The sequence below is a fragment of the Acomys minous genome, assembly GCF_964271855.1.
Source record: "Acomys minous genome assembly, chromosome: 16".
Lineage (NCBI taxonomy): Eukaryota > Metazoa > Chordata > Mammalia > Rodentia > Muridae > Acomys > Acomys minous.
In genome coordinates this window covers 66,434,576-66,489,234 of record NC_140498.1, presented here as the reverse complement: position 1 = coordinate 66,489,234, position 54,659 = coordinate 66,434,576, and the positions used below count along the sequence as shown (strand labels likewise).

The following is a 54,659-nucleotide window of genomic DNA, read 5'->3' as shown; positions in this document are numbered from 1 at the left end:
GGACACCTATGCAGGCCAAAGGATAATTTTGAGGGGTTGGTTCTCTCCTTCCACTTTTACGTGGTTTCAAGGGATCAGACCCAGGCCTCGAGGCTCCTGTACTGGGTAAGCCACCTCAGGAGACTGTCTCCGGGGTTTTTTAATTTGAGAGAGCGCCAGGTGAAACTCTGGTCAAACGAACAGTTGGCTGGAATATTCTGCAGCTCACAGGACTCAAACAGACAGAAGGAAAAGAAATGGGCTCCAAAAACATGCTGGTTGCCCCCCCAGGGCCTTCACTGTTGTAGCCTGCTATAAAATCTCTTTTTATAATTGTTTTTCAAGACTGGGTTTCTTTGTATAGCTCTAGCTGTCCTGGAACTCTCACTTTAGCCCAGGCCGGCCTCGAACTCATAGAGATCCACTTGCCCCTGCCACACAAGTGCTGAGGTTAAAGGTGTACACCAACACTGCCTGCTGAAAAAAAAATTTTTTTTCCCCCAGAGCTGAGGACCGAACCCAGGGCCTTGTGCTTGCTAGGTAAGTGCTCTCCCACTGAGCTAAATCCCCAACCCTGAAATCTTTTTGTTTTTGTTTTTGTTTTTTGTTTTGTTTTGTTTTTTGGTTTTTCGAGACAGGGTTTCTCTGTGTAGCCTTGGCTATCCTGGACTTGCTTTGTAGACCAGGCTGGTCTCGAACTCACAGCGATCCGCCTACCTCTGCCTCCCGAGTGCTGGGATTAAAGGCGTGCGCCACCACGCCCAGCTCAATCTTTTTTTTTTTTTTTTTTTTTTTTCCAGCTCAATCTTTTTGTTTTTTAAATATGAGTGGGTGGGGGCCACTGCATGAGTAGGTACGTGCATGCGTGTGCAGGTACCCAAGCAAGTGGGAAGAGAGCATCCAATCATCTGGAACTAAAGTTAGAGATGACTGTGAGCTGCCTGGCCTGGGTGCTCAAGGCCTAGAACTATAGAATCCCAGAGCCAGGGCCCCATCTCCAGTGCCCCACCCCACCCCTGCGCGTGTGACACCCCACCCCTGCGCGTGTGACACCCCACCCCTGCACGTGTGACACCCCACCCCATCGCACCCCCAGCTGTGATTCTTCACAGCTAGTGCTTCCTGCTTCCTTTCCAGTAACTTTGCCCGGCCACCCAGCCACTTTGGGGAAAATAAAGAACAGAGACGGTAACCCAAGCAAGCCACAGGATCCACCTTGTTCCTTAGGGAATCGGTGGAGAGGAAGCGTGACTTTGTCTGGACTGTGGGAGACGGCGTCATTATAGAAACGCCATAGTGGAATAGCTGTCTCGAAAAGAGAAAGGGTGGGAGGGCCAGAGACATGACTCACTGGAAAAAACTGCTTCCCCTACACGCCTGGGAATCTGAATTTGACAACCCTCTACCCCCCAGCCCCACCCCCACGCCAGCCCGGGGCCGCCCCTCCCCCACCCCCCCACCCCCGCCAGACCCAGAACCAACAGTAGAAGCTTCCTAAAAGCTGTTCTCTGACCTCCCCAGGTATCTAAAATGAAGATAAATAGATACATAGATAGAAAGCAGAACATTCAAAAAGAATAGCGCGGGCCGGGCGGTGGTGGCGCACGCCTTTAATCCCAGCACTTGGGAGGCAGAGGCAGGCGGATCGCTGTGAGTTCGAGGCCAGCCTGGTCTACAAAGTGAGTACAGGACAGCCACGGCTAACACAGAGAGACCCTGTCTCAAAAAACCAAAAAAAAAACCAAAAAAAAAACCAAAAAAAAAAAAAAAAAGGATAGCGGCCATCACCCACACCCAGCCCCACCCAGGCCTCATTCATACAGCAAGCAAGAAAAGGCAGCCCTCAGGGCCAGCCAGGCCGCAGTGTCCGTAGGCTTTGCCCAGGAAAGAGGCCTTTTTTGTTTTGTTTTGTTTTGTTTTTTCCAAGACAGGGTCTCTCTGTGTAGCCTTGATTGTCTTGGACTCGCTTTGTAGACCAGGCTGGCCTTGAACTCATAGCGATCCGCCTGTCTTTGCCTCCCGAGTGCTGGGATTAAAGGCGTGCGGCACCACGCCTGCCTTTGCTTTTTGTTTTTTTAAGACAGGGCTTCTTTGTGTAGGCTTGGATGTCCTGGATTTATTCTATAGACCAGGGTGGCCTGGAACTCAGAGATTCACCTGCCTCTACCTCACCTTTAATCCCAGCACTCAGGGAGGCAGAGGCAGGTGCATCTCTGTGAGTTCAAGGCCAGCTTGGTCTACAGAGCGAGTCCAGGACAGCCAGGGCTACACAGAGAAACTCCGTCTTGGGAAAAAAAAAGTGTGCATCACCACACCCGGCTTGAAAGAGGCCGACTTTAACCATAGGTGCTCCATGGTGTCCCACCACGGGACTGACTTTATCTTAACCCAGAAGTTAAGTTTCAGTGCAGAGCACTGGAGCACGAAGAACGGTAAGGCAAGGAACGTTCTTCCCGGGCTAGTGACAGTGCAGACGACAGGAGAGCTGTGCCCTCGCAATAGGCTGCACCCACTGAGGAGCCGTGATAAGCCCTGGGTGGACCTGGCAATGCGCCCTTGTTCGCTCAGACCCGGCATCACTACTGTCTTGGGAGCAGATCGTAGTTAAAAGTTTCGACTATACATCGGGGGTAGGGGTGGAGGGTGCAGATCTTCAATCCAAGGGCTCAGGAGTCAGAGGCAGGCAGAGTTCTAGAGCAAGTTCCAGGTCAGCCAGGCAGGTTTCAAATAACCAAAACCACAAAACAAATAAAAAAAACTTTGAGTGAGCCCTAAGCCATTTTGGCCAAAAGAACCCCCCCCCCCCAAAAAAAGGCTATGCTAGGAAGCTAGATAATTTTTCCTTTTTTTTCTTCTTCCTGTTTTGTAAACAATAAACAGACCCTTTTGTGTTTAGTATAAGACCATGATAAGAAGATACCAGATAGAGCCGGGCGTGGTGGCGCACGCCTTTAATCCCAGCACTCGGGAGGCAGAGGCGGGCGGATAGCTTTGAGTTTGAAGCCAGCCTGGTCTACAAAGTGAGTCCAGGACAGCCCAGGCTAACACAGAGAGACCCTGTCTCGAAAAACCAAGATACCAGATAATAATATGAGGCTTTTAAAATGATCATAGGGAGAGAAGGAAAGGGGGGGTACTCAAGAGAAAGACAGAGACAGAGGAAGAGCCAGGGTAGACAGCCATGAGGAGGGTCTGTCCTTTATATAGCCCTGGGCAGGGCCACGCCCCCATGGCAGGTAGGTGATGACATCACAAGTAGGCCGACTAAAGCAGAATTCTGACAGGATCTTAAGTACTTCATGCTGAACTTGAATTTCTAGTCCTGCTCTCTACGTTTGCTTGTTGGTTTGTTTCAAGCCAGGGTCTCCCCCTGGTCTCACGAAGCCCAGGGTGACATCAAAGTTGCTACGTCCTGTCTCATCCCCACATCCTCCTGTCTCAGCCCCATGTTTTTGTTTGGTTTTAGTTTTGGTGTTTTTTGTTTTGTTTTGTTTGTTTGTTGGTTTTCAAGACAGGGTCTCTCTGTATAGCCTTGGCTGTCCTGGACTCACTTTGTAGACCAGGGTAGCCCTGAACTCACAGAGATCCACCTCCCAAGCGCTGGGATTAAAGGCGTGTGCCACTACTACCAGGTTGTCTCAGCTCTATAGGTACTTGGATTACAGACCTGGGCCACCACACCCAGATAACAGCCAGGCTTAAAAAATGATGACACCAGGGGCCTGGGGAGATGGCTCAGCAGTTATGAGCACTGAATGTTCTTCCAATGGTCTGAGTCCGATTCCCAGAAACCACATGGTGGCTCACAACCGTCTAAAATGAGATCTGGTACCCTCTTCTGGCCTGCAGGTGTACTGTATACATAACAATGAATCTTGAAAAAACGGTGGTGATTCCGAAGCCTAGCATGGTGGCACGCGCCTTTACACTCAGGAGGCAGAGACAGGCAGATCTCTGAGTTCGAGGCCAGCCTAATCTACAGAGCAAGTCCAGGACAGGCAGGGAGGGCTACACAGAGAAACCCTGTCTGTTTTGTTTTGTTTTGTTTTGTTTTTTTGAGACAAGGTTTCTCTGTGTAGCCTTGACTGTCCAGGACTTGCTTTGTAGACCAGGCTGGACTCGAACTCAGAGATCCAGCTGCCTCTGCCTCCCTAGTGCTGGGATTAAAGGTGTGTGCCACCATGCCAGGTCCTGGAAACCCTGTCTTAAAACAAAGAAGCAAGAACAAAGAGGAACCAGGAGTGGTGGTGCAATTCTGGTGGTGCACAAGGGTCAGGGATTCAATGCCAGCCAGGGATGCACAGCGGGATGCTTGCCTTAAAAAGAGGAAGTGCTAACCTGGGCGGTGGTAGCTCATGCCTTTAATCCCAGCAGGCGGATGCATGTGAGCTGGAGGCCAGCCTGGTCTACAGAGGGAGTCCAGGGCAGTCAAGGCTACACTGAGAAACCCTGTCTCAAATGAGCCCAAGGTCATTTTTTTGTTTGTTTATTTGGTTGTTCGGTTGGTTTTTGAGGCAGGGTTTCTCTATGTTATCTTGGCCATCCTGGACTCGCTTTGTAGACCAGGCTGGCCTCAAACTCACAGGGACCCGCCTGCCTCTGCCTCCAGAGTGCTGGGATTAAAGGCGTACGGCCGCCAAGCCTCGCTTGCAAGGTCATTTTTATTTACATAGCGAATTGGAGGCAATGGGGGAATGACGGCATGGACCTTGAATCTTAGCGCTCCAGAGACAGAAACAGGCAGATCTCTGTGAGTTCCAGGCCAGGTTGGGCAACGTAGGAAGACCCTGTCTCAAAATAAATTAATAGATTGTTTAATTGAAATAAAATATGGCTGAGCACCAGGCGGCGGTGGCCCCCACCTTTAATCTCAGCATTCACTTGGGAGGCAGAGGTAGGCGGATATGTGTGAATTGGAGGCCAGCCTGATCTACACAGTGAGCTCTGTCTTGAAAAACCAAAAATTAAAATAAAATACGGCTCAGCAACCACGTGAGATACTGAGATGGGAGGATGGAGTGTTTAAGCTAGGCTATGTAACAAATATGCTGAGCTTCCTCAGTACTGCAGCTTCTCCGTCAAAAAAGCCCAGGCCACCCAATTCCAGCTTTTTTAAAAAAAGATTTATTTATTTTACTTATTGCATATGAGTGCTTTATCTGCAGAAGAGGGCATCATATCGCATTATAAAGCTGGGCGTGGTGGTGCACGCCTTTAATCCCAGCACTCGGGAGGCAGAGGCAGGTGGATCGCTGTGAGTTCAAGGCCAGCCTGGTCTACAAAATGAGTCCAGGACGGCCAAGGCTACACAGAGAAACCCTGTCTCAAAAAACCATAAAAAACAAAACAACAACAACAAAAAAAACAAAACAAAAACAGATCGCATTATAGGTGGTTGTGAGCCACCATGTGGTTGCTAGGAATTGAACTCAGGACCTCTGGAAGAGCAGGTGACACTCTTAACCACTGAGCCATCTCTCCAGCCCCAATTCCAGCTTTTTTGTGTCCATGTGTTTGTCGTCTCTTCATCCCCTTGACACCCTAGTTAAGTCAATCCCGGAACATTAGCTAAGCATGCTTAAAATAACTTCCACAGGTATTGTGTTAGGCAGGGGAATTTATTCCTTTTGTTGAAAAGGCCATGTTGGGGCCGGGCGTGGTGGCACACGCCTTTAATACCAGCACTCGGGAGGCAGAGGCACCTGGACCTCTGAGTTTGAGGCCAGCCTGGTCTGCAATGCGTGTCCAGGACAGCCAAGGCTACACAGAGAAACCCTGTCTCAAAAACAAACAAACAAACAAAAAACACAAACAAAACCCAAAAGAAAGAAAGAAAGAAAGAAAAGCCGGGAGTGGTGGCGCACGTCTTTAATCCCAGCATTCCGGAGGCAGAGGCAGGCAGGTCTCTGTGAGTTGGAGGCCAGCCTGGTCTTTCAGGACAGCCAAGACTACAAAGAGAAACCCTGTCTTGAAAAAAACAACAAAAAAGGCCTTTTTCCTGGGCAAAGTCTAGGGACACTGCCTCTCCAGGCAGCTAGTCCAGGACAGATGAGACCCTCTCTCGAAATACACAAACCAGTAAATGTGAGGGGGAAGGAAAGCGTGTGCTATCTTTTCCTCAACAATGCTCCTTGCCCCTGTGGCTGGATTAGCTCCTCTGGGTTAAGTTCAATTTTGATCCCATCTTAATTGCCAAGGACAGTCCACTGCGCTTGGGAGTCATCGGCTTCTTGCTTACAGGTTCAGTTCTAAGTTGTCCCGGAGACCCTGCCACCAGCTGTGTCTGTTCCTCCAGTCCAGGTCGGTCTTCTCGCCCAAACTCATGCTCTTCCTCAGGACCTCTGCCACCAGGGCATTTCCATCCCCGTGAGGGTAAGGGTGCTAGGGGAAGAAGAGAGGAGGAAGGAAAGACGGAGGGAGGGGAGAAACATTTCCCATATACTGTTGCATGGATTAACACATTTAAAGAAGGATCTTAGCCGGGCGTGGTGGCGCACGCCTTTAATCCTAGCACTCGGGAGGCAGAGGCAGGAGGATCGCTGTGAGTTCAAGGCCAGCCTGGTCTACAAAGTGAGTCCAGGACAGCCAAGGCTACACAGGGAAACTCTGTCTCCAAATACCAAAAAAAAAAAAAAAAAAAAACCTACGAAAAAAGAAAAAAATAAAGAAGGATCCTGTCCCCAGGTCGGTGACCGCACCCGCCTGGGGACACTTCGTTTCCAGTCTCAGATCCTACATTTGGCAAACTGTTTACAGTTTCTGAGCCTTGCCTTCCAAGTGCAAAACGGAGAGAGAACATTCTCTTCACGCAAGGCGGTGCGCACGGGCCCACAGAGCCACGATCAGCAGCCCCCGAATCCAGCCAGGTAACCCCAGGATCACAGACAGCAAGCACCCGCCCACTTTCCGCCACGCGCAGGCGCGCTCGCCAGCGCACCTTCTTTACGCACGCGCAGTCGACCGGAAACCCCCAGCCGGAGCCTGAGGTGAAGGGGCGGGGCCTTCGCGGCGGGCCTGCGTCGTACGGCGCCGTGCGTCGCGAGAGTGGGCGGGACGGCGCAAGCGCGCAGCCCGTCCCGGCTCTGGAGCATAAACAAGAGTGGGGACGGGATGAGGCGGCGGTTGGTCCCCGCGCAGCGAGAGGAGGCGAACGGGGCTGCGAGCCGGACCGGGCGCAGATCCTGAGTGTAACGCGCCCCCAGCGGGCCGCCCGAATTGCGCTGCGCGTGCTCCCGCGAAGAGGGTCCGAGCCCGTCGCGCGCGCGCGCAGCCATGAACCTGGCGAGCCAGAGCGGAGAGGCCGGCGCCGGCCAGCTGCTGTTCGCCAACTTCAACCAGGATAACACGTAAGGCCGGGCACGGGGCCGGGTCAGAGGTTAAGGCTTGTGTCAGGTTGAGGGGTAGCTAAGGTGGGCGGGGAGTCGGGTGGGCGCTGAGCCCGCGTGGCCGCTCGAGCGCCGCTGCCTCCTGGGCCGGGGCAGGTATGGAACTCGGGGTGTTGCCATCCACCTGTCCTCACACCTCGCCTTTCGCAAAGTTGGGACGAATCTGTGCACGCCGGGTCCGTGCCGGCCACCCTGAATGTGTTTTGAGGCCACCCTGGCCATCGGCCGCCTCCCTCCTTTCTCTGCATCTTCAGTGCCTCTTCTCGCCCTTTTCATGGCTTTTCTTTTTCTGTTTTCTTATTTCTTCTCTGCTGTTCTTTCTAGCAAGTAACTTTGTCTTCAACAAGAACCAAAGGGCAGTAACCCAGGCCTTCGATCTAGAGAGACTTTGTCCTCCGGGGGTTTGAGTGCTTTTAAGGGGAGTAAGGTGGGCTATTCCTGGGGTGAAAGAGAACCTTTGTGCCGGTCCCCGGTTGTACCAGACTGATCTGCCATTGGCCCCAATCTGGTTCCTCAAGGCCGCCTTGTTGGCATATCTGGGAGATAGGTAATAGATGAGGCTTCTGGGGAACGAGGGATGAGTTATGGGACTGGAAGGGAGAAGAGCCATCTTGGGAAGTGAGTAAGAGGAAGTGATGTAAGAGGAGGAGGAATGGGTCACTTGGCATCACACTGAGTACTTGGTTGCTGCTGGCAGAATAGCATTAGCAAGGTAGAGACCGAGGTTTTTCCTTTTCCTTAACTAGAAGTTAAATTGGAGCATGGCGGGCTTCTGTATGGAAGCAAGCAACAGGTGCTCAGTTGGATCTTCTCACATTCTAAAGATTTGGAAGGGGGTGGATCACCTGGTCCAGCCACAGATGAGACAGTGAAATCCAGAAAGGTCTGGAGTCTGCCAGGATCTTACAGCTGGTTAATAGTGGCATGGGGCAGGAGTTGGAGGGCCTCTCCTGGGCGTTCTTTTCCATTCTACCACACTGGGCCTTTTCTACCTCCAGAGCAGAATTCTAAAGACACCAAGTCTAGGCCGCGCGTGGTGCTGCACACCTTTTAATCCCAGCACTCGGGAGGCAGAGGCAGACAGATCGATGTGAGTTCCGAGTCCAGCCTGGTCTACAAAGGAGTCCAGGACGGCCAAGGCCACACACCCTTTCTCAAAAAACAAACAGAGACACCGAGTCCAGAAGTAATAGTGGATCTGTATAAGTTGAAGCTACCAGGGCGCTGGAGAGATGGCTTAGTGGATAAAGCACTTATCTCACAACCACGAGGGCCAGAGTCAAGATCCAGCGCCCACATAAAGGCTAGGTGGCTATCTATAATCCCAGGACTTGCAGGTAGAGACAGGAGATCCCTGGCTAGTTAGATTAGCAGAGTCAGTGAGCTCTGGGAGAGACCCTATTTTGGTATATAAAATGGGCAGTAGAGGAAGACACCTGACATCGACCACTGGCCTCTACACAAGTGTATGCACACTGGCATTGTGTGCACCCACTTGGGAAACAAAACACACACACACACACATTCAGGCTGCTAAATAGTCTGTTGTATGTTCCCTAAAACCAGCCCGGCAAAAGCTGTGGGGACAACCTGTTGAGGTTTGCTAGTGAATGTGCAGGCGCCCTCCAGGTGAGAGGAAAGCATTCCCAACCAGTAACAATTTGGCTCCTGAACCATTAGGATTTGGGGACCAGGAAGAAATACTAATATTATAGGGTTTTATTTATGGGTCTCCTCAGCCCTGAACCCACGGTTCATGATTGTAATTGTTCAAAACAAGACTTGATGTGTCATTTTTGACTTGCCAAACAGACCTAGAAATACATAACGGTTGGAAGGAATTCTAAGTTGGAGCTATATTGGAGTTCAGCGGAGTGATACAACTTTGAAAGCTACACGTGAACCAAGCTGGGCGTGGTGGTGCACGCCTTTAATCCCAGCACTCGGGAGGCAGAGGCAGGCGGATCGCTGTGAGTTCGAGGCCAGCCTGGTCTACAAAGCGAGTCCAGGACAGCCAAGGCTCAGAGAAGCCTTGTCTTTAAAAAATAAAAAGGCCATAGGTAGAAGAAATAGGAGGGTTCCCAAGGAAAGGCTTTTGCTTTATGTCAGCTAATTAACTTATTTAGAGGCAGGATCCCTCTGTCTGTCTGTCTGTCTGTCTGTCTGTCTGTCTGTCTCTCTCTCTCTCTCTCTCTCTCTCTCTGTGTGTGTGTGTGTGTGTGTGTGTGTGTGTGTGTGTGTCCTGGACTCACTTTGTTGACTGGGCTGGCCTCTAACTCCTGCCTCTGCCTCCCAGTGCTGGGATTAAAGGCGAGTGCGTTCTTTAATCCCAGTCCAACACTGGGTCTCTCTGTGTAGCCTTGGCTGTCCTGGACTCACTTTGTAGACCAGGCTGGCCTCGGAACTCACAGCGATCCACCTGCCTCTGCCTCCTGAGTGCTGGGATTGAGGCTGTCTGTCTTAAATCCATCTGGCCTTGAACTCCTCTTACCTCTACTTCCCAAGTGCTGGAATTTTAGGTATGTGTCGTTAAGCCCAGCCAGAATTTATTTTAAAAGAGGAACAGGGGCTGGGTATGGTGCTGCATATCTTTGACCCCAGGGAGGCTGAGGCAGGAAGATCTCTGAGTTCAGTATAGCTAGGATGGAATAGAAAAACCCTGTCTAAAGGCAGGGAAATGGACGTGGGGCATGAGGACTTGAGTTTGGCTCCTCAGCACCCATGTAAAAGCCAGGCCAGGGTTAGAGAGCTCTGTAAACCTAGGACCTGTGTAGGGGCAGCAACAGAGCTAGGTTGGCCATCCTCAGAGCCCACTTGCCAGTCAGTCTAGCCAAAGAGTTCAGTAAGAGACCTTGTCTCAAAACAAAAAACAACAAAAATAGGGTAGCCAGGTGTGGTGGCTCACGTCTTTAATCCCAGCACTCAGGAGGCAGAGGCAGATAGATTGCTGTGAGTTTGAGGCCAGCCTGGTCTACAAAGCAAGTCTAGGACAGCCAAGGCTACACAGAGAAACCTTGTTACAAAAAACCACACACACACACACACACACACACACACACACACACACACACACAAAATAATAAAAATAAAATAAAATAAAATGGAATGCAGTAGAAGATGCCTATCCTGGTCTGTAGCCTCCGTGAGCGCGCGTGTGTGTGTGTGCGCACACACACACATATGCACACAGATGTGCATCCACATGCACCTGTGCAGAAATACTTTAAACACTACCACATACAGTTTTTTAAAGTTTTGAGCAAGATGTAGAACTTTGTGTGGAATCCCATTTACTGTGCTCAGGGATATATGGGGACTGCTGTACATTAAGGGCACACCTGTCCATTCTGTAGTAATTTCAATGCGTCTTTTAAACACGCAAACACTTATTGTACTTCTAACTTCATTAGTCTCTTTCTCCTGGTACTAGTAATATGATTTCATATATCATGAGGTTTTTCTGCTTTTCGTGATTCTTACTCTAAAAGTGACTATGTGTAATCTGCTCTTTACTTTTTTTTTTTTTTTTTTTTTTTTTAAGGAAAGCCATGAAAAGGGCAGGACAACCCAGTACTTGGAAGGCAGAGGTAGAAGGATCTCTGAGTTCAAGGCCAGCCTGGTCTACAGAGCAAGTCCCAGGACAGCTAAGGCTGCGCAGTGAAACTCTGTCTTTAAAAAAAAAAAAGCCAGGAGCAGTGACGCACGCCTCTAATCCCAGCATTCGGGAGGTGGAGGCAGGTCAGTCTCTATGAGTTTGAAGCCACCTGGGCTACATAGCCAATCCAGGACAGCCAGGGCTGCACAGAGAAACCCTGTCTCAAAAAACAAAACAAAACAAAAAAGACAGACAGGAAGAGCAACCTGTCCTGGTCACCCTATTTTCATCTGGTTGGTTCCCTCTGTGTTTCAGACTTGAATCTAACCACTGAATAGCTGGCATAGGGTCACTGGGGTCTTAGTTGCAATCTGGTGGATTTTGGGAAGTCAGAGAGGTGGCCGTGGCCATTCTCAACCTCCTTTCTTAGAATACAGGGACACACATACACCTATGTTAGAAAGGCTGTAAAGGCCAGGCGTGGTGGCGCACCCTTGTAATCCCAGCACTCAGGAGGCAGAGGCGGGTGGATTGCTGTGAGTTCGAGGCCAGCCCTGGTCTACAAAGTGAGTCTAGGACAGCCAAGGCTACACAGAGAAACCCTGTCTCATAAAACCAAAAAGGAAAAAAAAAAAAAAAAAAAAAAAAAAGAAAGGCTGTAAAGATATTGGCTATTTTCTGCCACTGAGCTGCTTTCATTTCCAGGAACATTCTGGAAAGTAGTACTCTCTGCACTGTGTTTACCTGTCAGTTGAAGGTAGTTTCCAAGTTCCTTCAGCCTTAATTTGGCTGTGTCTCCCTGCTCTGCAGAGATTACTGTGAATGGACAGTGACCCACAGAACCTGTGTGATGTGTTCAAGGACAGCCTGGTTTCCAGTTCTGGTGCCTCCTTAGAGAGCATTGTTAGCACCCTAAGAAAACTAGCCAAGGCAAGAGCTCTGCTTTGGATATTCTGAAAGGCCTCGGGACTTCTGGAGCAGGTCTGGAGGTAGGAGTGGGTTGGATTCTTCAGGAACTGGCCTGACACTGTTGTCCTAAGCGAGGGCATATTGTGCACCTGTCAGGTCACTGCAGCCACAGGGCAGTCAACTTCCTGTTTACAGTGGTGTCTTGTCCCACTCACCCACACAATCAAGTGTGCCCTTTTCCTGGGAAAGGTAATGACAGGGGAAGGCCTTTATGGACTGATGGCTGGAAAGCTGAAAGACAGATCTGCTAGACGTTGTCATGGTGAAGTGGAAGTGGCTGTCTCTTAGGTGTTTGTCTCATGTTTAAATTCCGTGACAGAGATATTATTTCAAGATGGCAGCTCCTTCCCTATATCCTCATGAAATAGCAAAGGGGTGTTGCACCAGCTTAACTGGCAGTAGGGCAAGATGAGACAGGAGGGCACATATGTGCCTGGAAGGCCAGAGGCCGGCCACATCCCCTTGTGCTGGAGTTACAGGTATGTGAGTTAGCTGTTAGGGTGTCATGAATTGAACTCAGGTCCTCTGCAAGAGCAGCACAGCCTGTTAAACACCAAGCCATCTCCGTCCCAAGCAAACGCAGAGCCTCCTGCATTTGCCTCCCCGGTGCCTGAGTTAGAGGTGGGCACGGTCACACCCTGTACATCTTTATTTTTTGAGACCATCTCTTTATACAGCCTTAGTTGTCCTTGAACGGCAGCTTCTCCTGCTCTTCCCAAGTGTCGTGCTCATCCTTTTTGGAGTTTGTATTCTCCCTGTCCATAAGGGTAACACTGGACAGCCAGGGATCGAAGGCGCAAGGCAAGTGCTCTACCCCTCAGCTACATCTCTTGGACTGTAAATTTTTTAAAAAGGCACAAGCATTTATTGCTGATAGAACAAATCTTACCCCTTATGTGATCATGCCTCTTCCATGATTGTAAATGTCTGTATTTCATGTCCAGAGAACCTTCCAGAGCGAGGTCTGTGAACCTGGTGTTGTAATGAAAATGTTAAACACTGACCTTGAGACTCAAGGCCCACCACAGCCATACCTGGTACTCTGATATGCTGCACTCAAGCCTATTTACAGTGTCCATTAATTACTTACCCTCCCCTGGTAAAGTTCTTCTGTTTGTTACTGATGGGAGGACACAAACAGTTTGGTAGACTTTGGCATTAAAATTTCAGCCCAGCTATTTAATAGTTAATCAGTTCTGTGTATTTACAACATCAAAAAGATTCTTCTGCCCATGGGGAGCACCGCTGAGAACCCAGGAAGCCTCCTCTAATGCTTGTAGGCAAGGGCCTCCCTAAACTTTTTTGATTTCCAAGCAAACAAGAAATGGGAAGAGTGGTGATAGGTAGTCATGACAGGAGAAGCTGACAGCTGCCTGTAAGGATAGGATTCTGGTTTTTCTTTTTTTGGTTTTTCGAGACAGGGTTTCTCTGTGTACCCTTGGCTGTCCTAGACTTGCTTTGTAGACCAGGCTGGCCTCGAACTCAAAGCGATCCACCTGCCTCTGCCTCCCGAGTGCTGGGATTAAAGGAGTGAGTGCGCCACCACGCCTGGCTGGATTCTGGTTTTTCAAGACAGGGTTTTCTCTGTGTAACCTTGGCCATTCTGCAACTTACTATGTAGACCAGGCTGGCGTCTAATTCAGAGATCTGCCTGCCTCTGCTTCCCAAGTGCTGATATTAAAGGCGTGCACCACTACCATTCAACTTTTTTTTTTTTTAATGCTGGAGATTGAATCCGGAGCGTCACACATGCTAACAGCTCCAGAAAATATTTTTGTGAATTATTTTGGTCAGGGGGCTGGAGAGATGGCTCAGTAGTTAAAAGCACTTAGTGCTTCTTCAGAGGACCCAGATTTGGTTCCTAGCACCCACATAGTGGCTCATGACCACCTGTTAATCCAGTTTCAGGAGATCCAACACCTTGTTCTGGCTCGCCTAGCTCTTGTTTGCATGTAGTGTGAGTATACAGATTGGGACACATACCTCACATACGCACATGCGCACACACACACACATTGCCAAAGCAGGCATACTAGTTCATGTCTGTCCCAGCACTCAAGAAGACAGGCAGGAAGATTAAAATTTCCAGGCCAGCCTCATCTACTTAGTGAGATTCTGTTTCAAATAAACATAAAAAGAATGTCCTTTTGTTTTTAACAACACAGGAACATATTCTTTGGGGTGCTAGGATGGTGTCTATGTAAGAGCTTTGTTATTATTCCAGAGGACCCACTACTCAGTTGCCTGTTAATTCCACCTGCAGACACCTCCACACATGGGGCTGACGCTCACATAAATACACACATAAATAAAAATCTTTAAGACCACAACACATTTTGTTTTTACTTTGAGACTTACTATGTAGCCCAGGCTGGCCTTGAACTACTGCTTCTACTTTCCAAGGGCCAGGATTGTTTGTGTCTTAAATTCAGAAATAGTCAAGGTAACAGTAAAATTTGCTTATAATAGAATACTTGTCTAGAAAATACTTGAACATCAGTTTTCCCGAAGTTCTTAGCTGCTGGGATTTTATTTTTAACTTTCTAGAGAGTTGTATGTTTGTTGCTTTTATTGATGCTTTTGTTTTTCTTCTTTAAATTGAGATCTGCTCTGGGCCCAGGGCCTCTGCTCAAACTATGGCACCAACCAGAAACAATGCATACAGTAAACATGGAACTTCTACCCAGATCTAGCCAATGGACAGGACATTCTCCATAGTTGAATGGAGAGTGGGGACTGACTTTCACATGAACTCTAGTGCCCCATATTTGACCACATCTCCTTGATGGGGAGGCCTGGTGGCACTCAGTGGAAGGATAACAGGCTATCAAGAAGAGACTTGATACCCTATGATCATATAGAGGTGGAGGGGGGTCCCCTCAGTCACAGACGTAGGGGAGGGGAATAGGGTGAAAGTGGGAGGGAGGGAGAACGGGAGGATACAAGGGTTGGAATAACAATTGAGATGTAATATGAATAAATTAATTTTAAAAAGTTAAAAAAACAATTGAGATCTCGCTCTCCTGGCACTTGCCATGTACACCAGGGTAGATACCTGAGTGCTGGGACTAAATGTGTGCCACTGCAGCCACCTGGTACTACTTACATTGTGTGCAGATCTCCATACCTGATTACGTGGCTCAAAGAAGTCAGTGTACTGATGTCTTGCAAAGACAAGTCTTACCAGCAAGTCTATGGTCCGCTACACTCCTGAAACAAGCCCATATAACTTGGATTTCAAAAGTGCTCACAGAACCTCCAGTCTGTTTTGTTTTTTGAGACAGGGTTTCTCTGTGTAGCTTTGGCTGCCTGGAGTCACTCTGTAGACCAGGCTGGCCTCAAACTCACAGCAATCCACCTGCCTCTGCCTCCCGAGTGCTGGGATTAGAGGCGTGCGCCACCACTGCCCGGCCAGAACCTCCATTCTGGAGTGTGTGGCTTTCTTTCCTTTTTCACCTTTGGTGATTTGAGTCAGGGCCCCATGTAGCCCAGGCTGCCTTTGAACTTGGTATGTAGCCAGAGAGGACCTTGAAGTTCTGATCTTACAGTCTCTACCTCCCAGGTGCAGCCATTACAGGTGTGTGCCACCATCCTTAGGTCTAGAAATGTATTCCACCCCTCTGTGGGAGGGCCAGAAATGTCAGGTGATGAGCTGATTGTTAAAAGTAGCCTCAGGAGTCATCTTCGGGTACAAACCAGTTTGAGTGGAAGTCCTTTGGTCTGCCCATTGGTTTTCCTGTTCTCCCAGGCTTTAAAACCAAACCCAGCCAGGCGTGGTCGCCTGTAATTCCAGCACTTAGGAAGCAGAGGCAGGTGGATCTCTGAGTTTGAGGCCAACCTGGTCTACAGAGTTAGTCTAGGACAGCCAGTTGTACAGCTCTGTCTCCCAAAACAAACAAACAAACAAAAAAACAAAAGCAAAGCAAAAAAACCCAGCCCTGGTGTCTGAACCGTCTATGACTCCTCCCTTCCTCTTCTCCCTGACCGTCCTTTGTGCTGGAAGAGGCTGTGTGTGCTGCTTGCTCTTGCTCCTTTAGTCTGTTGCATTCTGGAGATGGAATTTTCTGATCAGGAATCTATTCATTTGGTGTCACCAAGCTTCTCTACTCCAAACTTTAGCCATAGCTAGGAGTTGGTGAACACAGCCTCTCAAACATAAGCCATCAAGGGCTGGAGAGATGGCTCAGTAGTTAAGAGCGCCACCTGCTCTTCCAGAGGTCCTGAGTTCGATTCCCAGCAACCACATGGTGAGTCACAACCATTTATAATGTGATCTGATGCCCTCTTCTGGCCTATCGGTATACATGTAGGCAGAGCACTGTATACATAATAATGAATAAATAAATCTTTAAAAAAAAAAAACATAAGCCATTGAAAAGAACCCCTCACTTCTCCATCTAGGGCAGTAGTTCTCAATTTTCCTAATGCTGGAACCCTTTGATAAGGTTCCTCATGTTCTGGTGACCCGCAACCATAATAAAATTGTTTTTGTTACTACTTAATAACTGTAAGTTTGCTACTTAATCGTAACGTGAGCTGGGCAGTAGTGGTGCATGCCTTTAATCCCAGCACTCGGGAGGCAGAGGCAGGTGGATCACTGTGAGTTTGAGGCCAGCCTGGTCTACAAAATTAGTCCAGGACAGCCAAGGCTGCACAGAGAAACCTTGTCTCGAAAAAAAAAAATTGTAACGTCGATATCTGACATGCAATCCCCCAAATAGGTCAAGACCCACAGGTTGAAAATCAGTGGACTAAGGCAACAAAGATAGGCTTCCGAGACCAGGGTCTAAATAGCTCCTTAGTTCCCAGCACTTGGGAGTCAGAGGCAGGCAGATCTCTGTGAGCTCCAGACCAGCCTAGTCTACAAAGTGAGTGCAGGACAGCCAGGGCTACACAGAGAAACCTTGTCTTGAATTAATGTATACAGTATTCTGCCTGCATGTACACCTGCACGCCAGAAGAAGGCACCAGATCCACAAGAAGACACAGATGGTTGTGAGCCACCATGTGGTTGCTGGGAATTGAACTCAGGACCTTTAGAAGAGCAGCTAGACCTCTTAACCTCTGAGTCTTCAGCCCCTGTTTTTATTATTTTTTAGTCTTCCCATGCTTTATTGAGAAGTAACTGACAAGCTTGAATATATTTAAGGTCTACAGCTGAGTACCTGCATACACATTTACATGAAATGAGTGACTATCAGGCTGGGAAGATGACTCAGGGTAAAAAACAGTCTATACAAGTGGAAAGGAAAGTTCAGATTCCAAGAACAGGTGTCAGCCAGGCATGGTGCTGCACACCTATTACCCCATGTTCCTAAGGTTGGGAAGGAGGCCACACAGGAGAATGCAGATGCTGGCAGGCTAGTTAACCTGCTCTATGCCGCTGTGATGAGACCTCTGTCTCAAATAAGGTGAAAGGGGAGCTCCAACACCTGAGCTTGTCCCCTGACCTTCACTTGTGTGCTGTGGCATGTGCTTGCTTGCATACGCACGCACACCAACTGTCACCTAATATGCTTGATGATACCAGTCCCGGCACCCTGTTAACTATGGTGACCATGCTATATGCTTTACAAAATTCTGTCCTGTCGCATCCTCTGCTAAATCCCTGATACAAACCCACAAGCTGACTCTGAGTGTGCTGATGCTCACCGGTAGAAACCCTGGTTACCTGTGGGTAAGGTGGGCATTGGTTTATGCATGATCGCTGGCTATGAGCATCAGCTCTTACTTCTGAATTTGGCTTTTTTGCAGGTCCCTAGCTGTTGGTAGTAAGACCGGGTATAAGTTTTTCTCCCTTTCTTCTGTGGATAAGCTGGAACAGATCTATGAATGCAGTAAGTGCTTGCTTTATTTTCCCCTTGTTAATAAACAAAATAGACCTGTGGGTCTGGAATTGGAATGCAGTCTTCTACTCCAACACTGGGCAGTTCAAGTCAACACAGCCTTGGGCCAGTTCTCTTCCACCCTAGCCACCCCAGGAAGCCACAACTAAGGGCTGACCGTCTGGGTGTCGTAGATCGCTGGGTTATTTGAAGGGTTGTGTTTAGGGGCTTTCAGCGCCTGGATCTTGCCATATGTAGTCTGTCATTCTGCCTGCCTCCCTCTTAGCCATTGCTAATGTTCAGCTGGGAGATGCAGCCCCTTGGTCAGATGCTGCAGCCAGAACATTACTGTTCATCTTTCCTCTTCAGCTTTCTTCAGTTTTACTTGTATCCACCATGACCTGATACAGCGCTCCTTATCCTAGGGCCATGGTTCTCAGCCTTCCTGATGCTGTGACCCTCTGTACAGTTCTCATGCTATGGTGACCCCAACCATAACATTTTTGTTGCTGCTTCAAAACTAATTTTGCTACTGTTATGAATGTTTTCCAATGGTCTTGGGCAACCCTGTGAAAAGGTTGTTTGCCTCCCAAAGGGCTTGCAACCCACAGCTTAACAACTGCTGGTCTAGAAAGACCCTGAGGTTGAAGTCAGGCACAGTAGCCCATCTGTGATCCAGTACTTGGGTGGACTTTGTTCTCTGTCAGCCTGGGTACAGAGTAAGACCCTGTCTTTAAAAAGGCAAACTACACAGAGAAACCCTGTCTCCAAAAAAAAAATAATAATAATAATAAAAATAAAAGGCAAACTAATAGTAAAGAATACATAAATAAAATCCCTTGAGGTTGACAACCTGCCTTCCTAGTTCCCCCTGCCCTGGCAGCCCCTGACCCACCCTCCCGTTCCTGAGTCTCCTGCCTCAGGCTCCTGAGTACTGGGCATGTCAGGGTTGAAAGTTATGTAAGTGAGCTTGTTTCTGTGGCCACACAGTGAGCTTCCTAAGCCACAGCTAACCAGGAGGAGAGTATATGACAGACCTTTGGGTGTCACCTTGGTTATTACTGCCTCAAAAGTGGTTACCCAGTGGGAGAGAGTAGCCCCCAGGTTAGGCCCCACATGCCTGTGTCCTGATGCCACTCCTACACATGACTCCTTTTCTATCCTCGTAGCTCACCTACTTCCTGGTCTCTCAGTGTCCTCTAGCCTCACTGACTGGCAGCTGGGGACTTAAGACAGACAGCACCCAGTGGTTACTGACATCAGGTATGGGTAAGCACTCCTGAGGCCTGAAGCAGGTCTCCTCCTGCAGAAGAATAGCCCACCTCAGGGAGAGGCCCCCTTAGCTTTTACCAGTGGCAAAACTTGTGATCAAGTCTCCAGAGAGTGGGCCTCGCCTTTGCTCTAAGGTTGTGGCGTCACTGTCGGCGGCTGTGTGGGAATCATGGGTCTCCCTTTTCTGGGAGGCTCTGTGTAGAGTGCAGAGGAGTGCCAGAACCCACCCCTCGTTTCCCTCTGCCTGAACTTCCTGGCTGGCTTTTAGTGGGAACAGAGTGTGACGTCATAATAGCATTTTGATTCTGTAAGTGTGGGAAGGTAGCCTACCATTTCTGTCTCCCCTTAGTGAACTTTGATTCTTTGTGGTTCCCCCTCCCCCTTTTTGGTTTTTGAGACAGGGTTTCTCTGTGTACCCCTGGTTGTTCTGGAACTTGGTCTGTAGACCAGGTTGGCCTCACAGATCCCCCTGCTTCTGCCTCCCAACTGCTAGGATAAAAACATGTGCCAATATGCCTGCCAATTTAAAGTTTTATTGGCTTACAGATGTAGCTATGGTTGGCCTGGAACCAACAAAGACCCACCTGCTTCTGAAGCCTCAGGAGTGCTGGATTAATCGTATGTGCCACCACGCCCAGCTTGAACTTTGCTTTTTTTTTTTTTTTTTTGTGGGGGAGAGGATTGTTTTGGTTTTTCAAGACAGGGTTTCTCTGTGTAGCCTTGGCTGTCCTAGACTCTGCCTTCCATGTGCTGGGATTACAGGTGTGCGCCACCATACCCAACTGAACTTTAATTCTTAAAAGCATGCTGCAGCAGACAAAGAGCATTCTAGTTAATACTTTTATTTTTTATGATTTGTGTATGTATATGCATGTTCAAGTATTCATATGCCAGGACAGGTGTGGGAGGTCTTGGAATCTCTTCAGTCCTGCCACCTTTTGTGTCTATGAAGGTTGAACACGGGTCTCTAGGCTTGTGCAGCAAGTGCCATCCTTCACCTGCTGCACATCTGGCCGCCTCATTTGAGGTGATCCTCCACCTAGAAGCTGCCTACTTCTGCTCTCACATAGGAGCAGGTGACTCCTGGGAAAACCAGTTTACCACTGAGTGAGTGTCAAGGTAGTGCTCTTCTGCAAGTAGAGTGAAGATTTTTTCCCCTGATTTTTTCAAGACATGATTTCTCTGTGTAGCCTTGCCTATTTTGGACTCTTTGTAGACCAGGCTGGCCTGGACTCAAAGCAATCCACCTGCCTCTGCCTCCCCTTGTGCTGGGATTAAAGGTGTGCACCACTACGCCTCACTGGAGTGAAGACTTACTCTTAGGTCTGTCCTCTTGACTTCTAGCAGTCCATCGTAACCACATCTTTGCTATCAGCCCCTGTCACCCCTCCAGTGGAGTCTGTGTGACAGTACTGCACAGGCCTGAGAACTAAAGCCCCCCAAAAGGGGAGAGTCTCCCGGACTGGGGTGGATACTCCTGCCAGCAGAAACTGCAGTTTCAAAACTCATTGCTGAGAACTATTTCCTGTTTCTCTCTAAATTCTAACTACACTTCACTCCCAAGGTGGGACTCCTCAAACGTAACAATGGTTGCTATGAGACCCTGGCCCGGGACTACAGCCAGGGACTGTCCATGGCCAAAGTAGTGCTGCTTCACTTCCACTTAAAGACTTGTCTGTGTGTCACTTTGCCTTATTTCTGTTCACCAACACTCCAAAAATCCCTGATCCCAAAAACCTATCCCCAACTGAACTAGTGGTCTGTGACAAGCCCCTGCTGCCTTATCAAAAGAATGGGCTAAGGCAGGTCCTGGAGAACAGGCCAGACCACTGCTCCCTCTTCTTTAAAGCAAACAACAAATAAAAGCAATTTGTTTATTGGTCTTTTGCCTGCATGTGTGAGGATGTCCAGTCCTCTAGAACTGGAGATACAGTTGTGAGCTGCCATGTGGGTATTGGGCATTGAACCATTGCTTTTAACTACTGAGCGAGCCATCTCTCCAGCCCCGCTGTTGCCATTTTAGACTTTTCATTTATTTTCATATTTGACACGGAGTTTTAACTATAAAGCCTGAGCTGGCCTGGACTTCGTGAGCCGCCAGCTTTAGGTTCCTGAATTACGACTGTATTCTACCATACCTTCCATTTCAAACTCAGTCTCTCTCAATCAGTCTTTCTCAATCCCCTTAGGTACAGAACCCCTTGGGCACAGGCTCTTTTTTGTTTGTTTTTTGTTTTTGTGGGGTTGTTTGGTTTGGTTTGGTTTTTTTGTTTTTTGAGACAGGGTTTCTCTGTGTAGCCTTGGCTGTCCTAGACTCATTTTATAGACCAGGCTGGCCTCGAACTCACAGTGATCCGCCTGCTTCTCCTCCTGAGTGCTGGGATTAAAGATGTGCATCACCACTGCCTGGCGGTGTGGGTTTTTTTGTTTTTGTTTTTGTTTTTGTTTTTGATTTTTGGGTGTTTTTGAGACAGGGTTTCTCTGTACAGACTTGGCTGTAGGTGTTTCGAGACAGGGTTTCTCTATGTAGCCTTGACTGTCCTAGATTCACTTAACAGGCTGGCCTTGAACTCACAGCCATCCCCCTGCCTCTGCCTCCCAAGTGCTGGGATTAAAGGCGTGCGCCACTACCCTCGCCTGGATTGAGATTCTTAATGTAGACCAGGCTGGCCTTAAGTTCAGTGTTGTTGAGATGACCTTGAACTTCATGTTTGATGCAGATCTGGGGATGGAACCTTACCGACTGAGCCACAGTTGATTTCAGACCTTGGGTCTTCTGCCTGTTGTTTCTGCCCCCTGTGTTCTCTCATGCCTTCTCTGTGGGCACATGTCTCATTGTTGAACGTTCACAATGCACTGTTAAAAGTGTCTAGTTGTAGGATATGGCTTTCTTTTCTTAAATGTCACTGTAACAGCACTATCCACTATTAAGTAAAATACATAAAAGATCTTTGTAAAATGTCAGAGCGTCTCCAGATGCCACCCAGGGTCAGAAGCCTGTGAGTGGAGACAGTAGTGCTCCTCAGAAAACATGCACTTCTGAAAGTTTACAAAAGGAGCCTGTCTGTGGCTCAGCAGTGTCTGCAACCTCGCTGGTTGAGGGAGCCTTCCCTGGACACAGCACCTTATGGGCATCTGTGTTCCATTTGACAGTCCATGCACCTGTCAGAATAATAATTTGTGAGATTCTACAGTAGTGGAGTCACTTCTGCCTCAGTGTGCTTCTCATCCTGGAAGAGCTCAGGCGTGGACAGGCTTGTGTGGAAATATGGTCCATTAATTATTTAATGTCTTTGCTCTTTTCATTTGAGGAACATCATTGTTGCCAGCTATCCACTTGTGCCACAAAAGCAAAACAGCATTTACTTAGCCAAGTAACTCCTTTCCCAAGGTAGACTTTTAGACAGACAGTCTTGAGAAAGTGGGCAGCATTGTGTCTGAGGCCACCTGGAAACTGCTTCCTCGCTACTTGAGGTCACTGAAGTTTGTGTTTAAAGTTTTCTCAGCATCAGCCTGGGTGCACTCTTGCACTGGTGTGCCTCCTTAAGGACACAGCCCCGTTACGTGTGTCTTTCCATCATCGGCCTGTTTACCATTGTTTCTCAGGATGAAGTGGAAAGGGGCTGTACTGAGTATGGAGCTCACAGGTGGTGCTGAGATGCTTAATGTTTATAACAAGGGGCTGCAGAGAGGGCTCAGGGATGAAGCACTTGCCGCACACCCCCAATAGCCATGTAAAGGCAGGTATGGTGTCGGGGGAGGGGGTCAGGCAGGTGGATCCTGGGAGCTAGCTGGCCAGCCAGTCTTGCCACTATGAGCACCAGGTTCAGTGGGAAACCAACAGAGAAAAACTCCTGTCAACAACTCTTTGTTTGGTCTGCCCAGCTAACAGGCATGCACACGGAGCCAGCTCTTCCTGGCCAGTCAGAGACAGGAAGAGGTTCCCTTGTCATTTGCAGAAGTCTTACTCTATTTCATGGTTACTAGCCCCTGTGGAAATCAGATAAAAGCAGCCACAGAAAACACAGTCACAGTCAGATGTCTTTAGCAGCTAAAGAGATATCCCCAACCCCAGCTGATGCCTTGGATTGAAAGACTGAAGTCCCTCGAGAGTCTGCATGTACTTAGTTTCTGTCTTGTCCCCGTGGCCTGTATTCCCCAGGTGACATGACTTGTACTGAGAGTCCCCTACCACTTGGCGTCAGTAACTTCTTGCATCAGGTCTTAATATATCAGCTAGCGCTCTTATGTCTGTACTAGGCTACCTAAGATGGGGTTTCCTGTGATTTAAAACAAACAAAATCCAGCCTCTTTGGGATATAGTGGAATACCTTTATGGCCTGTAAATCTATTTAAAGTATTCAGCTGAGTGATGTGTAGTACAGGTGCTAGGTTAAGCAGCCTACCAGCGTGGGAGTCTCAGATGTATCATCTCTTGGTTTTTCGAGACAGGGTCTCTCTGTGTAGCCTTGCCTGTCCTGGACACACTTTGTAGACCAGGCTGGCCTTGAACTCACAGCGATCCGCCTGCCTCTGCCTCCCGAGTGCTGGGATTAAAGGCGTGCGCCACCACGCCCGGCGAGATGTATCATCTCTTAAAGCGGGTATCCACTGGCAGTCACTCCCCATTCCCTCCCACCACCCAGCTCAGCTCAGCCGCTCATCTCCTCTCTGCATCTATAGATTTGCTGTCTGGGCTTTGCAGATATATGCAACAGAGCACGGCTGACTGTCGTGTGTGCAGTGTTTTTACAGCTTGTCTCTGCACGCCCATGTGTTAGGCCTTCCTTTGTATTATTGCTATACTGTCCAGCTGTCCCGTCAGGGTCATCTACTCATCTGTGCACACGTGAGCTGTTTGCACTTCTTGGCTGGTGTGAACAGTGCTGTTCTACACATGGATGTGCAAGCGGTGGTGTGGAGATGTAGGAGTCCTGGCGCTCACTATGTCAACCATGCTGGCCAGCTCATACCCGCCTCTACCTCCTGGGGGCCGAGCTTAAAGGTGTGCACCACCATGCCCAGCCAAGAGACATTTTCCAACAATGATTTTTCTTCCTATTACTATGTCCTTTCTTTTCCACCTGGCTGGTCTGTAATTCAGAGATCTGCCTGCTTCTTCTGCCTGTGCTAGGATAAGAGTGCACATCACACACACACACACACCTGCTGCCTATCCACAAGTTTCTGATCCTGGTTTGGTGAGGGGGGTGTTTGGTTGCTTTCTTTTCTTTTTCTTTTTGGTTTTTTGAGACAGGGTTTCTCTGTGTAGCCTTGACTGCCCTGGACTCGCTTTGTAGACCAGGCTGGCCTCGAACTCACAGCGATCCGCCTGCCTCTGCCTCCCAAGTGCTGGTATTTCGGCGTGCACCACCACTGCCTGGCCTTTTTGTGTGTGTGTGAGACAGGGTTTCTCTGTGTAGCCTTGGCTGTCCTGGACTGGCTGTGTAGACCAGGCTGGTATGGAACTCACAGAAGATCCTCCTTCTGCCTCCCCAAGTGCTGGGGTTATGGGTGAGTGCCACCACACCCAGTGTTGCTTTCTTTAAAAAAACAAAAAACAAAAAAAACACAGTTTCACTGTGTAGTTCTGACTATCGTCAAACTTGTTGGTGTCTGTCTACCTCAGCCTCCAAAATACCTACTAGTTGTGAGCCACCACTCCAAGCCCATACTGTGTTCTGTGTTTGTTTTTGGCCTCTATAGTATTGGTGTAATTTTCTTCCAGTTGACCGGGTCTGATCTCCTGGCTGTGATGCCCTGGGCCCTGCTACTGGCTCTGTTCTAATGTGCTGCGCTGCACTTAGGAAACGTCCCGCTTCTGCCCTGCCCTCAAAGCCAGTGATGACCCATGCTCCAAAGCGGGTTTGGTGCTCACAGCAAGGAGTGCCCAGCTCCTCCCCAAGATGACCTTCTGCCTACTGGCTTCTGGACCTGGCTGGGATTTTCCCTCCTGCTCAGTAAGAAGTGGTGGGGTTTCCCACAGTTTAAACTTATTTTTTCTTGGATTTCATTGTTCCTGACATTATTAAATGGCATAGTCCTGGCCCTTCGGTGAGCCTGCTAAAGTGCCAGGTTGGGTGAGCACACAAGGGTTCCTGTGACTGCAGCACCAGCCCGCACAGCCTCTGCTTCAGCACAGGTAGTATGCGCAGGTCTCCCCCACTCCCTCCCCTTCCTTTCCCTGTGAGTCCTCACTAGCAATGTGTGCAGACAAGGATTCCCCACCATTCTGCCTGTGGAGCATGGGAACAGCTCCTCAGATTCAGAATCTGTGAAGGGTGATACACATCTGCATGTAGAAAGTATTAAGACTGTCTTACCCATGGTTCAAGTTAAAGGGCCAGTGGATTTATGCAGCGTGTACTTAACAGGTCAGTTTTACATTATGAAGATGACCAAGTTGCTGGTAAAGTATTTGCCTTCCAAGCCTGGGAACCTGAATTCTAATCCCCAGAACACAGAGAAAGGACCTGTATCCCCAAGCTGGAGGATTTGAGGTGACCAGAACTTAAAACTGTTCTCTGACCTCCCCATGCAATCAGTTTTGTGTATGCTGTGCTTTCCCATAGTGTGCCCAAAACTGTAATCCAGTCAGTCCTTCCTGCATCTTTAAGGATTTGGGGGACAGGTTCTACACAGGCAGCTGGTCCTGGCCGGCTGCCCTGAACTTACTGTGTATACCAGTGTGCCCTCAAATTTACAGAGATCCTCCTGTTTCCAGTGCCACTACAGGTGGCGTTTTAAAAACGTGTGTGTGTGTTGGGAGGGTGGGGTTCATGGAATGACCAGCTTGACAGCCTGGTTAACAGTCCAGTTAGCTAGTGAGCTGCAGCCCGGCACACCACCATGCCCGCTTTGTACATGGCTGCTGGGGACCAGTTTCTCATGCTTTGGGAGCAAGCATTTCATTTTAACAATTTATATTTACTGTTTTAAATTAAGGATGTGTTTGCATTCACAGGAATGTAGGTGCCCTCAGGTCAGAGGAGGGCATCAGATCCCCTGGAACAGTTTGTGAGCCACCTGGTGTATGCTGGGAACTAAACTCTACAAGAGGCTTTTCACTGTTCAGATACCTCTCCAGCCCAGGCTCCCCCTTTCCCCCCTTCCCTAAAAAAGACCAGTCTCACTGTGTGGCCAGTGAGGCCAGGCTAGCCTCAAAGTCACAAGAGATTCAACCTGCCTATGCCTTCTGGATGCGGAGATTAAAGGCGTGTGTCCCACACCTAGTAACTGTTAACTGATCCTCTTTCTACATCCTGAGTGATGTGATTATGTACACCTTGCCCAGTTAGTGTCACTGGAAGTCAGCCCGGTGCTTTGTGCATGCTTTCCATGCTGGTGCTGTAGTCTTTATTTGTGATCTGGAGGCTGGATCCTAAGGCCTTTGTAGTGCTAACTACTCACTCGCCCCCACTACCAGCTAAAGGCCCAGACCTTGAATCTGATTTTCCCAGCACTGGCTCTACCATCATCATCCCCATTACCTCCCAAGGCTCCTGGCCCTTACAGGGAAAGCAGTCAGGGCAGCTTTGACCGCACACAGCTCTGCTGCTTAGACCAAGCCTCTGGGGATAGTCTCGTCCCACCAGAGCCAGGTTCCATGAAATCTAGGAGAGTGTTTTCTGAAAAAAAGTTTTCATTAAAGGGCTATGGGAATCCAGAAAGTGGCTTCTCTGTGTAGCCCTGGCTGTCCTAGAACTTGTTCTTTAGATAGAACTCAGAGTTCTGCCTACCTCTGCTTCTGAGTACTGGAATTAAAAGCATGCAACAACCACTCTAGTCTTTACAATGTTTTTGCCATCATGCTAGTACCTGAAGAGCCTGTTTGCTTGTCAGAGTACACCTGGGCCGCAGCTGTGCTGAGTCAGCCACAGCCCTTCACTGAGCCCAGCTGGGAACTGGGACATTGTTCTTTAGAGCCTGCTGCCCACCAGGGACAAGTGCGTGGCATGCACCTGGGCCTTCAGATGTTCACAAGGCAGTGGTTTTGTGAGGAAAAAAAACTTGGGATGAGGGTCCCATCCCAGGCTGCCCAGTGAAGAACCAGTGCAATGGCATAGCCTATGGGGCTAGTCCCGGAGGCCGCCTCACAGCCCTGCTGATGCCCTTCCTGCCTGCCAGGTTTCTGGTCATGACAAATGTCCTTGTGATTTCTTTTGGGGGGGCAGTTGGGAGGGATTTTTGGGGGGGGTTTCCTTTGGTTTTTCAAGACAAGGCTTCTCTGTGTAGCTTTGGCTGTCCTGTAGCTTTGTAGACCAGGCTGGCCTCGAACTCAGTGATTCACCTGCCTCTGCCTCCTGAGTGCTGGGATTAAAGGTGTGCGCCACCACCGTCAGGCTCCTTGTGATTTTGTGCGGGAGGTTCTTCGCACTTTAGAGTGTTGACACTCTGGGTCTTGTTTGGCTGTGTCTTGAATGCTTGTCATGTACAAGTCTCTGACACCTCTAAGAGCCAGCAGTGCCATTTGTACCTTTTATTGCCAGGCACATCTCCCAGCTCCCACCCTCTGGCCTGCTCCCCAGTGGTGGCAGCTTGCTGGCTCTTGTGGAAAAGAGGCGAATGTGATTTGTGTCATGTGGCTAACAGCACCTGTAAAGGGTTTAGGATCCTGCCTGTTGTGGATAAAGGCACATTCTCACGCTTTGACCAAAATGGGTATGTCTGGTTCTAGCTTATGTCCACTGTGCTAAGCTACATTTTGTCTAGATGCTAATATACATTTGGGGTCTGGCCTTTCAGGTCAGGCAGACATGATAAAACCATGTACTTGCCCCCTTGATTTACATGGGGTTGTGTCCTGATGCACCCAGCTTGTGGAGTGCTGCAGCAGCCCGGGGCCAGCTGAGCTGTGGTTCACTGCCCAGTGCCACAACAGCTGTGGTTTGGGCCTTACCCTGCCCCTTGCAGCTTCTCATTCTTTGACCGTATTGGACTCAGTGACGTGGCTCAGAGGGTAAAGGCACTTGCCACAGACCTGACGCCTGAGTTGGTACCCAGGATCTACATGGTAGAAGGAAAGAACAGACTTCCACAAGTTTCCTCTGACCCCCACCCTTGCCGTGGTGCACTGTGTGTGTACATAACAGACTGTAGTGCGTGTGCTTTGAAGCCCAGCCAACAGCAGAGTGCATTTAGAAGTGTGCTTTCTTGACACTGCTTTACCACCTGAGCTTGCACGTAGGGTGTGATCTGTATTTATAATGACAGCAGCCATGGCTCCAGATATGACACTATTCCATCCCCCTGTTGTCCTGTGACTCTTAAGAGACAGATCAGCCCACTTGTCCCTTACAGTGTTCTGTGTCCTGCGCCTGTTAGAAATGCCCACTTGTGTCTGTGGGCAGATTGGGTACCTTGACTTGGATGTATATATCCATGCATGTGTTTTTCTTCTGGTTCCAGCTGACACCGAAGATGTCTGCATTGTGGAGAGATTGTTCTCAAGCAGCTTGGTGGCCATTGTCAGCCTCAAAGCTCCCAGGAAGCTGAAAGTTTGCCACTTTAAGAAGGGAACGGAGATATGCAACTACAGCTACTCCAACACAATACTGGCTGTGAAGCTGAACAGGCAGGTGAGTGGCAGGCACCCTGTGCTACAAGCAGCTCAGCTTACACCTTACATGTGCATACTGGATCCATCCCAGGCACAGCATAAAACTGCCTGTAATGGGCCACGTCTGTAGTCTGAGCACTGAGAGGTGCCCAGCGTTGAGAGGCAACGGTGACCAGAAGTATGAGAGCAAGGCTGGGGAGGGGTCTCAGTGTGTTACATAAGTACAAAGATCTGAGTCTGGACCCCTCAGTAGCTGCATAAAAAGCCAGCCTGGCCATGTGTATCTCTAACCCTGTTATTTTGGCGTAGAGGCAGAAGGATTGTTGTGGCTTACTGGCCTGCCTTAGCTCTGGGGTCAGTAAGAGACCCCGTCTCAAGGGAATAAGGCAGAGGATAATTGAGCAGGGTGGGTGACACCTCCGGCTTCTAACCACCACTCGTTTCTCACAGATGCACACACCCAAGCTAAACCAAGTGTGACCTGCTTGTCATTCAGTGTCCCTCCCATGTCCCACATTGAGCCATTACCTCCCCGTCCCTTCACCATCATCTCTACTTCCCTGTGCAGGTCTTTCTGTGGATTTTTGAGACAGGGTCTCTGTGTAGCCTGGCTGTCCTGGAACTTGTTCTATAGACTAGGCTGTCCTCAAGTTCACAGTGACCCACCTGCTTCTGCCTCTGTAGTGCTGGGATTAAGGTGTGCAACACCACTGCCTGACTCCTGTACTCATCTGCTTAGCCAAACCACCAGCTCCATTCTCAGCAGCTTTGCTCAGGCAGTCTGGTGCATGACATTGGCTTTGTCCCTGCCAGCACGTGCCGTTTGTCCTCAGGTTACTGTCTGCCGAAATGTTGGTCCAGGGATAACATAGGGCATTTATGCAGTGCCTTTAAAAAATGTATTCCCTCCGTTCCTTCTTTGAGTTGTTACTGTGATGTGTATTTTTCCCTAAACAAAACAAACCCACAGGGAACAACTTTGTACAGAGCCTTTGATGTGTTTCCTGACAGGCCTGGCCTCAGATAGCCACTGCAGAAGCACCTCCAGCATTTTCTGTGTGCAGCAGGGTGCACATTCTGCCGGGAAAGGTGTCTCAGGAACAGGCTGTAGCATCTCCCTTACTGTGAGAGCTAGATTTCAGCTAACCGTGCATGTGCCTCCTGGCTGCCTGGCTACCTGGGAATCGGCCCCATCATCCAGCTCAGCTGGAGGGTGTGTGACATACTGGCTTGAGCTTCTTTCAAGTTGAAGACATAACAAACATGTTCCTATACAGCTGACATGGAATACGTGTGCCAAGCCCCTCACTGTCACCAACCTCACTGCATCCCTAGGAGCCTGTCTTGAAGTAAATAAGAGCGAGTGGAGCCCTGCAGAGAGAGGACTGAGTTCAGTCCCAGCACCCACAGCAGGCGGCTCACAGCTGTAACTCTAGCTCCAGGGGATCCAATGCTCTTCCAACCTCCTCAGGAACTAGGCACACACAGTACACAAGGCATACATGCAAACAAACACATTCTTTAAAAAAGTGTAACTTTACAGCCAAATAACCCATGAACACACTAATATTTTACATGTTTCATATAAACCCCTGTGCTTTTAGCTATATTTTACTCATGCCTCATTCACTGTTAGGTATTAAGGGTTTGTAGGGGGTTTGTGGTACTCAGGGTAGACATCACATGTGCTGAGCTTGTCGCTTTACTGCTACACCACATCTCCAGCCCACTCTGCCACAAAAAGTGAGAGGGTGCTATCATCCACGGAGCCACCTCCCCAGCCCTTGCCATGGGTTTCTAAAGCAGTTTGCCTTTGTAGCTCTCCTCACTCTTCAGCCAAGCACATGGCACTGAATTCAGTCGTGAGAATTCATAGTGCCCTTGGCTAGGCTGTTATGGGAGCTGATGCTGATGGCTCCGGAGCCTTATTGGCAGTGGAAAGGCAGCTGCACATACTGTGCTCTGTATACTGGCCTGCGTGGGGTCTTAGGACTGGAGAGGGTCTTAGTCCAGGAGTCAGCTCCGTTGGAACACGGCACATGCTGCCTCAGATGCTTCTTCATGCATGGTGGGCTTTGTTCTTGCTCTCTAGAGGCTCATCGTGTGTCTGGAAGAGTCGCTCTATATACACAACATCCGGGACATGAAGGTACTTCATACCATCCGAGAGACACCCCCAAACCCTGCAGGTAAGCCACTGCTAAGACAACCCTGAGCTGGTGAGGTGGCTCAACATGTTAAGGCATTTACCGCTAAGCCTGACTACCTCAGTTTGATTCCTAGCATCCATGTTGTGGAAGGAGAGAACTGACTGCTACAACTTGTTCTCTAACCTTACCACCTGCACCATGGCATGCACCTGACCAGACAGACACACACACACTAAAAGTAAATAAATAAGTAAAAAACAATTTAAAGGAAGATCCTGGTGGGTTTTTTGAGGCATGGGGGATTACGGATAACTGGGTAGTGAGATGGCTCGGCAAGTAAATGGGTACTTACTGCCAAGCCTGATGACCTGGGTGCCACTCCTAGAGCACACATGGTGGAAAGAGAACCAAGTCCTTGAGGTTGTCCTCTCATTAACACACACCTTGGCAAACAAGCATGCACACTAAATAAATAAATGTAGTAAAGGTGCGAATTTCCTCTCTGGTCTGCAGAGTTGGGTATAAAATGGCGGGTGGAAGCCGAGCGACTATCCCTCCTTGCTGGTCTTTCATCTCTGAATGCCACCGACGTCACCTGGGTGGACAGCTTAAGAGAGAGAGAGTGCAGAGAAACTTTACCTGCTACTTTTTATTGCCTTTGTTCTAGAAACGTTAGGTCCACTCTCACACTAAAAGGTGTCCTTCTAGACTCAGTATGCGTTCAGTTGTGGTGTGTCTCCACAGGCTTGTGTGCGCTGTCAATCAACAATGACAACTGCTACTTGGCATATCCAGGGAGCGCAACCATTGGAGAGGTGCAGGTCTTCGACACCATTAACCTGGTGAGGTCCTTGCGTGGCTCTGTAAGATGCTTTGCTGGGAAGGCATGCCGCAGCATGGCTTCCCTGGTGCTCTCCTCAGGTGCAGAGCAGCTCTGGCTAAGCTGCCTGTGTCTTCCCAGCGCTCACACAGTGCTGAGCTCCAGGGGGTGCCTGTTGGCAGTTCTGAGCAGTGTTGCACAGGCCTACAGCCACGTGCTTCCATTGCTCACACTGACCTTAGTGATGGAGGTACACCTCATGGCCCATTGGGGACAAGGCTCTGTGTGACAGTCATGTTTTCTCTGTCTCTCTTTTTCAGAGAGCTGCAAACATGATCCCAGCTCATGACAGCCCCTTAGCAGCCCTGGCGTTTGATGCGAGTGGGACCAAGCTTGCCACTGCTTCTGAGAAGGTGTGTCTGCTGCCGGCCCAGCTCATTCTGTTACACAGTCCAAGTTAATAAGCAGGGTTTATGTTCCGCATTGCACAGAGAGGCAAAGAGAGCCACTGTGATCGACTGCCAGTGCTAGCTTTCCACCTTTGAGATTGCCCTAGGGCAGCAAACGGGTTAGTTAGTGGCCATCTGGCTCTGCCACTTGGAGCCTATGGCTGAGAAAAGCTGTTCATGTGGTAGTCAGGGGAAGAGGGGTCCTAGCGTCCCATATTCCCTTTACAAGCTCACTTCATAGACTGGACTGCCTTCTCTCGGCCTCACCTGGATGGTTCCACCACCATCTATTAGTGCAACAAACAGGCTGGGGCCTTGAAACTATAGCAGTGTGCCATTGTTTGACACATGTGGGGACCTTTGAAATGGACCAGCAAGTGTGTGTGTATGTGTTCATGTCTGCAGGTATGTGTAGACACATGTGCAGAGGCCAGAAGGTGACATATGACCTAAGTTTGATTCCTGAGACATGTAGGAGAGAAGTGATTCCTGTAGGCTGTCTTCTGGCCTCCACATGTGCTTGTGGTGCATGACACACACACACACAAATATATATATATATATATATATATATATATATATATATATATATTTAGTAAAAGAGAGAAAAGCAAATGCTTGTTTGTGGCATAAAATTGGAAAACATCAGGCATGGCTGTGACTCCAGAAGCAAGTGAAGGGGCAGGGCGTGGTGGCACACGCCTTTAGTCCCAGCACTCAGGAAGCAGAGGCAGGTGGATCGCTGTCAGTTCAAGACCAACCTTGTCTACAAAATGAGTTTAGGACAGCCAAGGCTACACAGAGAAACCCTGTTTTGAAACATGCCCCCCCCCCCAAAAAAAAAAAAAAAAGCAGCAGCAGGTGAGTCTCAGAATTCAGAGCCAGCCAGGGACATAGTGGGACATTGTCTCTCAAAAACAATAACCAAAAAAAAAAAAAATCACTTTAATGGCTATAGTTTTGGGTTTGGGTTTGGGTTTTTTGTTTGAAAAAGGGTTTCTCTGTGTAGCCTTGGCTGTCCTGGAACTCACTCCAAAGAGCAAGTTGGCCTCAGACTCATAGATCCACTGCCTCTGCTGAAATATTTTTAAACATCACTATTTTGAGACACTAATGTTGTCTCTTTATGTTGTATAACAGGTAATGGTGTGTTGAAGTCACGTGTAAACCCCCAAGTTTATGTCTCTGTGGGTTAGGCTGCAGTGCTTTAGGGTCTCCACATTTGGCTTCCAGGCTGCTTTGTCTGGATGCGTAGGGCTGCCTGTAAGCAGTGCTGAAGTGGTGAGCAAGAATAGAGCTGACATTCAGGTGTGCGGCAGCAGGGGTGTGTGCCACCCCAGAACTGGAGCTCAGAGAGGCCAGAGCTTGCCCTGCGGCCTAAGCCGAGTTGCCCCTGGAAACAGGCTGCATGGCTTGTTCATGTGGAGAGTGACATAAAAAAAGGAGAGAAGCTGATATTTTTGCTCAGCTAAAATTCTGTTTCTCTACCCCTTTTCCTTTCTCTGACCTAGGGGACGGTGATTCGGGTGTTTTCCATTCCAGAGGGACAGAAGCTATTTGAGTTCCGGAGAGGAGTGAAGAGGTAACGTGCACATGCTTGTTCCCAAGCTGGCTCCAGAGGGTCCTTCTGGGTCTCAGTTTCTGTTGCCCTGTGGCTAAGCCAGGGCAGGCTTGGAGGATAGGCCAAGCACTGCTGTGGAAGCTGCCTGGCTAAGAAGAGGGAGCTCAGCGCCAGGACAGCAGCCTCACTGGCTATGCTCCTCCCCCTCTGTGACCTGCATCCTGTTCATGTGCCCAGCACCCCTCCCTGTTGTCATCTCCCTTTTCTTGTTGGGATGTCCTGGGAAATAGAAAAGACGTGTCTTGGTCCAAAGTCAAGAGCCAGGTGTGATGGCCACACTGTAACCCTGGCCCTAGGGAGACTGAGGAGGACCATCTTGCAGTCTTGCCCAGCCTGGGCTGAGTAGTAAGGCTCCTGTCTCAAAACACTTAAAGAAAAACTCAGCTCAGACGCTGTCGTCTCCTTTGGGGACTTCATGTCTAGTCTTGGTCATATCGCCGCTCTTGACAATTCATTCTCCTGTGCTCCTCTTGGTTTCCTGCGTTTGCCAGGAGCCTCTCTGCACCCCCCTTGTGCTCCACAGCCTTTCTCATCATGCCATCTGTCTGTCTGTGCTGCTGAGTCGAGTCTTGGTGTGGACACGGGGTCCAGCCTTCCTGAGGTAGATCTGGCACTTAGACTACAGTCGACAGTGTGCTGCCTGCTGTATACACTCCATCAGTGTGGGGACGATGGAAACATGCTGGAAGTCCTAACATACCTTGAAGGATTAGGAAAATCCTTCAAGTGTTTATTAAGGCTGTAGACTGCTTAGTGACCTTGGAGACGTGTGCTGGGGGATTGCCCTAAAACCCCACCAGGCTGCTGCCTGACCTTCCTGTTCAGACACCACAGCTCCTTCCTAGTCCACCTAAAGCTGGTCCCATACAGTTACAGTCTCCACACAGCCACACAGTGTCGGTTCCTTGGAATGGAAGGGAAATAGGCCTTCACTGATTGTTGTCTCCTGAAGTTTACTGTATCATGTCAGGAGTTCCTTGAGTTTTTGTTGGTTTCTGTGGGGAACAGTTTCAGTTTTCTCTTCTTGATCCTAGAGGCTTGTCTCCTCGTAGCCGTCATCAGTGTTGGGGTTTTGCTACTTAACTGATTGATAGGGCTAACACATTGGTTGTCTGTGTCCTGATAGCTGCAGCCGCCCACATTTCAGAGCCCACAGTCATCTGAGGGAGCCTCAATTGAGGAAGTAACCCGTCAGAGTGACTGGTTGCTGTACCCATGAGAGACTGATGTGGGAAAGCTCTTCCTCTGAGGGTGGCAATATCCCTAAGCACGTGGGCCTGGCTGGATAGGAGAGCTGCCTGAGCAGGAGACAGTGACCAGGTGGGAGAGCAAGCCAGGAAACAGTGTTTGCCCATGGTTTTGGCCTTCGTTCTCTTGGAGCTTGAGTTTCTATCCTAAGCTCCTAAAATGATGGACTGTGATCTGGCATACTAAGGTCAGCCAGGGTTACACAGTAAGATCCTGTCTCAGCAAACAAACAAAAGAATTGTCTCACCTGGTTTTATCACAAGCTGCTTCCTCTGTCCAGAAGAGGTGGCCAAGAAGAACAGAAAGACTTCTGTAGAGCCAAGTGTGTCTCTAACAAGTGTTTCTTCTGTGGCCACAGTTAGAAGTTCCTGGGACAGCACTGCTGTGCTCTCCCACCCTACCCCGCAGCTGCTGCCAGTGTGTTCTGTGGTGGGGGGCTGGGCCTCTCTCACACCCCCTGCTCCTCAGGTGTGTGAGCATCTGCTCCCTGGCCTTCAGCATGGATGGCATGTTCCTCTCCTCGTCCAGCAACACTGAAACTGTGCACATCTTCAAACTTGAGGCCGTGAGGGAGAAGTAAGTTGCAAGTCTTCTTTTTCTTTTTTGTTTTGTTTAAAGACAGGATTTCTCTGGCCCTAGCTGTCCTGGAACTGCTTGGAGAGCTGCCTACCTCTGGGTCTCTAGGGCTGGGGATTAGAGGGGTGTGCCGCCGCCACCGAGCTAAGGACCGGCTTTTCTTAGATGGCTTGTTGGGCATGGAGGCGCTGAGGATCAAACACAGTCTCAGGAAGGAGGGTTGCAGGATACGTTCCCGCTGAGCTAGCTGGGCTCTGCTTTTAAGGGTTGGTAAGATGGCTCGATGGGTACACGTGCCAAGCTGACAGCCTTCCCCAGGCTGCCATGTGGTAGAAGAACACACCACACAAGAAGATTTTAAATTCATCTAAAAATAAAAACATACATGAAATTGTAAACTGTCCACACTCACCAGAAAAGCATGGCTCAGAGCCACCCTGCTATGCAGTACCATTTCTGGGTGCCAACCCAGGTCTGGCTATAGGGTGGGCTGGACACCACCCACCAAGTCCAGCTTCACCATGAGACCTGTTCTCAGGCTCTTTGCCCCGAGGTGCTGAGGCTGAGAACAAGTGTTAGAGCCCCAAGGTGTCTCCTGGTCAGTGCCTGTGTGTCCCCACTCCACACCCTTTGTACCAGGGCAGCTGAGATTAGCCAGCTGAATATCACAGCTCTGACAGGTCAGCAAGGAGCTGAGTGCTGTTGCTGCGACAGATGCATGGTACAGAAACTTGTTGTATTTTCCCTCGGCACATTCAAAACTATCCCACTGGGACCAGTATTGACAACAGGAGCCTGTGTCCCATCATCATTGGTCTCCACATAGTGAGGAGCACACATGCTGAGGAAGCATGTGATGGGAATTAGGGAAGCTGGTGACCGGTGTGCTGAGGTGTGGGAGCTGCTGCTGCCCCAGAACACTCCTGATGCTATGCTGTCATGGCCACAGGGAGAAAACAGGACTCTGTGCTTTCCATGGCCAGGGTTTGCCAAGTGTGTAGGGCTGGTAGGCTGGCTCTGTAGTTAGGTGAGAACCCAGCCTCACCTGCGTGATGGGCTTCCTTTCAGACCTCCAGAAGAGCCCACCACCTGGACTGGCTACTTTGGGAAGGTGCTTATGGCATCTACCAGCTACCTGCCCTCACAAGTGACAGAAATGTTCAGCCAGGGCAGGGCCTTCGCAACCGTCCGGCTGCCGTTCTGTGGCCACAAAAACATCTGCTCAATCGCCACGTGAGTACACGCTGAGAGTGTGTGTGTGTGTCCAGCCTGTCCAAACCTGTCTTCCAGCAAGTCCTGCCTAGAGCAGAAAGACTCACAGGCCTGGAACCTGGGTGTCTTGGCATTCTCACCACAGAATCTCCTTTGCATTTTGCAAGGTGTTTGTGTTGAAGGAAGACATTAAGACAGACAATAGGAAATTGACACTATTTAGTGGCAGTGCCCAGGAGCACACAGGTCCTGCTTGTGCAGTTGGGATTTTTGGCCATGGAGCACAGGAAAGCTTTTCTGTAAGATGAGTGACAGCACAGCTCTGACTCAGGAAATTGTTTTACAACTTGAATAACTAAAAAGCCTGTAGTTTTAGTGTTCTGCTAAAGTGAGCACAAGCAAGTTTGAAAGTTTAGACAGGCCCATCCTCAGGCTGGGAGGGGCTCAGTGGGCAACAGCTCTGTCCTCAGCACCCATGGGTGGTCAGGTGTGGCCACATGCTGTTCCCAGCACAGGGGGAGGCAGAGGAAAGTGGGTCACTAGGAGTTACTGGCCACCAGCCTACATGCAGGTTCAGTGAACTAAATCCCAGAGTGGTAGAGCAGGGCCTCATACCCGCTGGCTTCCACATGGGCACGCATAGATGAGTGCACATATATGCACACACAGGACAGAAATGCCCACCTTAGTGACCAAGAAGCTGACAGCTACCCTGCTTCACCACGTGCTCACACCTAGGCCATCCCTGGCCTTGCCAGCTTCATTCTGCGGAGCCCAGGTACTGTCTTCACCTACTGTGCTGGCTGGTGGGTCTCCCCCTAGCTCAGCTGACATGTAGGTTTAGTCACATGTCTTTTGTGAGGAAGAGCCCTCCTTCTGAAATACAAAGCATCCCTGCTTTCCTTCAGGATTCAGAAGATCCCACGACTGCTGGTGGGAGCATCAGATGGCTATTTGTACATGTACAACCTGGACCCCCAGGAAGGCGGCGAGTGTGCCCTGATGCGGCAGCACAGGTGAGGCTGTTCTGCTTGTGGTCTGGAGCAGTGGGCACTGTGGTAGGTCTGTGCGTTCATCCCCTCAAGACCGATGTGTTGGCCTGTGCTGTTGGCAAGTGTTGTCTCCCTGTTGAAATCCATTTTTCTGCTGCTGAGACTCTTTTACTTACTTTGCTGGCCACCTGTTATTCAGTGCCAAGAAAGGGAGGTACCTGAGGCTGTGATGGTGACCATTAGGTGGGCTCCCCCAGGCCCCTGCTGAAGGTGAGGCTCTGGGTTTACAGTAAGGTTCTCTCTCAGGACCTTGCCTCAGGATGTGAGTTGGGAATTTTCAGTTGGTGATTGGGATATGTGAGACTTAATCAGACTTCCTGTGCCACCGTCACTGGGAGATCCCAGGGGCAGATTCTTGGTGTTGGGAGTTTTGTGTCAGGTGGGAGCAGGCTTCTATGGTGCACTCTCCTTGGACAGCGTCTCAGGCCCCAGGCCATGCTATACAACTCTGTCTATCTGTCCTGCAACAACTTATTTTGTTTCAATGGAGTCTTGCTCTGTTGCCAAGGCTGGCCTCAAACTACAAGAAACTCTTCTGCCTCAATCTCCCAAGTGCTACAGTTTTGAGAGTGGACCGTTACCCTGGCTTGAAGCAATGAGTCTGACCTTGCTGTTCATTTGCTGTCTCCAGGCTTGACGGCAGTATGGAGACGACTAGTGAAATTGTAGACTCTGCCTCTCATGACTGCCCCTTAGCAACACAGGCGTATGGCACAGCAGCTGCCAAAGGTGCCTATGCGCCCTCGTCCCCAACAAGACTTGGTAAGGGGCAGGACGCCAACTTAGAAGGTAATTGAGCAACAGCCTCCAGGGTCCTTTCATACCATGTTGTCACCAGAGTTGCCACCTTCCACTGAATGGAACTTTCTTCCCAGGCTTGTGAATGTGAATTTATATTCGCCGTTTGTGGGGAAAGGCAGCCATTGTGGCCAGTTACTCAGGCTGTGTGTGTCCCCACTCAGTCTGCTCCCTCCCTCTGTGTTGACAGCCAGGGTCACTCGGGAATGCCCCTCTCCACCGTGTGGCTGACTTTCCCTAGACTCAAGGGGTTTGCTTGCAAGAAAATTGCACTATCTCCCATGTTGTGGAGCACCCTTCCACCATAGCACATGACCGGTGTCTCCAGCTCCAGTCCCTTACAGTCTTCTTGGTCACTCATAAGAGTGCAGCCTGTGCATTCAGTTACCACTGTTTACTGTACAGGGCTTGCTTGTGCTGTACTATTGCATGCTCGGAAATGGGTGACATCATCTGGCTCTGCCTGAGGCTATAGGCCTTGGTCTATGACCAGGTTGGGAAGGTCTTAGTGTGGCCACAGCTCATAACCGAGTGCCAAATCCTGACACAACTTGTCAGTGGTGCCACAGGATCAGTAACTGGTCCCAGCTCTCTGAGGATGCTACTCTTATCTTTTTGCAGCCTACGCAGATGACCTGGGTGCCGTAGGTGGCGCATGCCTGGAGGATGAAGCCAGCGCCCTGCGCCTGGATGAAGACAGTGAACACCCTCCCATGATTCTCCGGACTGACTGATCCTGACCTGTGAACTCTGGCCCAGGAGCAGACAACACTGGCCTGGCAGAGGACTTGTGCATTGCTGCTATGAACTTTGACCTGAATTGAGGGAGAGGATGGCAGAGACTTTAAAGCAAAGAGATTGTAGTTATAGTCTATCCATACTGTTGAGAAAATATACTGGTTTCACTTCAGTGACTTTAATCCTGCTTATGAATTTTAGCTTTTTATTTTCTCTCACCCCCTTTTTTTTTAATTATTTTTTTTTCTTTTTGCCAAAATTAACTGGTGAAATCTGTGGAGTCTCCTTGCTTTGCATGTGTGATGTGCCAAGCCAGTATAGGAGATGAAGTGGAGTGTCCACTCCATAGTGAACCACAGTTGTCAGGTCTCATGCCAGGGCACGCATGAAGAGTGTTGTGCGTGCAGTGACTCTGCAGGGACAAGGCCCCTGTCAGGAGTCCTCTTGCCCCACTTCCTCACCTGGACCATTTCCCCTCCGATTTATTAAACTTTCCAGATTGGATCATTCTGGGACTAACTTCCGCCGTGGGGGACCATTGTTTTGGGTCTTATTCTCCATGGAGATCTTGAGAGGGAAAGAGGCAGTTTCTGCTCTCTATGCCTTCTCTTCTGGCAGATGAACTTAGCAATGTGCCAGGGGCAGCCTGGAGCCAAGGAAAGTGATTTCATCTGTGACATTAAGTGCTCTGTCCCCTATCATCCCCACCCGATAACTGTGACTTGGTGTTTTTTGTTTTGTTTTTAAAGGAGAGTCTGTATCTACTGCTATCCCCCCAAAAGCACAATGTGTAAGATGCTGCGTCAGGAGTCAGTCCCTGCTGACCTGGAGCTGTGCTGTCTGCCAGAGGCTCTCCTCCCCTTTCCAGAGGTAGCAGCAACAGGTAGAGAGGCCCCAGGGAGGCGACAGTAGACCTCCCCCTCCCCCCCAGGGTAATGTGCCTTTTCTAGTTCTGCAGGAAAGTGACAGCAGATGTCAGTGCTGCCCTCGCTCCTGATTGCTTTTGGTTGTTTGGTGTCACACTACAGCCCAGGCTGCCCTGGATCTATCTCACTGTATAGCCCAGGCTGGTCTCGAACTTAAAGCAGTTCCCCCTGCCTCAACTTTCTGAGAGCTCCTTTCTCAGCTCTACAGAATGGAAAGGTCAGGGCCTCAAGTCTGCATTCTAAACAGCCGAGCAGTGGAACCCAAGGGTGTGCACTGTTGCTTCTGCATAATGTGGCTTTGGAGCGGGGATAAGGAGGACAATGTTGGGGTACTAGATTCATGCAGCTCTAACAGGCATCTAAGGGCCTGCAGGTAGCCACCTTTAGTCTAGTCTCTTTATGTCTGGTTTGTGTAACGAGGCAGACCTGCTGAGGTCCCCTGCTCTGTTCTCAGTGTGGCTGATCACACGGGTGGGGTATGAGGGGCACCCACAGCCACATCTGGCTGCTGGCTGTGCCTGAGTAGCCAAGCTGTGCAGTTTATGAGGCGGGGAGGAGCTTTAAACTGCATGTGCATGACTGTCCTGGACCCTGCTAACATGGGCCCCCAGCCCATCTGGGGCCTGGTGCACCAAGCACAGCCTGAGAGTACAGATGGGAGCAGGCTGGGGAGCACACAGGGTGGATCGGGAGCTGGGGTTTCCTGGAACCAAAGTGAATGTCTGGGTCCAAGTGTGACTTGAAGTGTAGTAGTGACCTTGGACCTGCACACTGTATGAGTTTGGGGCTCAGCTCCATCTGCTGAGAATTCTTCTCTTGGAACTTAGTATCCCGGAACCATGTTGGAATTCATTTCTCCCTTCCGGCGTGTGTTTCCTCACTTGAAAATTTGGTCAGAAAAGGCCACGTGTGGTGACCTGGGCTCTGCCTTCAGTCAGTGGCCTTACGGGGCTGGGCAGATTCCACAGCGCTCAGGGAAGAAGACTAGTCTCTGCTGACCTCTGAGAGGCAATCTGCTCACCACTTGTAGGCCTCCAACTCTCTGAAGTGCACACTCGGAAACTCACACTAGTGGAGCCAGTGGAATGCACACAGTGATTGCTCACCCCAGGGCCCACACCAGTGGTTATTTTAAAAGTTATTTTTCCAAAGTTAAGAGAAAATCTTGGAATCTGAAATTCCAGGTACACACTCCTATAATCCCAGCAGTCAGGAGAGGCAGGAGGATTGCTGTGAGTTTGAGGTCAGCCTAGACCATATACTTCTCGGACAGTCTGGCCTACAGAACGAGATCCTTCTCAAAAAAAAAAAAAAAAAAAAAAAGGAAAAGAAAAAACCAAAGGATGGCTGGCTTAAAAAAAAAAAAAGACAATGGAGAATGGGAGTTGGAAAACCCCTCAATTTTTAAGAGTAGAGCGGATTGGGACCAAAGCTTTTTTGTATTTTCTAAAACAATGAAAGCGAGAGTTGGAGTCCCTTGTCCTGCCTACACCAATGGCCTGAGCTAGAGGCAGGTCTCGGGGCCTCCCTCGGGTCGGACTGTACAAGAAGAGCCCTACCTCACAGGGCTGTTGTGAGGTGTGGGGGCGGGGGTGGGGAGGGGTGCCTGTGAGTACCTAGTGCTGAGTCTGGCCAGCAATGGACTCCAATAAACACTAAAACTGAAGCACCTCACAGCCTAAAACGCATTGTGTTTTGTTCAGCTCTGCTCTCTGCCCCCAAAGCTAAGTGGAAGAAACATCTTGCATTGGAGGACTTGGGGGAAGTGTGCATGTGCCGGTAGTGTGCCTTAGTATGAAGAAGAAAGTGAGAATGGTGTTTTGTCAGGGAGGTTGGTGGTGTGGAGACGTCCCTGTTGGGTGGCAAGTGTGGGCCATTCGCCGCAGGTCTGAGGCCACAGGGACCCAGGGCTGCCGGCCCCTGCAGCAAATGCTGTGCCCAGTCAGGGCTCCCTCCACCTGGAGCTGCCCAACTCCACTGTCTTGTGGACCTCAGAGCTTCAAGGCTGCAACTCCTGCCAAGTCGGGCTTGGTAACTTCATTCTCACAGTTTGACTTGGAGACAGATCCGACAGCAGGTGGGCTGCTTGGAACAGATGAGAATATTTTGGTCACAGCTCAGCTGAGATGAGAAATGTGTTCCTTGCTCAGCTCTCCTATCCGTGGTTCTTTTTGTTTTGTCTTCTGAAATGATTTTACAATTTAAGCCCAGGCTGCACTCAACTCGAAGATCAGCCTGCCGCTGCCTCCTCCCATGTCCTGGGACTATAGGCACAAGACAGCACGTCCGACTCATTCATCCGTTATTTTACATAAAGGTGCATGCCTGGCCCTGTGGTCCCTTACCCTCAGTCTTTGGGGCTCCTGCCCTCTGCCTGCGAGGAATGACCAGATCACTTGTTCCCAACATTGGGTGACCCAGGTGTGGAGAGGCCCTGTGTGGGAAGCGTGCTTTCTGGCCGGTGAGCCTCCTTGCCAACACACGCTGATAGTTGTTAGCCAAGCATAAGGGTTTTTCTGCCCCAACTGTAATCCTTGACCTGCATGGGATGTTTTGCATTCTGTGGCCTGAGAGAGGAGAGGAACCACTCCTCTGGGTTTGGAGGAAAGATCAACTCTTCTCTGGTATCTCTTTAATTTTGAAAAAGCTTTAATTTTACTATAGTCTATTCATATTACGTCCCAATTGTTGTCCCCTTGTTTGTACCTTCCTGTTTCCCCTCCACCCTATTCCCCTCCCCTAGACCTGTAACAGAGGGGGCCTCTCCCCCCCCACCACCACCACCACCACAGCCTGTCAGGTCTCGTCCAGATAGCCTGTACTCCTCTGTGTGCCTGAAGGACCTCTTCACCGAGGGGAAGTGATCGAATCCGGGACACGAGAGTTCATGTCCCAGGCAGTCCCCACTACACACACACACACACACACACACACACACACACACACACACACACACACACACACACACACAGAGAGAGAGAGAGGGGGGGGGAATGAATGAGCCATAGCTGAGCAGGGCCTCTAGCTCAATTTATAGTTCAATTTAAGGGGACTGTCCTGATCCCTGTCTCATTCCGAACTGAGATGCAACTGAAAAATACTCGTTTTTACATTTCCTTCTAAGGTAAAGCTGTTTCAGGTGTCTGTCTTGTGTCTCTAAGCCACAGCGATCATGAGTTCCCGGATCGGGGCTGGGTGATATGGTACATGCCTATTATGATCACTATACTAAAGAGGTGGAAACAGGAGGGGCAGAGATTTGAGGGCACCCTCAGCTACACTGGGAATTCAGTGCTGGCCTGACGTGCTGGCATTAAGACCCCATCTTACCAAGCAGCCATGATGCACACCTTCAATCCCAGCACTTGGGAGGTGAGGCAGGTGGATCTTTGTGAGTTGGAGGCCAGCATGGTCCAAAGAGTGAATACCAGGGCTACACAGAGAAACCCTGTCTGGGGCTGGGGGAACCTATCTCAATGGGCTGGAGATAGCTCAGGGGTTAAGAGCACTATCTGCCCTTCCAGAGGACCCAGGCTCAATTCCCAGCACCCACTTGGCGACTCACAACTGTTCACAAATCCACCGTGTCTGTAGTCCTATGTTGACACCAGGCACTTACGTAGTGCACATACATACATGTAGGCACTAACACTTATATACAAAAACAAAACTTTAAAAAAAGACCCTGTCTTTAAAATTGGACAAAGCCAGGCTGGAGAGGTGACTGAGCAGGAAAGAGTGTGTGCTGCTCCTGCAGTGGTGTTAAGTTCAGTTCCTCTGGCGTCAGCTTATAGCCACCTGTATGTAACTCCAGACCCTAAGGCTCACGTGGACTCACACACCATTCCAAACACCCACATCGTAGCTGACAATTACCTGTAACTAGTTCCAGGAGATCAGCACCCTCATCTGGCCTTGGAAGGTGGGACACAAGGGTGCACAGGCACCCATAGAAGCAAAACATCCATACACTCACCGGGAGGTGGTGGCGCACGCCTTTAATCCCAACACTTTGGAGCGTCTACAAAGCAAATCCATGATAGTCAAGGCCACACAGAGAAACCCTGTCTCGAAAAACAAAACAAAACCCCCACCCATACACTCAAAATACTTAATAAAAAAATAATAATTAAAAAAAAAAAGGAGCTGAGCATGGTGGTACATGCCTTTAATTCCAGCACTCAGGAGGCAGAGGCATATAGATTACTGTAAATTCAAGGCCAGCCTGGTTTACAAAGAGTCCAGGACAGCCAAGGCTAAATAGAGAAACCTTGTCTCAAGAAACAAAACAAAACAAAACAAAAATCAAGGCCAGCATGGGCTATGTAATGAATTCAAGGCCTGTCTCTAAAAATCAAATCAGTACCGTTAAGATGCCCCAGCACGTAGGTGCTTTTGCACACAGGCCTGGCAAGTTAAATGTGACCCCCTTCATTCCACAACGGAGGAAAAGACGTGACGCCTACAAGTCATGCTCTGGCTAAAAAACGCAAGCCAATAACAGGCTGGACCCATGGTGTATCCCTGCAATTCCAGGTATTTGGGGGAGACTGAGGCGGGAATATTGAAAGTTCAAAGCCTGCCTGAGCAACCTAATGAGGCCATCTCACAAAAGGAAAAGACAAGGCTAGTGAGCTGGCTAAGTGGTTAAGAAACGCTTGCTGCTCTTGCAGAGGACCAGGGTTTGGTTCCCAGCATGTGTGACAGGCAGTTCACAACCACCACCTGTAACTCCCAGCTCCAGGATCCATCGTTCTCCTCTGAACTCCAAGGTCACCGGCACTCACCCTAAGAGGCCCATATACCCACATATGACACATACAAACACACACCTTAAAAAATCATGTTGAAAGTGTGAAAAGGCTGGGACATCTGTGGTAGACAGAGCTCGGGTAGTGCTTGGCATATGGTAGGCCCTGGGTTCAGTTCTTGACACCATCAGAAGAATAGTTAGTACTAGCCAGGTGTTGTGGCGCACGCCTTTTAATTCCAGCACTCAGGACGCAGAGGAAGGTAGATCTCTGAGTTCGAGGCCAGCCTGGTCTACAAAGTGAGTCTAGGACAGCCAGAACTGCATGACCGACCCTGAGCATCTCCAGCCAACCTTGCCCTTGGTCTAGAGCACCCACATCCTGTGGGGATGGACTCCCAGCTGCTCCAGCAAGGTCTTGCGGTCCACCTGTGTCCCAGCTCATCCATGTTCACCACACAAATACAAACAAATAATAAAAGGTGGGTTTTTGTTTTGGGAGGAGTTTTCTCTGTTATCGACTCACTTTGTAGACCAGGCTGGCCTCAAACTCAGAGATCCTCCTGCCTCTGCCTCCCTGAGTGCTGGAATTAAAATCGTGTGCCACCAAGCCCAGCTCAAAAGGGGTTTTTGATTGTTTGTTTAACGATAGCTAATTAAGGGAGCTGGTGAGGTGGCTTGGTGGGTTCTCCCAGGGAACAGCTGTCTATAACTGTAGTTCTGGAGGATCCACTGCCTCATCTGGCCTCCTTGGTCACTGCATGCAAGTGGTGCACAGACATAGGTACAGGTGAAACACAAACTAAAGAGAAACAAAACATTAAAAAGTAGTTAAGGAGGCCGGGTGGTGGTGGCGCACACCTTTAATCCCAGCACTCAGGAGGCAAAGGCAGGCGAATCGCTGTGAGTTCGAGGCCAGCCTGGTCTACAAAGTGAGTCCAGGACTGCCAAGGATACACACAGAAACCCTGTCTGGGGGTGGGGGCAGGGTGGAGGAAGTAGTTAAGGTTAAGTGAGATGGGTCAGTAGGTTAAGGCACTTAAGCTTGATGAACTGAGTTCAATCCCAGGACCCACAGGGAAAGAATCAACTTCAGCACAGTGCCATGGCATGTACAGGTGCAGGCACAAAGGCCATAACATTGTGAACAGTTAAAACATGCTATCTGCCAGGTGGGGTGGCACACACCTTTACTCCCAGCACTCGGGAGACAGCCAGGCGTTTGAGGCCAGCGTGGTCTACAGAGCGAATCTAGGATGGCCAGGGCTACACAGAAACCCTGTCTCAAAAAAACCAAACTAAACGAAACCAAACCAAACATTCCAACATCTAGAAATAGAGACATCCCAGGCTAGGAGACTTGAGTGCTCACCACAGCCCATCCTTGGGAGTCTATGAAGGCAGCTCTCCCTATTGGTTGCAGCTGCCCCCTGAAGCCACAGGGTCACCTACAGTTACTGGAGACACTGCCAGGCTGCATCCTGTGAGCCCTAGGCCCCAAGTCAGGACTGGTCTCTGAAGGGCAATTGACTAGCCTTGCTATTCTCACAGCCAACCACTAGGTGGCACAAGTCTCATGACTGCCTGTGTCCGTAGGGCTGGACTAAACTGCTCCATTTAGGGGTCCTCGGGCAGAGTGGGGCATCCTTGAAGCTGAGCAGTTAGAATCCAGGAACCTCAGCAGGGCCCGGTCTGGAAATCTCAGAGGCAAATATGACACACAAAAAAACTCCATTAAGCCGGGCAGTGGTGGCACACGCCTTTACTCCCAGCACTCGGGAGGCAGAGGCCGGTGGATCACTGTGAGTTCGAGGCCAGCCTGGTCTACAAAGCGAGTCCAGGACAGCCAAGGCTACACAGGGAAACCCTGTATGGGAGGGGGGGAAGCAAAACAAACAAACAAAAAAAGCAACTCCATTAAAAAATATTTATTTGGTGTATATATGCTGTATAAATGTCAGAGGGCACCTCAGCCCTCAAAAACAACTCGTTATAACAGTAAGAATGTCGTCATTACATCAACACCCGCTTGGGTGGTGATCAAAGGTGTGTTTCTGGGGATACTTTGTCCTCCAGAAAGATGTGGGGGAACAAGGTAACAATGCTTCATGAGGTATGAAATACCTCCACAGACTCAACACTTGGCCCCCAGCTGGTGGCGGAGGTCATAGAATCCTGGGGGCACCCTTCCTAGGCAAGGAGAGAAACACAGTCACTAAATGGAGAGCCCAGTGTAATGGCTGGCAAGAGTGGGTCTAAGTGCCTATTGCCCAGGAGAATGGGTTAGACTGTGAACGAGAGGCAGTGCCAGCCAGGGGACCTCTGCCTGGTCTCCAAGGCTACCCTCCTGGGATGTGGACCGTAGCGATGCAGCAGAAATTACCCTGGCCCTTGATGTGGCTGCCTCCCACTGTTGACATATCACCCAACACTAGCCCTGAGCCATCTGCCACCTCTCTGACAAATGGCTCCCTGAAGGGGCACGGCCATTGCAAGGCTGTCGCAGCTGGGGCCCTGTGTCCACCACCCCTGCTCCCTCAGGCAGCTTCTTGTCAGCAGGCATTACTTATGCCCTCAAGTTATATCAGCAGATGAATTGCAGTGTCTGTGGCCAGCAAAGTCATCCATTTGCTTTGAGTGGACTCAGCAGGCGGGGGGGGGGGGGGGGGGGTGGTGGGAGGATGGGGGGGCGGTACCGTCATGGATGCTGCCTCCCACAAATGAGATCTGATCTGTTCAAACAAGCCCTGTGCTCGGAGCCCCAGCAAACAGCTGCTTCTGTTATTCTTCCTTTGCTTTCTCTTGTGCCTTTGGACAAGTTCAAGGGGTCGGCCCCTTCTTTCCATCTCTAGGACAGTGCTCAGCTTTGAGCATCTGGCGTCCCACAGTTGGGAGATGACACAATCCCACATGCGTGGAGGTGTGGGTTGGTTGGTCTGTTGTGTGATCCTGGCGACTCAACTCAGGGGCCACTGGACGCCTTTTTCATTTTTTTCTTTCTTTTGTTCGTGTGTGGGTGCACACATGCACACGTGCACATGTGGGTGCACACACACACTTACACATTCATCCGAGGACACTGGTGTGCTTCCTCAGGCACCTCGCGCCTTTTGTTTAAGATACGATCTCTCACTGGCCTGGACCTGCACCACACAGGCCAGGCCTGAGGCTTGGCATCGATCCGCGCGTCTCCGTCTGCCACGCATTTGCTAAGGGGCACAGGTGCATGTCACTGTGCTTTTTCACTTAGGCTCTGACTATCTGAATTCAGGTCCTCATGCTTACAAGGCAGCACCAGCTGAGCCACAGAGACACCGCCCCAAGCCCACACCTGTTTGTTTGTGTGTGTCTGTGTTTGTTTTTTGAGACAGAGTCTCTCTGTGTAGCCTTGGCTATCCTGGACTCACTTTGCAGACCATCCTGCTTTTGGTCGTGGTGTTTCATCACAGCAACAGAAACCCCGGACTAAGGTAGTGTTTATTCTGTGTGTATATCGATGCATGTGCGTATGTTTTTGTGCACACATGTGTGTGGGATGGGTGCATATATGTCTGTGTATGGAAGTCAGAGAACACCCTGGGGTTTGTTTATTTGTTTGCTTGGGACAGGATCTCTTGCTGGGTCCTAGGCCTTGCTGACAAGGCAGGGGTGGCTGACTAGCAAGTCACAAGAATCTGCCTGTCTCTACCTCTTGAGCACTGGTATTGCAAACACACCATGTCCCTGTGTGTGTGAGTGTGTGTGTGTGTGTGTGTGTGTGTGTGTGTGTGTGTGCGCACACTTGTGTGCATGTGCATGTGTGTGTATGAGTGTGTGTTGTATCTATGCATGCGTGCTCACAAGTGTATGAACCTGTATACCCCACATACATGTAAAGATCAGAGGACAACTCTATAGAGTCAGTTGTCCCCTCCCCCACCCTTGTGTATGCCCTTGCCTGCTAAGTCATCTCTCCAGCCCACACCCAGCTTTCTTTTTCTTTTTTTCCTTTCTTCTTTTTTCTTTTTTTGTTTGTTTGTTTTTTTTTTTTTGTTTTTTGTTTTTTGACTGTCCTGGACTCACCTTGCAGACCAGGCTGCCTTTGAACTCACAATAATCTGTCTGCCTCTGCCTCTCGAGTGCTGGGATTAAAGGTATGTGCCACTATACCCGGCTTTCCATTTTTCTTTTGTGTGGTAAAGGGTTTTTGTTTGTTTGTTTGGTTGGTTGGTTTGGTTTTGGGGTTTTTTTTTTGTTTATTTGTTTGTTTATGTTTTTCCAGACAGGGTTTCTCTATGTAACAGCTTCAGCTGTCCTGGAACTTGCTCTGTAGACCAGGCTGACCTCGAACTCACAGAAATCTGCCTGCCTCTGCCTCCTGAGTGCTGGGATTAAAGGTGTGCGCCACAGCACCTGGCTGCACTACAGTTTTAATAGATAGTGCTTCCTGCCCTCTGGATTGGCTACAACCCACAAGTGCGCTGTAGCTGTACGCACAGGAGAGGATGGGCGAGACGGCCACCCCCGTCCCTCGGCTGTGGTAATGGACCGTGGTGCATCTACCAAAGTGTTCCTTCTGTGCACTGACTGCCAGACCCAGCAATTCCATTCCTGTGCCTGTGTCTGAGAGAAGAGGAAATAGCACCAAACCACGGCTAATACACAAATGACAGCATTTAACACAAAGCCCCATAGGACGTCGACAGGGAAATAAGGTCCGGTACATCACAAATAGTATTTAGCTTTAAAAAGAGACTGAAGTTCTGGCACATTCTACAAAATAGATGAACTCCACACATTGTGCCAAAGCCTGAGTAGTGTGTGATTCTGGAAGGACAAACTCCCTTAGCACAGGCAGCCATGGGGCAGTGGGCACTATAGATAGGAGGGGCAAAAAAACTGCTAATGGGTCCAGGGTTTTCTTGTGAGGCAAGGGCTTTGGGACAGATGGAGGCAGCAGCTGTGCAATGCAGTGAGTGTAGTATTTGTTTGAAAGTGTAAATTGTGCCAGGCAGTGGTGGCGCATGCCTTTAATCCCAGCACTCGGGAGGCAGAGGCAAGAGGATCACTGTGAGTTCGAGGCCAGCCTGGTCTACAATGCGAGTCCAGGACAGCCAAGGCTACACAGAGAAGCCCTGTCTTGAAAAACCAAACAAACAAACAAACAAAAAAGTGTAAGCTGTAGCCAGGCAGTGGTGGTACATGCCTTTAATCCCAGCACTCAGGAGGCAGAGGCAGATAGATCTCTGTGAGTTTGAGGCCAGCCTGGTCTACAGATTGAGTTCCAGGACAGCCAGTGCTACACAAACAAAGTGTTAATTGTAGCTGTGAATGTAACCGAGTTGGGACTGTGCTTGAACAGTATACACAAGGTATTGGCTTTGAATTCCAGCACTCAGGAAATGAGAGCAGGAAATCAAGCCATTCTCGTGGTGTGAGTTCAAAGCCAGCCTGGACTAACATGTCTGGGGAGTAGTGGGGCGGCGACAGGGAAGAGGTTAAGAAAAAGCAGGGCGGAGCAAAAACTTCTATCCAAAAACACCATCAGCAGAGCTGACACCGGTTAATACCGCAGTATATGCCTTCCGGCTAACTTTCCTGTCAAAAGCAGATTCATAAACTGATTTTCTAACCGCTTGCGCCTCCACAACGGCTTCTATTCTCTCTGCATTATTGATGAAAGTCTTTATTTTTACAGTCACCCCACCCACCCCCCATTGGAATCTGCTCTCCAACAAATATGTATGTACTGAGCAAAAGGGCCTAGAGACAAATGTGGGACACACACCAGAGACCGCTGGACTCAGGGCCTAGAGGTAAGGGAGGATCCTAAGTTCAGCATTATCCTTGGGTAAGTTTGAGGCTAGCCTGAGCTACCTGAGACCCTGTCTGGTGGAGGGGAGGGGGAGCCAGATCCAAAAGCAGGTGACCTGGAAATAAGTGATGGAGGCTGAGTGGTGTGCCGTGGGAGCTTTTAGAATGTTTGAGGCCATGGGTGGAGAAATGGGAAGCCAGGCAGAGCCAGCCTGGCTGACAAGGACCACGGCACACCAGCAGGACGTGTGGCGTACACGTGAGGGTCCGGGTGTGTGGCTCGAGTGTACTTCATGGGCTTTTTGTGCGGGTCATAGGGCATGTGTGTCTACAGGAAATGTAAAGATGTGCATTGTGTGTGTGCAATGTGTGTATACAATTTGTGTGTGCAATGTGTGTATACAATTTGTATGTGCAATGTGTGTGTGTGTGTGTGTGTGTGTGTGTGTGTGTGTGTGCGCACTGTGTGCCTTAACCCAGGCTCCTGGGAATATTCCAACACCCCCACTCCTGTGAAGGACCCGATACTCAGGTTCCCATAAGAAGCCCCTCATTCAAGGTTTTATGGGGAACCCCTCTCCCCAGTTCCTGGGTAGGATTTCTCACTTACCCCCAGTAAACTCACTGACATACAAGGTACCCTTGGGTGGACTGATTTCCTTGGTCTGTTGTTAGTGTCCATTCCAAGGTGAATATTTCTTTGTTCACATCCCCCCGCCCCCGGAAAAGCATATGACATGGGTGTGGGGGAGCATCCTTGAGTCATCTTTATCCCCTGGGAGGTGTTCCAGGCCAGAGATTTCACACAGAGAAGGATGCGAGACTGTTTTAGTTCAGTCATCCAGCTCGGAGCCCCTGACCAAATTATGTAGAGACATAGAGGCCAACCCCTGTGACAGTGACCTTGGCAGGCCCACCAAATTGGCCTTCCCAGGCAGACATGATGCCAGCAGCTCCTAGGAGATGACCCTCTGAGTTCAGGACCTGGCCCTCCCTCCCCCAGCAGGCCACAGAACCAGACAATTCCCTCTCTGCAAGGCCACGGGCAGGTCGATAAAAACCTGTCCTCTCTAATTTATCATTTGCTTAAACATCACCTAGCAGGGCCCTCCCGGGAGACAGCGGCTGTGACCACAGCTCCTTGCTTGTCACAGATGGCACAGCATGGAGGCTGCAGCCCCGTGGCCTCAACCTGGCTCTTGAATGGCAAAAAGAAACCAGTCTGAAAGCCAGCCCGAGTCAGCACCCACCCTCGGGTCTGTGCCACCCACACCTCCCCTGTCAGCAGATATGTGTCCTGGCTGGGTGCTTCGGTTGCAACTCTGTCTCCCAGCCTGGGCAGCTCCACTCTATACCAGAATGCTCCCAGCCTGTGTAGGCTGAGATAGCCCACAGGGCCAGGGTGTGCAGTGGCTCCCTGAAGTATTTGAAGAAGAAATTTGCTCAAGGCTCTCCAGAAGGAGGTAACTTGACCCTCCCCACCTCTTTGTGTGTGTGTGTGTGTGTGTGTGTGTGTGTGTGTGTGTGTGTGTGTGTGTGTGTCTGCCTGTCTGTCTATCTGTGTACCTCTCTCTCTGTCTATCTTTCTCAGTCTCTGTGTCTCTATCTCTGTCTCTCTGTGTGTGTCTCTCTCTGTCTCTCTGTCTCTGTCTGTCTGTCTGTGTGCCTCTCTCTCTGTCTCTCTCTCTCTCTCTCTCTCTCTGTGTGTGTGTGTGTTGCACATGAGTGGGTGGGTGGGTGCACACAAGCAGAGCTCAGAGGAGGCCATCAGATAGCTTTTTTCTATCTCTTCCGTTTTATTGGCTCAGGATAAGATCTCCCTCTGAGCCAGAAGCTCTTTATTAAGGCGAGGCTAGCCAACCAGCAGGTTCTCAGAATCTACTAATCCCTGCCCCCCGACCATATCCAGCTTTTTGTACGTTGTGAGGGTTCAAACTCAGCACCTCATGCTTGGAGAGCAAGCCACCGTTCCTCACACTGCCACCTCCCCAGCCCCTTCCCGTTTTGCTTTCTGAGACGTGGTCTCTCACTGAACCTGGGGCTCACTGATTAGGCAAGGCAGGTTTGCCAGTGAGCCCAGGGATCTGCCTGCCTCCGCAAGCCCCAGGCTGCTGGGATTATAAGCATGAGCCACTCCTATTCAACTTTTTCATGTAGGTGCTGGGGATCGAACTCCGGTCTTCATGCTTGCGTGCTAAGCCCTTTGCCAGATGAGCCGTCTCTCTCCAGCCAGCCCTGGATTTTATTATATATATATTTTTTCAGCACTGAAGAATGCAGGATGAACATTATGGGGTTCATCTTCGTCATCTATCAATTTGACTGGCTTTTAGGAAGTTAGCTCTCTGGGCATATCTGTGAGGATGTTGCCAGAAAGTGCTGAGGAAAGACTCACCCTAAATATGGGGGCGCACCATGCCATAGGCTGGGGTTCTGACTAAATAGAAAAGAAGAAAGGAGAAAGTTAACTGAACACCAGCATTCACCTCTCTCTGTTTCCTGACTGGCTACAATGTGACCAGCTGCCTTGTGTTCCTGCCACCATGCCCTACCCTCTGCTGTGGAGGACTGTGCACCTTCAAACGGTGAGCCAGACAAACCCTTCCTTCCTTTGAGGGTTTTGTTTTTGTTTTTGTTTTTGTTTTTGTTTTTGTTTTTGTTTTTTTGAGACAGGGTCTTTCTGTGTGGCTGTCCTGGATTCGCTTTGTAGACCAGACTGGCACCGAACTCACAGTGATCCTCCTGCCTCTGTTGAGTTGCTTTTGTCTAGTGTTTTGTCACAGCAATAAGAGCAGCAACTACTGCACCACTCTAGTGTGACAAACGAGGGCTCTGTCATCACCAATCAGTGAGGTCAGTGTGCTGGGGCTGCCATAAGAAAGTACCATAAAGAGCCAGGCATGGCCACATGCCTTTAATCCCAGCATTCAGGAGGCAGAGGCAGGTGGATCTCTAAGTTTGAGGCCAGCCTGGTCTACACAGTGAGATCCAGATCAGCCAGGGCTACATGAATTCCCGTCTCAAAATCCAAGCGAACAAATAGTTATGTTCTTGGGAGCCAGTAAAATGTTCAATGGGTAAAGTGCTTGCCACGCAAGCCTGTCAACCTGAATTTAATCCCCAGAACCCATATAAAGATGGAAGAAGAGAACCAGTCCACAGTGTTTTCATCCGGCCTTCACAGTGCACTGTGGCACACTGGAGCGCGCACAGACACACACACACACACACACACACACACACACACACACACACACACTGAGGGTTCTCAACCTGAGCGTCACAACATCTAGAGTTCACATATCAGATGTTTACATTACTATCATAACAGTGGCAAATTCACAGCTATGAAGGAACAGTGACATAAGTTTATGGGGGGGGGGGGTCACCACAACATGAGGAACCGTGTTCAAGGGTCGCAGCCCTAGCAAGGTAAATCCTAAACGGTCTTAGTTCCTCTGAGCAGCACAGCTACGAAACACCCAGACGTCTCCCTCGCCACCCGGCTGCCTCAGCCTCCTTCTAACATGGTGGCACCCAGTCCCCAATGGTTAGGTAGCTGCTGTTTCAAAGGGCAGGAAGAAGCAGAAGCTTCTAGGAGTTTTACAACGTTGGTCTGGAAGACATTTTAAGGAAAGAAGGAGACCAGTCCACTATGGAGAAGCAACACACACAGGAGGCGACACTGGTGGGAATCAATGGCGGGTGGATGCAGCAAGGTCAAACATGGCAACACATTCATTCAGAAGATTTATTTTGGTTTTCCCTCCCTCTTTCTCTCTCTCCCTCTCCCTTTCCCTCTCCCCTCTCCCTCCCCTTCCTCTCCCCCTCCCCCTCCCCTCCCCCCTCTCCTTCCCCTCCCCTTCCTCTCCCCCTCCCTCCCTTCCTCCCTCCTCCTCCTCCTCCTCCTCCTTCTTCTTCTTCTTCTTTCCTCTCTCTCTC

At 49.8% G+C, this 54,659-nt stretch overlaps 1 protein-coding gene across 2 annotated transcripts; it reads left to right on the top strand.

Moving 5' to 3' along the window:
- Positions 1-6,928: 6,928 nt before the first annotated feature.
- WIPI2 (WD repeat domain, phosphoinositide interacting 2) lies at positions 6,929-41,546 on the top strand. 2 transcript variants are annotated; one of them, XM_084763921.1, is made up of 12 exons: positions 7,001-7,325; positions 17,683-17,765; positions 28,434-28,603; positions 30,677-30,773; positions 31,479-31,576; positions 31,875-31,967; positions 33,515-33,585; positions 35,341-35,448; positions 36,517-36,681; positions 37,569-37,676; positions 38,344-38,501; positions 39,132-41,546. In XM_084763921.1, exons 1-12 carry the CDS (start codon positions 7,252-7,254, stop codon positions 39,242-39,244), a joined length of 1,338 nt encoding a protein of 445 aa, XP_084620047.1. In that variant the 5' UTR covers positions 7,001-7,251; the 3' UTR covers positions 39,245-41,546. The 2 variants fall into 2 exon arrangements, with proteins under 2 accessions (XP_084620048.1, XP_084620047.1); XM_084763922.1 differs by lacking the exons at positions 37,569-37,676; positions 38,344-38,501; positions 39,132-41,546 and adding an exon at positions 37,330-37,513 and having other exon boundaries at positions 6,929-7,325.
- The last annotated feature ends 13,113 nt before the right edge of the window (positions 41,547-54,659 follow it).

Coding starts and splice junctions, on each gene's coding strand:
- WIPI2 (XM_084763921.1), top strand. CDS start 7,252: ATGAACCTGGCGAGCCAGAGCGGAGAGGCCGGCGCCGGCCAGCTGCTG. Junction 35,449..36,516: donor CTTGAGGCCGTGAGGGAGAA/GTAAGTTGCAAG, acceptor GCTTCCTTTCAG/ACCTCCAGAAGAGCCCACCA. Junction 37,677..38,343: donor GCCCTGATGCGGCAGCACAG/GTGAGGCTGTTC, acceptor TGCTGTCTCCAG/GCTTGACGGCAGTATGGAGA.